Below are 72,089 nucleotides of genomic sequence, written 5' to 3' on the forward strand. Positions count from 1 at the left end.
TTTTAAATCTTATTCGATACGTAACCGTCTTGTCCACCAATGAGATAGATAGATACGTAAAAGGTATTGGACTACATTTAAAATCATTTTTCATTATTGACGTATCGAAAAAGTCATCTGAGATGACTTGATCTTGTGATGTACAAAACAAGATGTCAAAATGAGTTTTAAAACCATGATTTTGATATGTGGGTATCTTTAATATTGACAAAAACATTAAGGGATTCGATATTTTTATAAACATGGAATGTGTAAGTTCGATGTTATTGACTGAAAGATGGGTATACAAATTCATTATTTTCAAAAACCCAATACGAATCGAACCACAAATTGAGTTGCTTTGTATTGATTGACTGTTTAGTATAATAGGAACGAATCTGGCAACATAGCATCAATATTGTAAATGTATTGGGTTGGTGAATGTGAGTCTATCCAATGCTAATTAGGCCAATTAGATCTTTTACCCACAACCTGAAATTTGCATTAGGGATTAGATAATCAGATGTACTATATAATATATTTATACATGAAATAATATATACTCTCATGTCTATCGTTTTGATCGATTGAAATTCAATCTGATATTCTATCTGATCAAGTCCATACTATTAGCTCTTAACGTGATCCAAACCTAAATGATACAATCCAGTTATCGTGAATGTATAAAAAATTGAGACCAATTATATACAACAAGGTTTATTCCGACAAAGTTGGTTTTGGAATATGATTAAAATACGAAAATTAAATAAATTATTATTGTTTTTTATATATCAAGCAAATTAGTGGGCAGGTTTTTGAATCTAGGTCATCAACACTCAAAAACACATTTATTGGTAATTGTAAAAAAGAAAATAAATGAAATCTCTTCAAGAAATATTTGATGTATTTGAAATTATCTAATTTGTCAGTTTCGGATCCTAATAGTTTTGATTTGATTTTGATACCAGTATACCTAGTGGAACTAGGGTTTGTTCAAAAGTAGAACCTTTAAATTTTATTGGTTCTATTTTCAATTATCAAATGTGTAATGATTTTCTGACGCCCCCTATGCCCCCATTACAGAACCATAAATCCTTTGCCTTGGGATACATATAATAATAAATCTTTTTCTTGTGTATCCTGAGGCAAATGATCTATGGTTCTGTGATGAGGGTGTTATATTATCAAAATTCTTACCAAATTGATGGAATCCGATAATAATTGTAAAAAATTTCTCCTCAAATGGTTCTAATTCTCGATTCTTGTCAGTTTTGGTTACCAATCAATTCAGTTCTTAAAGACCTGACGCTAATCGATTCCAACAAAAATGAATATAGACTCATCCTATCATTTTCGGTTCCAATTTGCGTGAATTAGGTTATAAAGCTTATAGATCATTGCTAGTGTCCCTAAGACATAGATCACTAATGGGTTTATTAAAAAGTATTTATTATTACAACTTGTATTTTTTATTTTTATATAATTAAAATTATTAGTTTAAGAGTGGGGTAGCTTCACTCAAAGGAAAAGCCAGAGATGCAGTTGGATGAGAGAGAAAATTCAAAATAAATAGATAAATAAAAATAAGTCAAAGTCTTCTAGCAGATTAGAAGATAAGTCAAGATAGTTTTAATGTTTTATAGAACAGGACCACCCACTTGTATGGGGATTCTGGATGGACACGTCACTGCAATTTCTGAAGATCACATATTATTCTACGTTGTTTAATAATTGGAAAAAAAAAAAAAATGGTTTCTTCACCTAACTTGATATGATGTTTTTTGTTGTATTTGACTTTTCAAGCCCTTTAATTTAATTTAAAAATATATATATCTAGTAAGAATTGTCAAAGTTTTATGTTAGTGTCTAACGCCCATTGTTCCAGTTAGTTACCTTGTAGTGGTAATGATCCATTAAGAAATGTCAAATATTTAATGATTTAATCTAAACAAATGTATGATTTAAAATTCATTAAAAATTTAATTATTTTATCAAAAAAACAAAAACAAACGTAGTTGACTTGGTCAAGTTTGATAATTTCATATCAGATCACTGGCAAGCTAGTCAATGTGAACTTTGAAGGACAATTCACATGGAATACTCATTGGTTGTGAATCGGGTGAGTTTAGGACAATCAATTGAAATTGTTGGCCCATCAATCAAATCCACTCTTGTGAAAAAGGATTTAGGATTTTGATCTTGAGCTTGCAAAGATAGGGTTTGGATAGGGAGTCCTTTTATATATATATATATATATATATATAGGGAGCGGTTGCACAGTCCTAAAATTTGTCAAATATTTTTCAAAACATGGGTTAGAAGCTTTGGAATGAGCTGATTGTTTGTGAGGATGATCTCTATGATGAGGAGATCATCCTCTCCAAAAATCAGCTCATTTTGAAATTTCTAACCCTAATTTACAAATTGAAGAATCGTAGACCGTCCAATTTTTGTAAATCAATTTTGATAGGGTTAAATTTTTTGGAATAGGTTGATTTTTGGTAAGGATGATCTCCTCATCATAGAGATCATCCTTACCAAAAAATCAGCTCATTCCAAAACTTTTAACCCATGTTTTGAAAAATGTTTGGCATACTTTAAGGCTGTTGAACCGCTCCCATATATATAAAGGGTTGGGCTAGGGAGTCCTTTTATATATATATATATATATCTAGGGGGTGGTTCATGGGACATGTGTAAAAACATATGTAAAAACAATGGTTTTTCAAAATATGGGTTTGAGATTTTGGATTGAGCTAATTTTTTGCGAGGATGGTCACTATGATGAGAAGATCATCATCACAAAAAATCAGCTCAATCCGAAACTTTTAACCCATATATATATATATATATATATATATATATATATATATATATATATATATATATATATATATATATATATATATGAGACATGTTCGACACCCTACTATTTATCTTACGTTTTATCCTACATGGGTTAGAGGTTTTGGAATTGGTTGATTTTTTGTGGGGAGATCATCCTCATCAAAAATCAGCCCATTCCAAAATTTCTAACCCCATAAAAAGTGGTTTACAAAAATGAATTGTCCACGATTCTTCAATTTGTAAACATGAGATTAGAAGTTTTGAAAGGATGAGATGATCATCCTCACCAAAAATTTACTCAGTCCAAAACTTCTAACCCATGTAGGACAAAACATTTAGTGCAAATAGTAGGGTGCCGAACATTTTAATATATATATATATATATATATATATATATATATATATATATATAGAGAGAGAGAGAGAGAGAGAGAGAGAGAGAGAGAGAGAGAGATATTTACATGGCAGACCCAATTGTTGCATTTTTATTACATAAACTCCCTAGGAGTTCTGACAACTCCAAGAGAACTTTACTTCATGAAGTTTATTACTTAATGAATCTTACTTTATGAAGTTTGTTATCCAACAAACCTTGGAGTGGGAATCCACGTCATAATATTTAAATTGATGAGGATAATTTGTTACTCAACAAACCTTGGAGTGGATTTAATCGTATCAATTTTTGATATCTAAAAACATGGTCTGATACCACAGGGTTATAGAGGATGAAATTCTAAGAACTTTGAAAAAAAACTGAAAATAAAAGATAATTTTCATCATTGAATTTTAGTTTTAAATTTAAGAGTTTCGTAGCCATCTATTTTCCACACCAAGGATCAAGATCAAAATGGAACTTTTTTTAATGATTGTTTTTCTTTATCTGAGTTGTTTCATGAAATCTAGAAGTCTGTGAATTGGGATAATTCATGTGGGCCCAAAGACCGATTTGAAATCTTACCAAGTAAGTCATGCTAGTCTGATTCATTAAGTAAGGTTTTGTTCGGTAACCAACTTGATAAAGTAAGGGAGTTCTTATAATAAAATTGCAACATATAGGTCTGTTCGATAAATCTCTCATACATATAAGATAGTTAGTATATTATCTAATATTGAAATTTGAATTTAAAAAAAAAAAAAAAAACACTACTGAGGATTGACTAGCTTAATGTCCCGGGCTTAATCTTTAACCTTAATCAAGAGTTTCTACCATTTTACCATGTGAACCATGACACTAAATAGACTTAAATTAATATTTGATCGATAAAAGAAGAAAAGAGAATTTTGTAACAATATGGGATTATTATTTTATTTTTAAAGTTTACATGATCCCTAAGTGGGGAAGGACTCAAATGAAGAACGGAGGGGAAACATTTAAGTTCTTGTTTGTAAGTGGACTGTTTAGAGACCAAGCTATTTCTTCATTTCATGTTAAAGAAATTAAGGAAGCTTTGAAATATGATAAAAGAAAATCCTTTCAACTAAAATGAAGATTTAACTGCTAAGTGTCTAAAAGTTCATATTTTCCCGTCATTTTCTAAGGTACTTAACATATTTTCTAACTCATATCATTTGTTTTGATCATAAAGTCATACATGTCACTTAAATCTTTACATTTCATATTTTATTAGTTAACAACATGAAGTTACTATTGATCAAAACTCTCTCGAGTCATCTTTCCTCACTAGATTTGATTGAGCTTTCAGTCTTGTTCGATCAAATTGGGGTGTCTACAGCATTAATAATGTTGGTTAGTGTAACGATAAAAGTAAGTATTTTACAAGACAGACTCAAAAGCCATTTACAAATTACATACTACACCCCTAAAGTTGAAACAACTCCCTCTAAACCTTGATTTTTCAACTTAGGGTGAGTTTGATTGTAATGAATACGTTTTCAAGGGAATACGAATTATGTGGGAAAATGAATTCCACCACTTGATTGTAGCTGAGAAAGTATAAAAAAGACACAATGTGAAAATTGAAAAATTCAACGGACCAAGGCCCAAGAATTTTAGAAATCAAATTTCAACGGTATAAGGTCATTGAAATTTTGATGTTCCCCAAATTCAACAATTTAGAGCCGTCAAATTTTCTCCCATTTAATTTGACAATTTTGATCTGTCAATATATATATATATGATGCATTGATTTATTGAATTTTATGGAATTTGATGGCCTTAGCCGTCGAATATGGACTTTTTCACATTGTGAGAAAGCTTTTATCTTTGGAAGATTATCAAAAGGAAAGTTGCTCTTAGCCTAATTTAAAACTCATTGACTTGGCTTCAAATTTGGCCTTATTTATAAACCCTCCTTGCAAAATATGAAAAGAGTAATTAAATTATCCAATGATGTTGGACACAAAAGAATAAGTAAATTATTTGCAGCACAATATTTGGATTTCAACATCTAGAGAAGGTTAAGAATAACTATGTTCTTCGGAAGAAAAATCCCATTATCGATCAATCAAACTCAAGTCTAAAAAAAGGAAAAATCTCTAGAGAATGTTAAGCCTAAAAGCCATTCCCTGGAAGTAGCACATCACATGTTTGATCGATCAAGCTCAAGTAGGGAGAGAAGAAAAAGTCACAACGGAAGATTATGCCCTTCTCTAGAAATAATGTCTCATTCTTAGCCGATCAAGATCAATCGTTTTTTAATGAAAAAGTTCTATTAATCTACCCTCTTCATTTTTTTTCCAAGATTTGATTGTTAATTAAAAGAGAGCACTCAGTTGACTGAATGTAAATGATCATCATTATCACTATTTATAATAGTCAAATAATTTATTATCATGTTTCATAAATCTTGAGGTAAAGATGTGAAATCTACAATTATAATGAATGAAATGTGAGTACTATTGATTGAAATCTACCTTAAATTACAAAAATATTTCATTAGATCAATTAGTCCACTCCATATAATTTGTCTATCGTAATAAAATAAAATATTTCTTAACAAATTACAAAATGTGCATCACCAAGAACCCATGATTTTAGAGAGTATTTAATCTAATTATAAAAGATACTTTCATTTCTCACATATTTAATTTTGTATTTGAAACTTAGGACTAAATACTCCAAATCCATTGACATTGTAAAAATATAAAAAATAAATAATAAATAATTTACCTGAGATCTTGAGAATGGTCAACTGTACCAGAACATATTGTAGACAATATTTAAGAACTAGATTGTTAGAGGATTTATTAAAAATATTTATTATTACAAGTGGTAATTTTTTTTTCTTTTAATTAAAATTAGAAGTTAAAGAGTTGGGTTAACTTCAGTCAAAGGCCAAGCCAGATATACAACAGAAGATTCAAAATAAATAAATAAAATAAAAACAAGCTGAGTGTTTCTCAAAGTCTTGTACCAGACTAAAGAATAGTCAATTTGGACCACCCACTTGCATGGTTATTCTGGTTGGCCACTTCAGTGCAATTTCTAGAGGAAGAAAAGATGACATATTTTTTCAATAATAAAACATGTTCTATGTTGTAATCACTTTTAAGTTTTAAATCTTTATATATAATTAATAGGTTGCATGTGCCAACCCACGTAATATTGAAGATTAAAGGGGTATTTTTATATTTCCAACAAATAAACTTTCGGCCCTTGTGTCATCCATATAATATTGATTAATTTAAGCAAATTAACTATATCGTGGTTTACATGTATTATTCGTGCAGTTTTGAAAGAAAATTTTGATGTCAACAATCGTCTACTCGGCCTTCTCTAATTTTAATAGTAAGGATTTAATGATTTATTAAGACCGCCAAAAGTTTAAGTTAGTGTAACGAACACCACCATTAGTTACGTCTATAAGTGATAAGACGATAGAACTTGTCAAAGAAACGAAATCATAAGAAAATCGTTAAAAGTCATGAATGGGCCCCATGCATCTAGAAGTGCCCCATCAAGTTGGAATGGATTCCTATTATTTTGGATTGAATTTTCATAGATGAAAATCATAGTCAGAACATGTCCAAGTGATTGATTAGTATCTGGTACTTCTTCTATACACTTAATAAGGCCTATAATTTTGTTAATAAACCCATCAAATATATCAGGCCAATGACAAATAGCCTGGCCATGGGTCCAAGACCCAAAGAAATAGGTGGGATCCAACAACAATCCCTAAAATTGTAAAAGTGGAATGAGATCGATTCGACTTTTAGATTAATTAATTAAAGCCAATTAAGTTAATAGTATAATTAAAAAGTTCCTTCCAACTTAGGTTCACACATATAAATATATACCAAAGCCTAGGCCATTAGGAGGTTCGAAACCATCTCCTCTTAATTAGAAGACTTGAGATGTACCTCTTCAGAGAAGAAGTTTACAAACCCTCCCCTAGATAAGAAGCAAAACTCTGTGACGTAACAACATTTGGATTCTAAACCTTAAAGAAGATCAAATCTAAAGGTTTTCCTTAAAATAAAGCTTCATCATTAGTCAATTAAGGCCAAGCTCGCATAAGAAAAGTGTCTAGATTATATCAACCCTAAAAGCCCTTCTCCAAAAGAAAAGTCTCATTCTAATTAGTTTATCAAACCTGTAATGGAGTAAAGTGTTATGTTAATCAATCCTCAATTTTTTCCTCACCACTTATACATCTATTAAATAATTTGTAATCTTATTTCAAGTATTTCATGATAAAAATGTTGAATTTGCTATCAAAATGAGATAAGAGTGAGTATGATTGACAAAATTCACATCAAATAATTTTTTTAAGTTAAAGAAATTTCTTTCAATAGATTTATTAATACATCAATGTGATCTATTTATAAAAAATTTGATATATATCTATATATATATATATATATTTAAACAACAAAATTAATGTACATCAACAAGAGCCCATGATTCTGAGAAATCTTTATACAAATTATATATGATACTTAATACTATCAATTGTACCATTGTGAGATCCCACCTTTTTTTATTTGATTTGCATACCAATGCACTTAGAACCAGAAGCTATCATAGACAATTCAGGGAGGTCTATAGGACTTGGGTTGCTAGTGCATTTATTAGAAGTATTTATTATTACAAGTAGTAATTTTTTTTCTTGTAATTAAAATAAGTAGTTGAGGGTTGGGTTAACTTCAGTCAAAGGCAAAGCCAGAGATGCAATTACATGGCTGAGAAGATTCAAAATTAATAAATGAGAAGTGTTTCTTAATGCTTCTTCCAGATAAAATAATAAAGTCAAGTTGGATTTAATATTTTGGAGAGTAGCACCTCCCACTTGCGTGGTGTCCCTTGCAATTTCTTGAAGACATATTGAAGATCACATACTATTCTATGTTGTTTTGAATTATAAAAACCACGATTCCTTCACCTACTCTAGATAAGATTTTTCTATGTTGTAGTCTTTTTTTTCTTTCATTTTGATGAATATTTGATATACTCAACAAAACGGTCAAAGAGATGAAGATGACGGATTTAGGGGAGAAAAATCAAGGGATTTTGGCTAGAGGTTTAAAGATCACGGCACTTTAAGTCATGTTTTATTAGCCTTTAGAGTTCTCTAAGGTCAAGGGGACATATAATCATTTTGAAAACACATGCTATCTCAAATATTGATCAAAACGAGGAGGGCGGGCACGTCTAAATCACCCCTCCTCCTTTTTTTAAACTATGAATTATGATAGTATTAATAAAAATGAGAAATTCTATTGGCACACCAACTTTTACTTACAACACACCAATCCTTTTGAAATTAAATAGTTATTACTAGGGGGGCACATTGGATCGGGTCAAACTAAACCAAACCAAGGCATTTCAGATTGGTTTGATTCGGTTTTTTTAACTCATTCGTTCAATTCTGATTTAAAATTTTGAAAAATCAATTGATTTGGTTCGATTTTCGATACAAAAAATCTTATAACGGAACCAAGCCAAGAACTGAATCAAATTCATTACACACACACATTTATTTATTTAACAAATAAAGTTAAATATGACAAAAAAGAGCTCTCATTGTTTGCTTTCTACATTCTAACAAATTTAGTAACTAATTTGATTGGTCCAAATGACATGGCCCTAATCATATAATGAGTTTAAATTTTGAAAAAAATCCCTTTATTAAGTAAATAATTGAGATATTAATATTATATTGTCAATGTCGTTCTCTTTGTTGTGTATCATTGATGATTGTAGGTTTTTTAATTGTAAGATTTGATAATTGGTGTCTAGATATCTATGTTTAGAAGATCGAAGAATTGAACTGAAACGAATTAAGGTTAGTTGGTTCTAGGGGATAGTCAGTTCGATTCCGATTAAGACTTTGTATAACCCATCAAGTTTGATTCGATTCCAATTTTGGCCCCAACCCGAACCAAATCGAATCGTGTGCACGCTAGTTATTACATATTGATTGTTGTGTTATAAGTAAAAGTGTATTAATGGAAGCTCTCATAAAAATGATAGTAAAAATTTCCTAAAAGGTAGAAATAATGGTGAAAATTTTCATTTTTTTTTTGTGTAACCGAGGGAGTATCCCATCAACACTCTCAAGTAAGCGTGACAGACTATCTCCCTTGGGGGCCCCGCATGACCAACCCCATACGAGTTTTAAGGGGACGAACCCAAACCCACTAAGTGCCACACAAGGTGGTGGGAAGGGGATTCGAAGATAAGACCTGGGGAGCACACCCAGTCTTACCATCAAGCCCAACCCCAGTTGGTGAAATTTTCATTTCAGTATATTAATCATTTTGATTTTGAAAACGGTAAATCTACCTTTTTTTTTTTTTGTCAGAATTAAAATATTCATAAGATGGGACTTTTTTTTACTATTTTAGAAAAGTAGAAAAGATATTTACTGTTTTATAAAACAATTAATTTTTTCCCATTTGAGGCAAAATGTTTTAATTCCAAAAACGGTAGATTTACTGTTTTGGAATTAAAATGAATAAAGCGCTGAAATGGGAATTTCACAATTTTTAGTTCATGTCTTGGTAAATCAGTCTATCTTATAATAAACTTTTGCTTCTTATTTTTATTTTTATAAAAAAAAAAATAAAGAAAAGAAAAACAAAATATATCCATAGTACCACTTAAATTAAGATTTCTCCAATATGATCAACATAAAAAATCAAGGAATTTTCAAACTCCATAGTCATATTTGCTTTGCTTGCACAATTTTACTAGGTTAATTAATATTCTCAATCTTATCTTTTGTGGAAGTTTTTTTAGGGGTGCACATGGTTCGGATTTTGACAAAATTGGAATCAAACCAAACATGATCGGTTCTACATATTTGGAACCAAACCAATCCAATTACCCTATAGAACCGAACCAATCCAAACCAACCTTGGTTCGGATCGGTTCTCGGTTCTCCTATAAAAAAATTAGTATTTTTTCTTTTAAAAGAGGAACCCTTTGGATCATATCATAAATAATTCCTATTTTTAAAATGAAAATGATTTTATGATTAAATTTTGACTGAAATCTATATAAATTAAAAATTATAGGAAGTTCAATGAGACTAAAAAAAAAGTTACAATTTTAAAATTGGTATTTTGGATGGATTAGTAAGAAAATTAACCTATAAATGGTAGATTAACGAATCCAAGTCTAGGTTCATATAGTATATTTCATCTAACAAACACGGTATAAAGTTTCTCATAAAAAAAAAGAAATCAAACTCTTTGAAAAAGTTTTTCCATGAATGGGTTGATCCATTTAAGAGTTGAGAGAGAGATTTTTGTACATTTTTTTATGAGTTTTTATTAGAAAAAAAAGAGGAGATGAAATTGAAGACTTTGATGAGTTACCTTTTCGTAATATACTAACACAGTTAAGAGAGAGAAATAGATAATACGAAACTAAGAAAGGGTTACGTCGGATTAGTTAAGTTCTCTGATTGGTTCGGTTCTATTATACCCCTAATCCGAAAGCGAACGAAATCAATCGAATTTTTTTATATACAATCCGCACCTGAACCAAACCATGCTCAATCCGAACCAATCAAATCCAAAAGGCTTCGGATTGGTTCGATTCTCAGATTTACCCAATCCAATATGCAACCCTAGTTTTTTTGGGGCTTTCACTCCTTGGGATAATAACAATCTTTTGATGAAGGGCTTTATCATGATTTGACGATCTTTTTCTCCTGATGGGGGTTAACATTATTGGTCTCTAGTTACAACTTTGACAGTTGGAAGAGAGAAGAAAATAAGGTTGAGGCCTTGATGCAGTGCCTATCAAAGGTCTTCCAAAGCTTAACTCAATATCAATAAGAAAAGAAACAAGTAATTCAGAGAAGAAAATGAATGGTAAGCTGCATAAGGTGAGAGTTAATCCACACGATTGGTCTAGATAAACTAATTGACTAATGAGTAAGATGGGGGTTGTTGACTTTGCCCTTGGGGACTATGCTCACACCTTATTAATGTTGATACTTGAGTTGGATTAGTAGTGTCTCAATGTAATAAATACTGAATTTGTATGATTTTACTATTTAGAGATAGGTTAGTTAGAAAATATCATATCCAATCTCTATTACGATAAGTAATTCAAGATATCACATTAAATACTCTGATTTGATACAAGAAAGTGTTCAAATCGCTTTAAATTTCTTATCCTATTATGTTAAACGACCTTGAGCTGAGCTTCTCCATAGGCCGAGCTACCACATTGTTGGGGCCTGCTTGTAAATACCTTGATCTAGTCTGACCGAGCTTGTTTGGAGATCCGAGATCATGGTTTACGGGGTGGTTACATTTATCAGGGTGCATAGTTTGTAAAATCCTGTCGGTACTGACTTTTCTCACCTCGAAAATCCCATCTTGACATAGGGTGGATTGAGCATTTTCTCACTACCTTGGTTGGCATATACAACATACCTTTGTCCACCGTAACGCTTTTGTGAAGACCACATAGATCGAGCTCAGTACTTCCAATAAGAGTCATGAAAATATGACTTGCCAGGTGGCATACTCAATCAACTCCCTAACGTGACAAGTTTTGGAATTGTAGATCTATGTGCCTCAAGACATACGATTGCACTTAGGTACCCATATAAGTGTATCCCGAGGAAATTGTGTATCCCGAGATGCACAAATCTATGACTCCCAAACTTAGGTACCCATATTATCAGGACTCCTTCCAATAAATATCTAATATTCTTCAAGGACACGTGTCTCGATCTCAAGTGGGGATAAAAATGGTCTCCACATCTTTCTTATCTCTTCCTTAATCCCACAAATAAATCGATCAATTGGTCTAAAGTTCTCCCAAAACCAATTGAAGACAGACAACTTAAGACAAAGTCTAGTCGGTGCTCTTTGGTGCTTATGTCCTCATCCTTTCCTCATCATCATCTTTAAATCTATTGATTTAAATATGGGTGTTTTACAAAACAACCTAATTTTAAAAAAAAATTATTGAATGAGCCAATTTAAAAAAAAAAAAATATTTATGATAATATTCACATATGTTGTTTATCCCTCCTATGAATCTACAATGAACTCAAGTGAACAAAGGTAAATTCATCAAATGGTCCAAACAACGACTGTACATCAGATAACCATTTTCGTAAAAGATAATTACAAAATCAGATATATGATTGTTTTCATGAATAAAAAAATAAAAAATAAAAAACTATTGATCTAGTGAACTGGGAAAATAAATAGTGTTTTTGGTAATTTCCTCTTTAAATATCTCATATAATGGTTCAGCCCTTAATTTGTCTTTGACTAGGCTATTCCATGTGTACAAACCTGTCTCTCTCCTTTTATCCATGTAAACCTAAACATATTGGTTTTTGAATCATAAAAAACCCTATTAGGATAGTTCTTTAATTAGTGAAATTTTGAAAAAATTAAAGATAATATTTTTTATCTATTAAACCCATTTAAAGTGTACTAATCAAACAGATGAAAGTTTCTTATTCAAATGTCATTATTAATTCCAATCTCAATTTGCTTAGTGCATGACCCACCTCAAAAAAAGTAATAATTTCTATTTCATCAAATATTATTTGTATATAAATAGCAATGTGAGATACATCAATTAACACAATGCGAGATCCCAAACATACACACATGTCATGAGGTGGTTCGTTGGTCCCCAAGAATTTGACTATTGGCAGGAGACCAAACTTGATCTAGCCCAAAGCAACCAACCATGAGAAGTGCATGCCTACCCAAGGTGGGCGAGATATTTGACAAATTTTCAACTATGAAAATTGATTTAAACCCACATGATGGGGAGAGTTCATGAATGTTTAATTTCCTATCGATCCTCTAATCACCTTTTGAAAATTAGTCTAGTAGAATGCACTTTCATATCAAAGTTGATTTTATGTAAGCACAGTTCAAGGGTTTCAGGTACTTGGACCCATCATGACATTTCTCCAAGCAATGCTTGAATTATTTTAATGTCGCAAAGGAATGTTATCGAATCGATCTTTCTATTAGTAATATATTTTTAAATTCCCGATCCATTGCACTGTTCATTTTAATTCCCAAAACATGTTTTCCAGTGAGATCGTCACTTTTATAATCAATGATCTCATTGACAAATTACCAGTGCGATCGTAGGCAATTCACAATGTGAAAAAAATTCAAATTTGACGGTCATGAGTTGTCAAACTTCATAAAATTCGACGGATCAAGAGGTCGAATTGGCGTCAAATGTTTCATTGTCAATTTTTTTTTATGACAGGTTGAAACTGTCAAATTCATGAAGGTTAGGAGAAATTCGATAGCTCTAAACCGTCAAATCTGGGAACATCAAGAATTTCGACGGTCCTAGATCATCAAAATTCAATTTCTAAAATTCGTGGGTCTTGACCCGTCAATTTTTTCTATCCAATTTTCCAATTTTTAGATAGTGATTTAAAGTGACTTTTACAATCAATGATCTCATTAATAAATTACTAACAATATGGCAGATAATATTAAAATCAAATACCCTTGATATTTTTAATGGTGAGATCTTTGGTGTTTTATTAGCGAGATCATGATTATAAAAGTGACAAACTCGCTAGAAAACATCTTTTGGGAGTTAAAATATCAAAATTGAAAATTTTCTTTATTTAGTGCACGAAATGGTAGTTTACCCTATACTTTTACTTGAAAGCGAGTCGGTCCACCAAAATTTATTTATTTATTTATTTTTGAATGCTAATAAACACCTTGAGTTTATGAAATAAATATTATCTTCACAACTTCGAAAATGAATTAAAATGGATAAGAGTTGAACTTGATGAAGAATGCTTATAAAAGGGACTGGTTTTGAATGTGATGAGGAAGACATGCAACCAAAACATTCTTTACTTCAGACATTGAAGAGAGAAAGGGAGAGATAAAGGCAAACATTTAAGTCTTTCACCTAACCCACCATCATACCCAGTCTTCCAATGTGAGAAATGTTGGCGAGAGTTTTCTTTCAACGCAAATACGTGTGGGATCCACCTCATAATGAGGAGGGAAACCTAACATGGCGGTCTGATCAATTTCGATAATTCAGGTCAGATTTTGAAAATTTTCTTCTACAGTATCGGGACACCTGATATGAACATCAATGATGTTCTAGAATTCATTCAAATGGGATACATCAAGTTGACATGTCCAATAAAGCATTACTTGTCAAAATATGTGAACTGTTCAAAAAGAGATGTCAAAACGCATAATAAGATATCGCGTGGGCCATTCTTTTTATGTCAGACTTTATAGATCATTGGAAAAACAGATGTCTAAAGAATTAGAGGATTTTTGAAAAAATGTTCTCTTTAAAGACCTTAGACAACTGTTTTATAAAAACTGATGTCTAAAACCCCATAAAATTTCATGCCACTTCTCTCACGTGAAAATGACACTTTAGGTACCAGTTTTTCCAAGTGGCCAGGCATGAATGTCAGTGATGTTCTAAAATCCACTCAAATGGGATACATCAAGTTGACATGTCCAATAATTCCTGTGTGAATGCAATTTTTTTTTATAGACTCTGATGCTTAAAATAGGTTCCAAAGTCTCTTAAATTAACAATCACCTTTCTATTTATAAAGTTTACATTTTCTTTACCGTAATTTGGCAATTTTTTTTTGACATGCCTCTCCTCATGTCAATTCCATGATCATATATAAAGGTATGCATTGTTGTTTGCTCTTTGGATTTTTTTTAAATGCTTATGAATGATCATAACAATTGTTTCCCAAAGGGCATTTGACATTTTGAGGAGTTGCCATTATCTAGTCACAAATGTTTATGTCTACTTCCTTGGCAAGATTGGGTAATTTCTTAATTAGAGATCATCCCACCTACGAAATTACTATTCCTATTAGGGCTGCAAGTTAGGCGGGTTGGCCCGAACTCAATCTGGTCAATTGATTGAGCCCTCTTATGTAGAACATGAGTTGAACCAAGGTAAGAATAATTCAACCCGACCTTAATTTGGGTTGAGGGTTCTGGCAACATATTAAGTATATGTGTTTACTATTTATTGTTTAAGATATAAATTTTTTATTTAAATTAATTGTATTTTTTATTTGAGATATAAAATTTCTTTGCTAATCAAAATAAAATTAGACTTGTTCAATTAGCCCAACCTGTCAAAAACTACCTAACTCAACGAACCCAAGCTCAACCAAGTTTAGAAGCTTAAAGCTCAAAATGAGCTTTGGTTAAGGAGTTTAGGCTCAATGCTCGGGTTGAATTGAGCCTAGGTCTACTCTCCAACCTGTTGAGTATAGTCCCACATTGGACACAAGTTGCCTTGTCTCTCTCTTTATAAACTCTTGGGCCTCTCCATTCATTGCCAATTAGTTTTGAGATGGACCCCCAAATTTATCATGGTATCAAAGTGGGCTTTTTTTTCTCTCCACGTCATCCAGTTCATATCCCCACATGCTTTAGCCCAGTTCGACTCACGCATGTGGGGGTGTGTTGAGTTTAGTCTCACATCGGACATAAATTGCCTTGTCTCTCTCCTAATAACTTTATGGGCCTCTCCAATCATTGCCAATTGATTTTGAGATGGACCCCCAAATTTATCACTGCCTAGTTTTCCGCCTAATTCCTACTCTTGCCATATCCCTTTTGCTTGCAATCAAGGCCAGTTCATGCACAAGGCAAGTTAGGCAGTTGTCTAAGGCCCCACTCAAGATTAAGGACCCCTTAAAAAAAAAACTTTATAAATCTCCACAAAATCTGGTTGAAGTTTCCCAAAAAAAGGGGAAAAAAACAAAAACAAAAATCTCTTTAAAAATAGAAGGTGGGATGTACAAATGCACATGTATCAAAGAACTTATTTGTAATTTAAAATATTAAATAGAGGATTTTTGAAGATTGCATAATAGATAAGAATTTTCCCAACTTTGAAAACTAACCAACCATATGTTGCAATTTTCTTCGTTTTTCACCAAAATGACCTCATTAGATTATGTTTAGAAAAATACTTTCCTTATTAATGATCATTGGGCCCACATGGATTATCACATTGGCAATCCAACACCACATACTTCTAGATTTCATGGAAAAACTCATATTAAAAAAAAAAAAAAAAAAAAAATATATATATATATATATATATATATGGGAAATGTTTAGCAACAAACATTTTGACAAACATTTTGGCAAACATTTTTCAAAACGTGGGTTAGAGGTTTTGGAATGAGTTGATTTTTGGTGAGGATGATCTCTATGGTGAGGAGATCATCATCACCAAAAATCAGCCCATTCCAAAACTTCTAACCCCATCAAAACTGGTTTACAAAAAATGGACGGTCCACGATTTTTCAACTTGTAAACTGGGGCTAGAAGTTTTGGAATGGGCTGATTTTTGGTGAGGATGATCTCCTCACCGTAGAGAACATCCTCACCAAAAATCAGCCCATTCCAAGACTTCTAAACCATGTTTTGAAAAATGTTTTGCCAAAATGTTTGTTGCTGAACGCCTCCCTATATATATATATATTTTTTTTTTTTTTTTTTGAACTTCATCCAAGGTGTTGAACATAGACGGCTATGGAAATACCAAAGTTAAAATTAAAATTCAACAATGAAAAATAACTTTGTTTTGAAATGTTATTTTTCAAAGTTCTTAAATTTTGTCCTCTACATCCATGTGGCATCAGATCATGTTTTTGGATGCCACAATATTTTACATGTAGAGTGGGGGCTCAAACTACCTGAAACGAGTCTGCACTTCTACTCCACTTTCTCTTATTTTGAAGAAAAGTCTCATACGTTTTGCATATACCTCCTTGACTTCAATCTTCATAATAGACTAATAGAGCACACCCTAAATACCCTTGTCCTCAACTTGAAGTCCAATCCCCTGATTTTATTATCCAAAATTGATCGTCTTCAAACTCTTCAATCCTTACTATGTAATTTTTGAATCTACATAATCTTATCTTCAATTCTCATTTTCAAGTTAACATTAACATTTTTATAGAAAACTCTAGATTTTTTTCTTTTGATGGGTAAGGTGGACTTGAACCCAAGACCTCAAAGTTGTTTTGCCAACTGAGCGATGGTTCTAAGCGCACACAAACCCCTAAATTATTCTACTTAAAATTCTATATTATTTTCTACCCAAAATCATTCATCTCCAAGTTCTTCAACTTTTATGGTAAATTAATTTCTATCTATTCAACCTTATTTTCAGTCCATTATTTTCTATATTTGCTAAACCATTGTACAAAACCCTAGATTTTTCTACAAAGAATTATATCATTTTGTACTTCCACACAAATATTATCTGGACTCTGAGGTTTGAAGGTAGAAGTAAATAGAATCCTAAGGTTCAAAATCCATGATGGAAGTCTGCATCGTGGAAGTTAAAAAAAAAAAAAAATTCATAAGATCCATTTTTGAATCTCAAAAAGGAGAAGAGGGATTTTAAATAATTTTTTTTATCATTATATAAAAATTTAATTAATACTATTTATATAATATATTAAAGATAAGAAAAGTCCCTCATTTCAAATTTTCGCCTTAGACCTGAACTTCTATTTTGCCGGCCATGCTTATGATTTTTTCTTGCCTCATGCAAATCTTAAGGTGACATTCATATGAATATGATTAAAGGGTACGTAGGGATCCCTTGATTCGTAAGAACCCAACTTTTTAAACACAAAATCCAATGGTTGAGATTTATGAGTATCTTGATAATACAAATCTTGGAGATACTTATCCCGATGATAAATCTCAACCATTGGATTTTGCATTTGAAGGATTGGAATCATGTGTTTTTTTCATGAATCATTCTTAGGAGTCAAGGGATCTTGACCCATGATTAAATGCTTCTTCTTTTACTTGTACAACATATATATTAGAGTCCATAGACGACCTTTTTCTTTTTTTCTTTTTTCCTTGTAATAACCGGGTATCCTTGAAGACAGCGGATTGGACCTGTATCTGAGCTTTGCCCAATCCATGGACCCTGGTCTTGTCCAAGGATTAGTCCCGGGGTACGTGCAACGGCCACACATCACACACATTAGGTAAGCGAGGGGGGCCCTGAGGAATTAATGCTCAAACTGAGTATCGAACTCACGACCTATGGGCATTAACCGCTTATCTATCCGAAATTGTCATTGAGCCAAACCCCTCGGGGTTTTGGAGTCCATAGACACATGGATTCACAATCCTAACCGTATAAATCTTAAATCCATCGGTCAAGATAAATCTTAGAGATAATTGAATATTCTTGTGATACATCTCTTATCTCGACAGTTGGATTTCTTCTTTTCATGGTTGGCTTAGTACAATGAATTTGTTAAGACAACTTTGAAGCAGCTGTCCGCGTCAATTTTTTTGAGAAACCCTCTTCTTTATGTGACACATGGCCCCTTATGTTTTCAATCTCTATATTCTCTTATATACACTACTGAAAAATGACCTCAATGTGATCCTCGTCATCTTATCTAAACATCTAAAATGACTAGTTTTGGGAAGAAGATTTCAGGGTTTTTAGGTCATTTTTAATTAATCTACGAGAAAGGACTGAGGTCAAGAACATATTATCAGTTTCATTCAAAACATGGTGATGGTATCTCAAATATTCACCAAAACATTAAGGAGACACATGTCATGTTAAAAGGATATATTAATTCTCTTTCTAAACCTAAACCTTATACAATTCTTCAGCAACAAACATTTTGGCAAAACATTTTTCAAAAACATGGGTTAGAGGTTTTGGAATGGGCTGATTTTTGGTGAGGATGATCTCTACGGTGAGGAGATCATCCTCACCAAAAATCAGCCCATTCCAAAACTTCTAACCCATGTTTAGAAGTTGAAAAATCATGGACCGTCCATTTTTTGTAAACCATTTTTGATGGAGTTAGAAGTTTTAGAATGGGCTGATTTTTGGTGATGATGATCTCCTCACCGTAGAGATCATCCTCACCAAAAATCAGACCATTCCAAAACCTCTAACCCAGGTTTTGAAAAATGTTTTGCCAAAATGTTTGTTGCTGAACATTTCCCATTCTTAAAAACAGACATCTCTTACACCCACTTTTCTAAAACTCACAAGATACTAAATTTTAACTAGGATGTATTTTAAGTAGAATTGAGGGATAGAAAGTACTCTAAATAGAATTAAGGATGTTATACCAAAAAGTATAGTATTTTTGCCGAAATTACTGGCTCAACAATGTTTGTAAAAAATTTGTTGACAAATGCATATATATACTCATTTTGATATTTATTTACTTTTACCAAAACGGTTATTTTATTTTATTATAATCTTACTCTATTTAAATAGAATACACAGGGAAAGTTCAAAAAAAATTATGACAGTTTGTGATCAAAAGAGGGACAACCAAGCACCCAATTGGTTTTAGCTGAGGCAAAGCTAATCAAGTTCCTTCTTGGAGAGAACTTTGTACAACATGTAGGAATGCAGCGAAATCCATGTGGTGTGCAGACAGCTCATCGCATTACACATGGAATCACCAATCGGTGGTCAAACCTCACCCTTCAGTGAAAGCGGCGGACTCCTTCATCTCCCCCGACTGTTGGTGGGTTGGAGAGATTTTACTTCAATATCGTCCTCTGAAAAGGACTGTTAAAGAGGATTCAAGGTAGTCGGAAATTTGTTGGGTGCGTGTGTCGGTGTTTCCATATCAAGAAGCATCAGTGACTTCTGCCTTTGGTATCTATTTCTCTTTGCTGAAAGTGCTGCACAAGAATCAAAGAATGTTCAGTACTAGGGGTGCAACTTTGTTCGGTTTGGAGCCAAATCAGAACCGAACCGACATAGGTCAGTTCCACTAATTAAGAACCTGAACTAAACCAATTGCCCATAGAACCATACCAAACCAAACTATGGTCAGTTTGGTTTGATTTGGTTAGGTTCTATGGGTTGCCGATATCCTATAAACCTCCTTGGAAGCAACATATACATACATAATGAACGTGAAATTTTATATAATAAATCATTAATCCAACCAGAAAAAAAGTTCATTAATCTATCCATAAAAATAAAAATAAAAAAGTCATTAATCTATGTCCTAACTCCTAAAATGTAGTAGTAAGTCCTTAATGGTGTTCGGTAGTTTGGTTTGGTTCTCAGTTTGAATGAAACCAAGTTGCATCCCTAAGAGTAACCATGCCAATCACTAAAAAGAATTCTATAAAAAAAAGAGTAATTGGTGAAGTAGGCAGCCATTGTACAGAACCTCCCACTAGTAATATTAGGAGAAAAAAGACCCCATCAAGATCATTCAGATTACCCATGGTCAACTTCAATAATCGAGATCATTTCGGTGACTTTTCCCTTAAAATTTAGAGCTTTAAGAACATGATTTTCAAGATTTCCCACAACTTAAATGTTGAGACACCCAAAAACATCTTTGATGAAGTTTTCCAATGCATCCATGTGCATTTAAAGTTACATATACGCAGTTCATGAGGTCATGATTCATACAAAATAAAAGATAAAAGAGAATATGTAGGAACATTGGAGGACCAGGTCAAATGCAAAGAGAATAGAACATAATGAACTTCTAGGGAGAGAGAAGCTGAAATTTACAAGTTTTATAAGATTAGTGAGATTCTGAACCTATTGCGACATCCTTCCTTATAAGGAATATCCCAACCTATTATGTTAATTAGATGAGAAATAATTCTTCCAGAGTCGATGATAGTCATATTTGAAGATTGGGCAAGTTAATGATTAAGCAATATAATCAGAACTTATCAAGTAAATAGACAAAATGCAACCGAAACTAAAAGAATAGAGATATGGATGACATATTTGTATGCTTTTCAGAGGACTTACAAGTTAGCTCTTGAGGAAGACCAAAGTCATAATCATGTCTTGCTCTCTTGATGCAGAACACACAAATCATCACGAGGACAATGCTGAGAACAACCAAACTTGATAAACCTATAGCAATTTTACCACCAGTGGACAAGCCTCCACTTCCCCAAAATAGAGGACATCCAGGCAACGATGGTCCTCCACATAAGCCTTTGTTACCAGAAAGACTGAAAAAGAAAATTATAAAAAAAAAAAAAAAATTAGGTAGAATAATTTACAATGAGTAATGTGGACTGCCAAATGTAGACAACAAAGGCAATCATATTATTATGGGGAAATGAACGGATGAATGTAGATGATCCTACAAAAAGAGTAAAAGTTTCTGCAAACCATAGGCTTCATCAAATTAATTAAACAAACAAAATAATAATAAAAACCAAGAGTAGTAGAGTATAACTTACTCAATAGCTCCACCATGAACACCAATGGAGTAAAGTTTCTCTGGTACTTGCCCTTCCAATTCATTATCATTTAAAAGCCTGCAATGAGTGAGGTTCTACCAACTTATCCAAAAAAATAACTGTAAAATGAGTGAAGGTGTACCAATGAAAAGTGGTGTGATAGAGGAAGCACTAACAAAAATAAAATATAAAATATTTACAGGAAAATCTTGACATTAGTACGGGAATGTCCTTTAGGGGAAATTAAAACACTTCAAATATACACAAACACACACACAATATATATGGATAGTAAAACGGTTGAATTTTCAATAAAAAGAAATAAAGGATAGAACAAATTGTTTTAATATTGTCTTAAATTCTCTCTTTTTCCAATTAGGAACAAAGAAATGTTGGGTCTAAACAGCACGAGAAGAGGATCTAGAGCCTTCAACCTTAATCAAATCAACAAGAAAAATATTCTAAACAATAGGTTTAGATGCACATACATGTAGAAGAATAAAAAAACTAGAATAATAACTATGGAATAATATAAGGATCTAAAATAATTATCCACATAAGCTTAACAATAGTGAACTCCTTGTCGTTCAAAAACTCTGTGATCAGAAAATAAAGTGTGGTGCACTACCCTGAACCTCCAAGCACGATAATAACGATGGCATCAAAACTTGATGTTCAATCAAAACGTGCTTGAGAGTGGAACAATTTCCACATATAAAAGAGTAATCTCCTAATTTCAACCCATCACATAAATAGTAGGAAACCATAAGAGGATTTCACTCCTCTTTAGGGATTGGAAATTTTCACTAGATTGTAAAGTCTAGTTTCCAATTCTACCAAACTTCCCTTTAAACAACACATCCAATCCAATTTAGAAAATAATTTATATTGGACTAATATGAATTTTAATTAAATGAAATCAAAAGATAATTCATTGTTTCGAGAAAACATCTATAAATCGGATTAAAATTCCAACAATCTCCCACTTGGTCCTTACAAATGTTTTGATTTTAAGAAAACGAGTTTGAATTGATTACTTTATAAAAGTCGAGTGACCACTCTTGATTTTGAAAAATACTTATTCAAAAGTATTTAAGTATGTCCTTTAACATTCACTCAATTTCAAAGATTTTTCTACCAATGGACATGGATGTTTTGCTCTTCCCTTTATTGACACCAAGATAATTTCATAGTTCCCAAGTAGCTCATCAATGAACTTGAGAGTTTAAACCTTATTATGATTTTAATGGAGTGATATATGGGATTTTGTACACACCTCATACAATCTTACTTATCCAACATCCATGTTTGTCATGCTTCACACTCTTGGTGTGTTATTATGATATATCACGTCACAATTGTTATGTAAAAATCCATCAACAACCTATCAAACCAAAGATCTAATAATGCATTGCCCAAATGCATTTAACCCAAGCATACCTCATGAATGCAATAATAGCATCACAGGTCAAACCTAAACCTCATAGTACATGCACAAGATAAATACCATGGTATAAATAATCATAATCAGGAATAAAAAAATTAAACTTTATTGCTAGCAGTCAAATAACAGGATCAAAGTAAAACATCAATTATCACTTGATAGGATCACCCTATCTATACTGCAAAGTCTAACGACTCCAACATTTCCATGCGACTAACATGTTCCTTGAAAACCTTTGTTGGAAAACCTTTAGTGAGGGGATTAACAATCATCAAACTGGTAGCCACATACGAAATTTCAATACCGCCCTCTCGAACTTTCTCACATACCAGTAGGTACTTGATCTCTATGTGCTTGTCACTTTTGGTCTCCATTCATTCTTCATGTACTTGGTCACTTGCAGGCAAGGTGCTCTTTGTGTCGAGCTGAGCCATGAGATCCCCTCCTCCAAATCACCATTAAAGAAAGTCATCTTCACATCCATCTAATGCAACCCCAAGTTATAGTGAGCCACAATGGCTAAAATAATCCTTAAGGAATCTTTTGATGAAACTGGAGAGAAAGTCTTAGAAAAGCCAACACCTGGTTTCTTCCAGAAACCCTTGGCAACTAATCTTGCTTTAAACCTTTCAATTTTCCCTTCAAAGTCTCTCTTCATCTTGAACACCCATTTCCACTCAATCATCTTGTGGTCTTTTGGGACAGTCACAAGATCCCAAACTTCATTATTTTCCATAGATTGAAATTCCTCTCTCATGGCCTCTCGCCAGTATTGAGATTCATTATTTTTCATGAATTCCTTATAGGTCAAAAGATTATTAACATTAAGATCCCTCAACTCATCATCTTGAAGATAAACCTCATACTTGTCAAGTATAGACTATCTCCGCTCTTTGTTACATCTCTTAACAGGAATGGGCTCCTCCATCGATACAACGAACAACTGAGGAATGAGATCCTGAGGTACAACTACCTCATCTTAATCTTGGGAGGCTCTACTATAACAACAATAGATACTGATCTAAATTTTGGAAGAGCAAAAACTGGAGCACTCTCACTTTCTTCATAGAATTCAATCTTCTCGTGCTTCAAACTTCCAATGTCATGTCCTTCATCAAAGAATTTTGCATGACTTGTCTCAGGATTTCTAACGGCTTAAAAGAACAGTAGAACCTGCATACCAAAACCTCTTTGGAAGACTGATGCAGAACCGTGAATGTTACCATAGGATGATAAATCTTGGACTCACTCTAAAATAGCCTCACACTACACCATTAATGGGAATATCAAAGTTTCAATCTCAATTTTATTCATCATTCAAGAAAATTACAGCAAAAAAAAAGTATTTATAATGTTCTCTAAACCCTAAATCTAATCTCAACTATCCAACTAAAATATAGAGATCCAATGGTTGTAAATAAATTTAAAACAACTTAAATAAAACAAAAGCAGAAATACCATCTATATCACAATCCCATAAAACATCAAAATAAGCTCAAAAAACATAAAATTAAAGTCCTAAAATAGAAAATAAATAAAAATTAAAATCTACTCTTCAATATTTGATATCCCCATCAATTCTACTTGACTGGGAAGATTTCATCATTGGCAAAATAAAATTGTAGTAATTCTCATCAGTTGCGTTCCACTTTATTCTCCTCTGGTTGAAGAAAACTTATTCTCAAGTTTTAAAGTGCTTGAGAATGATCATGACAATTTGTGATTCATCCCTTTTGGCAAAGATTCGTCCTCGTGTCTTAAACTTGTGTTGAACTATTAACTTCAAATTGTGATCTTCTATCTTGGCAAAGTCTTTATTATACCTGTTTAAGACGAATAAGTTGGTTTAAAGTAGTGACGGAACAACTGCATCATGAAAAAAAACTATAGATGTCGTCTCCAAAAGATCTTCCTTAGACTTTTTTGACGCATTTTCCACTTCATGATCTTATTCCCACGTTGATTCTAGAGTTATAAGCACACCATCTTCTAAAGTTGATGTTTGATCTGTTTTTTCTTCAATCTTCTCTTGGATTGATGGAACCACAAGAGTTAATTTCCATGGACATACCTTGAGTAGATATTATCTGCCTAAAGTAACATGTAAAATATTTCACTCCGCATTAAACGTAGCTTCTACATGTGAGATCCAACCTCGACCTAACACAAATATGACAATCTTTTAGAGGAATCACCTTGCACTCAACACCATTGATAAAATTTCTCTGACAAAACTGAACAACATGGCCGTAATCATGATTACCAAAATAAATCTTATCTTCAACATTTTACAAAATCTTCTTAGAAAAACTTGTGAAAATCAAGTTTTTCTCGTATTCAACACCACACAATACCTTGAATGACTTCCCAGAAGGTGAAACAAATCTAATTTTGACTTCTAATATCATCTCTATCTATTCCAAGTTTAGCTCTGATACCAAAATTGATGCAGGACTGTAAATGTTACCCTAGGATGACTCCAAAATGGCCTCACACCACACCATTAATGGAAATATCAAAGCTTTAATCTCAATTTTATTTACCATTCAAGAAAATTATAGCAAAAAACAAATATTTATAATGTTTTCTAAATCATAAATCTAATCTCAACCATCCAACGAAAATAAGATCCAATGGTTGTAAATAAACTTAAAATAACTTAAATAAAAAAAAAAATTAAAAAAAAAAACAGAAATACCATCTATATCCCAATCCCTCAACTTTATTTCCCTTGAATTTTCAGCCTATGAAAACTCGTTAAAAAATTAATATAAAGTTACCAAATTGCCCCCTAATACTTATATTAACATCATATGATAATAAAACATCAAAATAAGATTTAAAAAAAAACATAAAAGTAAAGTCCTAAAACAGAAAACTAAATAAAAATTAAAATCTACTCTTTAATATTTGATGTCCCCATCAAAGACCAATCAAATAAAATGGAATAGTCCTTGGATAAAGCTTCTTCAAATCTGGATTGCATAACTTTACTTAAGCGGGACATTCCCCAAACATGGATATGACCAAGCTTTGGGTTTCTTCCTATCCAATCTTGAAAGAAGTTTTAAAAGTAACCTTGCAAGGCACTATGTTAAGAACATACAAGGAAAAATTCAAGGCTTCTCCCCAAAATGATCACGACAAATCAAAATGACTCGTCAAACTATGAACCACATTCTAATAGGTACGATTCATTCTCTCAACAACACCATTTTTCTATGGTGTTCTCGATGTGTACTTCGAAACTATACCTTGTTTCCTCAAATATTACACAAATTTCCCATGATTCACATCTTCATTGTCCTGATCGCACAATCTTTGATCTTCCTATCCAGTTGCGTTGTTCTTTTTGAGCCATTCTTTATACTTAAAATAATCTTTAAGTGGCTTTTCTTCTTGCAAAACCAATTGTCTGCACTTGGGTTACCTAATTCGCTATTGAGGTGGCGAACCAGACCTATTCACGGTGCATTTTGCTCATGGATCATGAAAAATGAGCAAACCACAATAGCTTCATCATTTTATATTAATTTTTTACATCCCCCTCCACATTTGATAATATTTGAGCTACCCCCTTAACTTTTCAAATGCATAGCATACCCCTTTGACTTTCATCTTTACTCTTTATTAATATATTGACGTAAAATGACTAAATTTCCTCATCGTCAACCTTTAAATAAAAAACCTAATTTATTTTCTTCCCTAATTTTACCATCTTCAATATATTTTAGTACCCTACTCATCACTCCTACCTTCAAATACCCTTATCATTGTTGACGCTAACCGCGAACACGAATTTGAATTGAGCGAACCCACGAATCAGGAAACATAGTTCTATTCTACCAGCTTTATAATCATTTTCCTTTGCCCTAGTATTCTTTCCATTTTTGTTCCCTTTCCTGAAGCCTTTTTTTCTTAAACACCTTTTTTCCACCAGAGTAGATCCCGAAATGTGTTGACTCAATCCTAGAATCCCTTATGAGGTATACTTAGGTTAGATGCATCTGGGCAATACATTGTTAGACCATTGTTCCAATAGATTGGTGATAGGTTTTCATATGACAATTTTGTCATAATATATCAAAATGACACATCAAGATTGTGAAGCATGACAAACACAGATTTTGTACACATATTGCATGAGGTGTGTACACAATCCCATAAATCACATTGTAGGAGGTTTTTTGGGTCTCCCACTCCTCGAGATGCGTGTGATTCTTGATGCTTCAATCCTCGAACTCTGTATCATAATAAATGCTAATTCCGATCTTCTTCTCTTATGACCTTTTTTTTGTCGTGTTCTTCGTCAATCCTCACCTAAAAAAATATCGATGTGGTACCGAATAAAGAGCACCTAAAAAGACATCAGTATGGTGCCGACTAAAGAGCCTCCGACAATCAAGTTAGTACTTGATCTTAAGTGCAAAGCAAAAAAAAGGAAACTAAAATAAGATTTTTGTGTGGCTTGTGCATTAGAGATTGAGTGGGAGAGATCTCCCTATTTATAGAAAGCTCTTTAATGTGGGGTAGTAAACTTAGTTGTAACCACTCCCCATGTTGTCTAGCATTTATAATAATAAAATTTCATGATGCTTTAATGATATTAAAGACCTACTCCTCATGTTGTCTAGTATTTAATTACATAACTACTTCAACTCGGTGACTATTCGGTTCCCCGAGTTGACTCAATAGAGTTATGTGTCTGTGACTTTTTCAGCCACAATGCCTGTTTTACCTTGGCAGTCAAGCTTATTGTAGTGATTTTTGCTACTTGGTAGCTTTATTTGAGATGGTGAGTAGCATTACCTTGTTATATTGCTACTCGAGTAGCTTCATACAATCCTCTTAGTATATAATTTTGTAGGGGAAATAGTGAAGGATTACTTCACTATTTGAAGTAAAACTGTATTATCGAATTGGGTGGATCGAACCACTTCATTAAGTTAAGAAAAAAGTCAATTCCTGATGAAGAAGTCAAACCATGTATGTGCATAAATCGAAGAGGGGTCGACCCTATAGGGACCAAACCTCCTATGTAAAAGCTATGAGGGGTCAGTTCCCACGGTGGCCGAACCACCTAAATGAAGCACGAAGAGGGGTCGACCATGGGGGCCGAACCTCCTATGTTTTCAAGTCGGGTCGGATTTGATTTGATTGGGTTGGATCGAGTTGGAATGGATCCAATTGCATAGATTTAGTAACTTTGAAAATCCCTAGGAATACAATATTTTTTGTTCTTACACAAACCATTAAAACTATTATAAGATTTAAACTTTCAAGGTCATTAATGAGCTATTTTGAGACCATGGAATTGTTTTGATGTCAATAAAGGGAACACTAAAACATCAATGATCTATTGCTAGTAGTCTCTGAAATTGAATGAATGTTAATGGATGTATTTAAGCACTTTTGAACAATGACTTTTCAAAATTAAGAATGACCACTCGATTTTTATAAAGTAATCCATCCAAGGGTCATTTTCTTAAAACCAAAACATTTCTTTCTACGGACCAAGTGGGAGATTGTTGGAATTTTAATCCAATTCAGACATTTTCTCAAAATAATGAATAATCTTTTGATTTCATTTAATAAAATTCCTGTTGGTCCAATACAAATAGTATCCTAAATTGAATTGATGTATTATTCAAAAGAAAGTTTGGTATGAATTGAGAACTAAACTTTGCAATCTAGTGAAAATTTTCAATTTCTAAGAGATGTGGTTTCCTAATCGAAAGAGTGATACCCTCCTAAGGTTTCTTAATGTTTCTGTGATGAGTTGAAATTAGGAGACTACTCATATATATGTGGAGGTTATCCCGCTCTCAAGCAATTGTGATTGAACTTCAAGTTCTGATCCCATCGCTATTGTCGTGCATAGAGGTTGGGGGTAGTTTACCGCACTCTTTATTTTCTGATCATAGGGTTTTGAAGAACAAAGAGTAAACTATTGTTAAGCTTATTGGATCATTGTTTTAGATCAAGAACTTTTATTATTCCATAGCTATTATTCAGGATTTTTATTCTTTTATAGGTATGTGCATCTAAACCTATTGTTTAGAATTATTTTTCATGCTAATTTGATTAATGGTTGAAGGCTCTAGATCCTCATCTCGGGTTGTACCAACACGTCACACCTCAATCCTTACCATGTAAACTACTAAAATCTTTCACATTATTGTCATCAAAGCTAGGTTGAATCAACTTAGTGTGAGTAATCCTTTTGTACATCAGGGCTCAAAATTCATCATTCAAAAGTTAGAAATTTCATAAGCTTGGGCACCAACTGACTTTCAATCTATTCTAAATCCCAATGCAGTAGTCCATCAAAACCCAAAGTTCAACCTAACAAGAAAAAATTACTATTTCTACCAAATTACGTCTGTTAGAGTTCTTATTTAATGTTGTGTGGGCCCAATACTTAAGTCCACACAACCCATGTCTTATTTCTCATTAATGTAAGGTCGTGTGGGCCCAATACTTAAGCCTACACAACCAACCACATGTTTTTAATACAAAAGAGATGTTGAACCCTATTGGGAAAGACTTACTCATTCTCCTCTCTATGTTCGTCCTTCTCTCCTTAACCCTAATCTTCTAACAATGTCTTTAATATTTCTTGTAGTTTGTGAACTTAAAATTCATAGTAAATCACATTATTATTTATATTAAATTCCTATTTTTCCATTTTTAGTAAATTGTGGAGTTAGTCATGTTAGCCTGATCAACAAGAGTGAGAATTTTACGATTTTTACTTATTTTGCAAGTTGAAAATTATTATGAAACATTATATGTTTTCTATTCTTGGTCTATAAATAAGGCATGTAAACTATATTTCACACGGATGAATGGTAGAGAATTATTATGCTATTTTGGTCATAAGTTGCATGTTTTTCCTTAGATTAGCGCGACTCCAAGCAAGCCAAAATTATTTAGTCAGACTCCTTCAATCGGTTTTGGGCAATGGGATCATTATGTCTATCTATTTGCTTCTAAAATCATAAGAAGCTTTTTTTTTTTTTTTTTTTTTTTTTGTGCCTGTATTTCTACCCAAAATTAGACCTTTAAAGCTTGTTCAAACCTGATTAACAGTATAGTTTGGGCCATTATTCAGATATGTTGTTTTAAAGATATTTCAGTTTATTTCTTAACCCTAAAGCCTATATCAATTTCTGATTTTGTCCTTTAAGCCCAAAAGATGGAGCAGCAAGAATCCTCTAAATCTATCTCTAGAATTCATTTTTGTTGGTTGGACTGTTTGAAAGGAAAAGGATCCGCGTAATTTTAAAGATGAACTCAGTAAAATTGAATTGGTGGCATCATCAATGAAAGCGTTAACTTTATTATCACTCACCAATCCTTCTGGGGTGCAAGGGTCTCAGATTTAATAGTTTCAAATTTAGATGCAAATGTATTGTCATCTAGCTTCAATAAGCCCCTTTTTTTTATGCTTTAGCTAGGGTCGTGATCATCCACATTTTTTATCCTAAAGATTTGGGGTCGGCTTGTTTTTACTTACGGTAGAGCGGATTAAATAGAAACTGTAATTTTTATTTTTATTTTTTATTTTAAACAAAACAAAACAAAAGTTACTGTGGGGTAAGTAATCGGATTCATGTTGCCGAACCACATATTTGGGATAAGATGTAGAAGATGATGACGATGATGATGGAGAAAACAATTATTAACAAAAAAGAAAAGTATGCACAAAGCAATCTACTTACACGAGTTGCAGGCTGGACGAAGCTAGGCTATCAGGTATGGACCCAGATAATTGATTATATGACAAATCCCTGCTCAATACCATCAATAAAAGATTAATAGTTAATAGAAAATAATGGAGATGAAAAAATCTCAGAGATGTCATAACTTGTGGCACCAACAAAAAGCATGTATAGAATGTCAAGAGGAAAACATAAAACCTTGAAGTGACATTATTGGTCAAATTTATGATATTGTCTGACTGAGAAAATATCATAACTTTGAGCCCAATACTTCTCAGCTTAGACATTTTGAAAGGAAACAAAACTTTGAACCAATGGGAAACTACATGAGAATCTGAATTTCATATAGTTTCTTTTAGAGAACACTGACTTGGTCACTGTGATGAAGTTACAAATATGGTGAAAATTTGTATATGGTTATTACATCATGCTCACTGGAACAACTTTGACTGTTTGGACGGGAAGAAAACATAACAACAAACCCAAAGCCATTTCAATAGAACACAATTCAATCATTCTTCCCCGTTACAGATCATGCTCAGAGGGACTATGGTGACTCCAACAACAAAAACCAGTAATGCTGGCCTGGAGCCATTGAAGCATGACCAAATGAATGCAATGTAATATGTTCGAAGCAATTTCAAAGGCAAATGTAATATTAGTGATGCAGTAGCGAAAGAGGTATTTTATACTCACAGACGTGCAAGAGACTGTTGACCAAGCCCTGAGGGTAAAGTACCTTCCAAAGAATTAGAACTCAAGTTCCTGTAAAGAGAAAGATTTAAGCCAAATTGTTATGTACATCATCATGCCTGAGGGTAGAGTCCAGAGATTATGAAGTCGTGGGAAATAAAATAAAGTAGTGAGAATATAGCATTGTAATATTATGTAAATTATGAAATTATAAATATGTATTTTAAGAAATGTTAACTAAATAAAAAAGGACCCACTTGGTTGTGCTGCAAACAATTTTCCTGCAAAAGCAGCACACCTTTTGTTGTTTTGGGAGCTTGGTGTAAATATAGTTATTAGAGAACAGGAGGTATCATATAAAGATGAATAAGATACAGTATCAAATGGTGAACCTTCCTAGCTGGCATTAGAATATTAGAGAATAAAATGTGTCGTATAAGGATGGATGAGACATTTTGTACCATTGTTGGTGTATCTCATCACAAATGTTAGGTTGTGATGGAGAAGTATAAGTTTAGTACATTTCAATAAGTATCTTCTATATTAAGAGGTATTTTAAACTCTAAGTAGTAGGAGTGATTTAGGTAAATTAAAATCCTTATATTTGGTTTACTTCCTATATCTTGGTAGAAGTAATCTCTATAAAAACCTATAAGGGTTCATATAAATCAGCCAAATTATCAATAAATCTATTTATTTACAATATAGGAGCACAAGTTCAACTGAGCAGGATCTTAGTATGCTGCAATTCGAAGGCAACGACACTGTCATTGCCAAATCTAAATCTTTCCTCAGTTTTTTTCATTTGCTTAGCTTTTTTCTTTTTCTTTCAATAAAAATCTTACCTTCCTCTATTAGGGATCATGTAGTGTTAAAGAAAACATTGAAGCTCCAGATTAGTTTTTGAACGCTTATACATTAATGCTACAAACAAATTGATTCAATTGTTAAATTTGCATAACCAATAACCAAATTCAATCAGCACTTCATTTGTCTTGATGTGTTTGTATTTAATGGGGAAAAAATTTACATTGCAACCCACATTTAGGTTGAATGACATATTGTTAATGATGACCGTGGATGATACTTTCCAACGCCAGGCAAAGGGTGATCTGCACTTGTGAAGGTGTTTGCCACCTGATGTTCAACACATGACCATAAGACTTGATCTGCCTGACAAGTAAATAACCTACGCTCAAAGGGTGTCAACAGAGGAGGGTAGGTAACCTACTGTAGACACCCCATTTTTGCACTCGCCTGATTAATCAACTCGTCAATCCGATTGCAATGATTCCCAATGATGGATGTGTATTCCGTTGCTTTATTTTGTTACCAGATGTGTTTCAGAAATCCGGATGAGGTATCTCGAATTGACAAAACCTTAGAAACCACGCTACGCTAGGAAAATACGACCCCAGAAACATAGAAATCATCATCTTGCAGACCAAAAAGAAACTTCACGATAAAAATCACTAAAAAATTACCAAATTACCAAAATACCCCTAACCTCAAAACAACCCTAGAGCCTACGTTACGCTTAGGAAAACTCTCTCGAACACATAAAATAACAAATCGGAACCAAATAAATCATTTCACCAATTTTAACAGAATTTGACAAAATTACGAAAATGCCCCTCATAAAGTTCACAATCATTTCACACAAAAAATTTCATAAATAACACAAAATAATATTTCCATTGAATTCCTTACGAAAAATCGATTCTAAAACATCCTAGAACATTAAAAACCGACTTAAAACGTGAAAATTCCCCTCCGGGGGTAAAACGGTAATTTCACAATTTTCATAATTAAAAAATTCCGAAATTAATAAATAAAATATTAAATAATTAAAGTGAAACATTGATGAAATTAATTTAAAATTTTGAATTAAAAAATCGATCAATCGGACTTTCGGGTAAAATTGTTGAGGGTTCGTGGGATATTTCTTTAAGGACCCCTCCATTTGGGGGTCCAAAGAATTAAAGAAATAATGGAAGGGGGTTCTCCAAAAATTTAAAGTCAATCAAGCAAGACTGTAGTCAAAGTATTAAAGTCAATCAAGTGAGACTAAAGTCAAAATTAAAGTCAATTAAGCAAGACTGAAGTCAAAATATTAAAAGTCAATCAATTAAGACTAAAGTCAAAACATTAAAAGTCAATCAAATAAGACCAAAAGTTATAATAGAATTCTAATTAAATAATAACTCTATCTAATAGAGTTCTAACTAAAAAACAATTCTACCTAAAACAATTCTAATTAAAACACAATTCTACCTAAAACAATTTTAACTAAAACACAACTCTAATTAAAAGATCTCTAATTAAACACTAACTCTATCCAAATCAACCTTAAAAAAATTCTATAAATAGAGGTGCTCACACCCTATTTTCGTATCAAATCATAAACCCTAAGAGAAGTAGGTCTAGAAGCTCCCCTAGCCCCCCATAAACCCTAGTTTTGGAGCCCCAACTCCTTACCTAACATCCCTCATTCAATTTTAGTCTAGAAAACACCTAAAATCCCTCCAAAAACACCCCCAAATCCACAACAAACTTGAAGAGTTCAGATCCAAAAACAAGGAGATACCTTGATCTAGGAGATCCGAAGTCAAATCCGGAGACAGAACGAAGCAAGGGAGTACAGTACAAGGAGCTCTTTTTGTCAGATCTGAGGGAACAAAATCCTTGCTATCGGAAAGGTATGTAATTTTTTTATTTTTATCTAGGTTTTTAGCAATGTGATATATTTGGGAAGTTAGTAGAGACCGGCTTTGGTCGGGCGGGGTTGGTGCCTAACACCTTCCAACCCCGTAACATGATCCCCGAATTCAGATTTTTTGTGGTAGATTAGTTCTTTTTATCCATGTTAGAGTCAGTTTGGTTCCTAGACCACAATAACTAGGTGGCGACTCCCAAACCTCAAGAGTCAAAAGCGGATCCGCGCACCACGCGGATCGAGGGCGCTTTCACCTACTCTCAAAACAGGTAAGGTATGTTGTCTAGTGTAAGGGAGGGGTGTGGGTGTCAGATGGCTAATTAGGCTCTTGACATCAACACATCTAGCTGAGAGCTCATGGGGAGCCTAGGCGACAATTGAGAATCGAAATGGCTCATCGGTCATGCATGGCACCAAATCCTTCAGTTGACCCAATGGGAGGCCATGTGGGGAGCTTGTCAACTCATCGGCCTATCATTCATCTCCTGACCCAACAACATTGAGAGAGAAGGGGAGTCCTATCATTCTCTCTCTCTTCTCTTTTGTTGCTTGTTTCTTGTTGGGTACAGTTTAAAACATTCACCAAAAGGTGCAGGGGTGTAGTTTAAAACCTAAATCACCCTTCAAAAATGCTTTTTTACTGAAACCATCAATTGTGTAAGCTCAAGTACTCTCTGGATGATGGGTTTAGGCGGAACCAGAAGTGACCTTTCAACAGCTTGTGCAGCCACATGAGCAAAGTCCATATCCTGATTCCAACATGTTATCTACAATGATAAGAGTGTCAGACTAAAAGCACAACGAATCTAATTCTAGCATAGTTCTATATTCATACAATGCTATTCCTCTGATTGTGAATACGAATGGAATCTCACAATTCAACTTTCAGAAGCTACTCAATCCAAATTCAGATTCTGCATTTATTGACCATGGATAATTCATTATATCATAACAGAACCATAATTTGCAACAATTCGATCCCAAGATTCATAAGCAATATAACAAAGATGAAATCAACTAAGACATTCAAAAACAAGATACTTACAGGCTTACCAAGTTCAACAAAAGACTTATCTGCTCACTAATATATCCTTTCAAGCCTTGACTTCCAAGATCTCTGTAAAGGGTAAAAAAAAACTCTTATTATTACCCCACATAAGTACCCAGCATGAATTGAACTTGAAGAAGACATGAAGCAAACCATGTATTAAGGAATAATATTGAAGCTCAAACTAGATTGCTACAAACTTATTCATCGACCAATTCGAAAACAATTCAAGTAAAATGATCACAGTAATCAAAGAGTTAAAATGTCAATAAGAAAATAACTCTCATATCACCTAAATTTGTCGATCTCTTATCTTGAATAAAAGAAAATGCTGGCAAACACTGAATCAAGGTTGAAAATGCTATTGAAGCAGCATAATGAGAACAGAAGAGATAAAAAAGCATGCACCATGAGTAGAAAACTACAAAACAGGACAATTCATTTTCTAAAAACTGTCTTACAAATACTGACATACTTTCTGACAGAGATTAATATTGAATTTGTTTCTAGTTAGTACTTACATATTGTTTATATGATTAGAATATAGCAGCTTTTTCTATCTTGGGTAAATTACACTTACCCCTATGGTTTGGCATAATTCTATGTTGACCCCCTAACGTTTTGACAATTGCACTCACCTCCCGTCACAAATGATGTTAACATTCAGATGTAATTTTTCTATCTTACCCTCTCATTTTATATTTTTATGGCAAAACAAATAACGTTTTAAAAGATAAAAATGCCATCGTCTCAGTATTCTCACACTCTTACACATGAGCCCGTTTTTCACAGGGATATTTTTGTCTACAAAAAATGACATTTTAAAAAAGGACAAATAGTCTTTATAAAAATAAAAATCATTTTTTAACTGTTTGATCAATGGCTAGTAGACAAAAGGGGGGAAAAGGTAAGTGAGCCCATTTGATAACTATAGGGGAGGTAAGAGCAATTGACAAAGTGTAATTTACCCTTCTATCTTGTATTTTTGGCATGAATGAATGCATTAGTATTTTGTCCCAGTATCTGCCACTGATATATATGCCCATGTCTTTTTTGTTTGCTAGGAAAGCAAGGGGTTAGAGGTCAGTGTGAAGGTAGGTTCAATGGGTTTTGAACCCAAGTTGTGGGATCAACACTCCACATGTCTTAACAATTTAGCTAAGTTGGCAACAATATATGTGTCTGTCTCTATGTTACATGTTTTAAAAACCTTCTCAGGTAACCGTCACTTCCCACTTGCTCATATTGTTTTCCCTGAAGTAATCTATGGTTCTCATAAGACCCAGGCTAGCCAAGGGTCGTTGGGCCCATATGGATTATCACACTGGAAATCCAACACCGCCTTCTAGATTTCTTGGAAAAACTCAGATTCAAAAAAAAAAAATCCTGTTTTGAACTTGATCTAAGGTGTTGAAAATGAACAGCTACCAAACTCCTAAATTTAAAATTAAAGTTCAACGGTGAAAATTAACTTTTTTTAGAAAAAGGTTTCTAAGTTCATAGAATTTTTTCCTCTAAAAATCCTGTGGAACCAGATCAAGTTTTTGGACAACACAAGGTGATGCGGATCAGGAAACTTTCCTTACGTAGTAAGAAAAGTGTTTTTCTCCTTATAATTGCAATTTTAAAATTTAACAGATCTATCTTAATTTCCTTGATGGGTACATGTTCTGAAATTAGTAGTAGGTCTTACATTTGAGACACCACAAGGGCAGTTTTTTCCTTGTTAGGATGGCAAGTAACACCCTCCCAAGCATCCCACTTAGACGGAGCACATGGATCACCATTCCAACCCATTCTACCAGGAACCCTTAACGACTCCTTCAACGCTCTCATCGCAATCACTACAAACACAAAAACCCACTCACAAATCAAAACAAACACTAGAATTTACTTATCTATCATATATTACCTACATACCTTGATCAGGAACCGTTGAAAGATCCTTCGGAACCAAAGCATAGATCTCGAGACCACTAATTAACGGAGGACCAACAATCGGAACAAACGTCAATCTCAAAACAGTACTATTCAAGTTCTTAACCGTATAATGCCAATTAAACGCTGCGAAACTCCTAACTTGTTTAAAGATATCGATCCTACTCACATTCCTCTGATTGATCAAAACATCAAAAACCCTTTGCCCTGCCGAATTCACACTACGATCAATCTCCGCAAAGTGAAACCACACTAAGTAATCCAACTTTGCATCCACCGATACCTTGTACTCCAACACTTGAGTTCTCGACCCTATTATCGCACTTTGGTACAAATGTGTTGGGAAGTAATTGGGTCTTTGATTAGTCCCAAGTATATTATCCTTAGTTAACTTATAATTCTTCAAATTACCTACACGAAATTCTGAATCAGATTGCCAAACTCGCCCAAATTTATCCGTACCTCTACCGAACGAATCAGAACCACAAGTTAATCGTCCATAATTAACCAAAATTAGATTATCACCAAACGAGGATGAATCGTACGATAATGGATCAATTTGTATAATTTCGAGCGATCCGATCACAGGAGGATCAGTGGCAATGCTGTAAAAACAAACATTTGCTTCACCATCATCGACAAAGGAGAATAAGTCCGAATAAGCTCCGAAATTTGTTACATTATCTGGCCAAGGTGATCTCCAAGGGAAAACTAGGGTTCCTTCGATTGAAACATCGAAATTGGGGGACTGTAGTTTACCATCGTAGTTATTGTAAACGGTAAATGTACGGAAATAGTAACGACCGTTAGGAACGTTAATTAAGTAACAGTTTTTTTTACCAGATGAGAGTGGGAAGTAACGGAGGGTTTTCTCTTGCTGTGAAGGGAAAATTTCTGGTTTGGAAACATTACTCGCTGCACCGCCAGTGTAGAATCTGTCAGAAAGCCAAGTTTCGTTGAAGTTGTTTGTGAAGGTAGTTTGACCACCACAATCTATGCGGTATGAAGTTTCTGTTATAAGACAGTTAAAAACAGTTAGAAAGTTAGTTAAGAGTTAGAGAGAGAAAGAATTAGAATTAGAGATAGAGTTAGTGAGAGAGAAAGAGAGGGTGTAGGAGCTTACCATAAGGAGGAGGAGAGGAGAGAAGAATGGGAATGGAGAGAAGGAAGAAGAGAGACATTTTTGGTTGGTGGGAAGCATGAGAGAGCACTAGAAAAGAGAGAAACAGGGGAGAGTGTGTGTGAGGAGCTGAGGGAGCGCACGTGATATTGCTAACTTGCGCTGAATTTTGGATGGTTCCGTTTAGGCAGAGAATCCGAGGTTGTGCCGTATGGGTCCCACACACACACACCCCAACTTATTAAAGTGGCGGTAAAACATGAAGTGCCACGTTATGCTTAAGCTTCCATAGGGAAGGAGGCACGTGCATGGTTTATAAAGTCACCACAGAACTTCAAGTGAGCATTAATCTTCCATCACATGGGGACGATCTTTTAGAAGTATTAATTGAATTCTTAATCAAGTAAGAGAGTTGCTATTGCCACCACAATTTTTACTAACGCCGAACCACTTGTGTGCGGTGGATTTATTGATAATGCTGAAGTAACATTAACATGCACATCACCACCACACATAACCATAGATATTTTCATCGAGATACGTGTGAAAAGTATTGATGATTATATGTGCATCACCACATCAGAATGTTAGAATCGACATTGGATTTATATAAGAATTGGTGTGACATTAGTAAAAATTGATGTGACAATAGTAGTTCTTTAAATTAAATGAGAAATGTTAAGTTCTCGAGTGAGGAGTCCTAGAAGATAATAGTAAACTTCACAACTCATTCTTCAATACATATTCTTAAAAAATTATTATTATATTTAACTTTCAGTAAGAAAATAATAATCATAAGGGTATCATTGTGCAGTGCAATTTTATAAATAATTTTTAGAGTTCGTATTGACATAATAATGATATCTTTTAAGGTTGGTGATAAAAGATAAAATGATAAATATTTTTTAAGAATATTTTTGAAAAATCATGGATTATGAAAATCACTTAGTCTTATGAGATCTTGGAGGTTAGTATTCTCTTTTAAATCTTAATTGTGGGATGGAGTACTCATGTGGGCCTTGCTCCTTTATCATCAATCTATTGATGGTGATTTGAATTTTGGGTTAAGTGGTTGTGTATATGATTTTGTTTCAATGATAAAGTTAATTTCGATTAGATTTTTAATTAGGATTGCATACATTTGCTTTCTTTAATTTTTATTTATAAATTTAGATTTTTTTTATTTGCATGTCATCCTGATTATAGTAGAACTCGAAAATGTTGAGACATATTTGTTCGGGTTTCATGAGTTATGCATTTATATAAATGTTACATGTCAATTTTTTGTCTCGGTTGACCTATCAGTGATCAAATCAGCCAATTAAATGCTTGATCTAGTGAGACTAAGTCTCCCAAGAGTTATAGGAGAGCCCACAACTCCCACTAAGCAGGTTATTCAAAGACTTCACCGTCTCTATATGTACGTAGAGACGAGCTTGTAATCATTTTGCATGTGGGGCTATATTTGCTTGAGGAGGAGGGGGTCCGGACTCGTGATCTTGAAGTGATGCCTCTAGAAGTCGATCATTGACTCTATGAAATAGTCGATCAATTGTTTTCCTTTGATCAAGGTCGATTGCTCAACTTAAGTGTTGAACTTGGTATGATTCTTTCTAGCTCCAACATTTGTTATCTATATGATAGAATGATTTTGTGACTAAACATCGACTAACCCACTTCATAGCAAATAATAAATAATTATTTATATACAATTATATGTTAATTATTTAATTTTTTTGGCTTTTAAAATCATAGGAATGCGATGGGCAAGTGGGAAGTTAGGAGACATGATTTTGTGGTACCACTTAAAATCAATTTAATATTTATCAATCAGACCTTAGGCCGGTCTTTTGATACTTGTGACGTACCATGCACTCATAAAGATAATGCGGTTGTAGGCCATCTACAACTTATAATATCTTCTTGAGAAAATTACTTAAAGGACCTTGACGGAGGTAGTTCTTTCTAATTAGTCACTAAATTTTAGGACCTCTCTTAATAGTCTATTCAGTAAAACTATTCTATCAGATCAGTCCCTAAACACCATTTCTCACAATTGAATGCCTTAACTGTTCGCACTCATTGTTTTCATCTAAAAAATTTAGATTTGTGACATCCCAATCGAGTTTCAGAAACTTCATTTCATTGAAACATATTTAAGAAGAAAGAAGAAGTCATTTCCAAAGATTTTTTTCAAATATTTTGAAGACATGTAAAAAATTATGATTTTTTTTCTTTCAATAATGATTCTTTTAGTTTGAAATCATCTAGACAAGTTGCTATCTCAAGTTTTTAGTCGATCTTCCCATCTATTTTAGTTGAAAAAACTTAAAAAATGAAAAATGCCGGGTAGGTTTAATCAACGTCGAATTCACCACTTTTTATTGTTAAGTTTGACATTTTTTTTTTTTAATTATCAAATTCAACAATAAGTAATGTTGAACTCAACACTTAAAAGTGGTGAGCTCGACAATAATAAAAAGTTGTGACCTCAACAATAATAAAGGATCGTTAAGAAATACAAAATTTACTAAATGGACTATCAAGTCACCGCCCAAAACTAAGAGATTATTTAGAAATAAATCCTTTTACCAGAGTCCTTTTAAGTAATTTTCCCTACTTTCTTTGGCAGTCCATATAGCAAACTGCAAAGAAAGAAAAATCAGGTAAAATTATACTTATAAAATTGAAAAAGTGGGTAAAAACTGAAAAAGATAGAAATAAAAATAAAATAAAAAGCATAAAGGAAAAGATTGGTAGGAATCTTAGAACTTTTGGAAATTGGTTGTCTTTCAGGCTATCCAAATCAAGATGTGGATCATGGACAGTCCAGATCAATTCATATTTGAATTATGCATAAGAAACAAAGGGATGTCACGATTGGGCTTGTCGGCCCATTGACCATAACTGGCCCACCCAAAGAACAAGGTTTAGAACCTTGATTTTGAATTGAATATTTATAATCACCCACGTATCATACTCAATCGACACCTCCGACGTGACATATTCGGGAAATGTAGATCTGCATTCCTCGGGATACTCAATCAAATTTTATTTATTTATGAGGAAGCACAATTCTATATCCCAAGGAGTGCAGATCTATAGTTCATGGTGTTGATTAAGTATGCCGTGAGGGTAAGTTAGATTATCACGACTTAAAACGTTAGGGGGTTGAAATGGAATAATGCCAAACTATAGGGTGTGAAAGTCTGATTTATCCTTGACTTAATTTAGGAGTGGCAATGGGTTGGGTTGGGTCAGGTCGGGTCATGTTTGTGTCATGTTGAAGTAAGGGTATTATGAAAATTTACCAAACCTGAATCCAAACCCAACCCATTTAATAATCGTGTAAAAAACTTAAACCCAAACCCGTGTAAAAAACTTAAACCCAAACCCAACCCATTTATAAATAGGTATACCTGAAAAAATAAGTTCCATTTTTACTACTAAAAACATAAAATATGAGTATTAAAACTAAAGTCACACAACCGTAAATTAAGTTTAATGGTGAAAAATAATTTTATTTTAATTTTTTTTTCAAAGTTCATAGAATTTTTTCCTATACAATCATGTTGCATCATATCATGTTTTTAGATACCATAAGGTGATTTGGTCAGAAAACTTTCTTTACTAACTTCGTAAGGAAAATATTTTTCAATATTATTATTGATTAAGCAAAGTGTATTTCACAACCACATGAGACATAATAGCCTTACTTGATAAGATCTTAAATCTTACTGAGGGACATTTTGCCAATATTAAGAATCAAACATTACATACCTTTAGATTTTAATGAAAAAAATAGAGTAAAAATATATATATATATATAACTTTTTAAGAAAATTATTTTTTCTTTCTCAAACTAAAGCTTAACCATTTATTAATTTAAAAATATTTTATAGAATTCAATATAATAAAATGTATTATGAAAAATTTTTAGAAAAAAAATAAGTAATTTAAAAAATTATTAAACGGATTAGGATTGGGCGAGTTGACACTTAAAACCCAAATCCAACCCATTTAATAATCGTGTTAGATGGGTTGGCACTATTATGACTCAAACTCACTAACTTTGTGTTATTTTCGAGTTGTGTTCGGGGATCGTGTTGAGATTGCCACCTCTAATTTAATTTATAGGTCGTCTCTTTGGAATTGGATTAGTGCTCATTCAAATTCGGATTGGACCCACCTATTGACTATCCAATTCACTAAAAGAGAATTACGATCTGTTTACGTAGTTTAAGAATTTTTTTAATTATTATAGAATTAATGATTAATTTGTTTATTATTTGTTTGAAACTTGAAGTCCAACTACTTCGAATCTTGAGCTTAGCTTGAATATTCTTAAGGGTATTAATAATAATCAATAAATAAATAGTATATTTCTTATAATAATATTTCCATTTGTTTGTTTAATAATAAAGTCCTTCACATATGATATAAAACCCAATTTGGGTAGGATGCCACCCGTGACATACAAATTATGACTTTGTTTAATCAAATTTTGTTTTTATTGTTCCACACCCAACAGTATTGACTTCATTGGATCTTTTGGAAATTGTGATTTGTCTTATACTCTGTACTAAAAAGTTTGTTAGATGGAGAGAGAGTATATAGTGATAGAGGGAGATCGAGAAGGCTGCCTCGTGATTTGGCTAACTTACGCTGATTTTGGACTGTTTAAATCCGAATGTATGGGTCCCACACTTCCCTTTAGGGTCTGTTTGATTACAAAAATTTGTTTCCAAGAAAATTCAGATTTCTTGGGAGAAATGTCCATGGGAAAATATTTCACTTAAATAATAAATAAAAAAGAGAGAGAGAGAGAGAGGGAGAGAGCTGATATTGGCACCCCATCTTTGACTTATTATAGATCAATTAAAAAAAAAAAGTAAAAGTTGGGGTGCCAACAAATCTCTTAATATTTTTTTTACTAGATTTTTTTGATTTAAGATTTTATATGAGTTTAATCATAATTGTACACAAATTGTTGAAAGTGCCGGATTCCTTGACTCTTAAAAATGACTCATGAAAAAAGCACATGATCTCAACTCTTTAAATGCAAAATCCAATGGTTGAGATTTATCATTATAATAATTATCTCCAAGATTTGTGTTATTTAGATACCCATAAATCTCAACCATTGGATTTAGTGTTTAAAGGGTTTGGATCATGTGTTTTGTTCATGAGTCATTCTTAGGAGTCAACTGCTCCCTACCCTTGTTGAAATTGGTTGAATAAGTGTTATAATGTTTTGTAATGTTGAGATTGTAATTTGAGATCAATCTTTGTAATGTTTGAAGGGTGTGTTTTAATATTTAGTTGGAGTAGGATAGATAATTTAAGAAATATAACTGTAATAAGTAAAAGTTGGGTTACCAATAGCAACTCTAAAAAGAATGAAGAGATAGATAGAGATGGGTCCTTCTAGAAACTTATTTTCTCATAGGTTTGGATAAGAAAATCAAATTCAACCAAGATTGTGTTGTCGATGAGATGAAAATTTTATTTTTAATAGAAGAAAAGCAAATCTATTAATAATAAAAAAACATTTTTTTAGTAAAATTTTGATTTTGATCAAACATATGCTTAGAAAAAATGGAGTAGAAAGTAAATGAGAAAGAAAAATCTTGAATTGAAATAATGCTCAAGGTAGCATTGTGGTGTGCAATAAATCATTAATGCTTTCCTCGAGATACAAGTGCTATACATTCAAGGAGAATGGTGGCTCTCTGCAACACTCAAATGCAATGCAGTGCTGCTTTGAGTGTTATTTTTAGTTAATTTGGTAAGATTCAACGATATACAATGTAAGGAAGATAATACCAATATTCAATCCATGGTTGAGGCCCTTCATCAAATAAATGATTGAGATGTTAGGGATTCCAATGAAAATTATAAAGTCGTTCTATTTGCACTCATCGTTTATGCTCAGTGCACCTACTTAACTCTATACATCGATCCTATCAAAAATGTGTTTTAATTGGGTGTAGTGAAGACAAATAGTGTGTGGAAAGAAATTGGCCCAAAATGTATCCTAAGGGAAAACTGTAATAATAATTGGGAAAATTACTTAAAAGGACCCTCATGGAAGGATTTCTTTCTAAATAGTCCCTAAGTTTTCGATGGTAGTTTGATAGAAATTTAGTAAAAGTTTTTTTTTTCTATATATATATAAATGATCTGTGGATCTCATCTCCCACATTTCTCATGATTAAATGCCCTAGCCGTTCGAACTCATTGTTTTCATCAAAAAATTGGATTTTTGATATCTCAATCAAGTTTTGGAGGTTCCATTCCATTGGAAATGATCTAAGAAAGAAAAAGAAGTCATTTTTAAGAGTTTTCTTTTTTCAACATTTTGAATATATATATAAAAAACTAAGATTTTTTCTAATATATATATATATATATATATATATATATATATATTTTGCTTAGTTTTTGAATGAAAATCGATTAAGAATAGTTCTTTTGGGTTGAAATCATCTAAACAAGTCGTTATCTCAAGTTTTTAGTTGATCTTTCCATGTATTTTAGTAAAAAAAAATTGAAAATTAAAAATAGGTGAATTTTACCATTGTCGAAGTTGATAATAAATAGCGGTGAGTTCGACAATAAAAATTGTGAACTTGACACTAAATAAAAAAGTGTCAAGTTCGACAGCAATAAAAAGTGGTGAACTTGTCAGTAAATTAAGAAAAAAAGGTTAATTCACTAGTAATGAAGGTTAAGTAAGAAAGAAATTTTTTTAAAAATGTTTTATCAAGCTATCGCGCAAAACTTAGGAACTATTTAGAAAGAAACCTTTTCATGAGGGTCCTTAAAGGAATTTTCCCATAATAATTCCTTATTGATATCTAGAAAATTTATAAATATTAGTAAGAAGAAGGCACGTGTGATTTACCATTAGAGTCGATATTATGTTGCTTTGCTATAATTCGGAATCATAAATGGGTAAGTGGTGGTCGTACAAAGAAAGATGAGACATCATTGGGTGGGATCCAAAAATAAATAAGAGAGAGCTTTACAAGGCAGACCTATCTATTGTAATTTTATTACAAAAATCCCCCTACTTTATCAAGTTTGTTACTTGAACAAACCTTACTTCATGCATCAACCTAGCATGACTAACTTAGTGAGATTTCTAATCTTACTAAGAATTATTGGTCACACATGGATTATCAAAGTATAAATCCAACAAATCGATCTCATTAGAATCCACTCCAAAGTATGTCAAATAACAAATTGACCTCATAAATTTAAATTTTATGATGTGGATCGCCACTCCAGGGACAAAATTGATAAAATAAACTTTGGTGAGCAACAAATTTCATAAAATAAGATTCTCTTGGAATTGTCAGAATTTTAAAGGAGTTTTTGCAATAAAAATGCAACATTCGGGTAAATCTCTCTATACAAGAAGGGTTTGGGGCCTTTGGGCTACATTAGATTGTCAGACTACTTTTGTTGTAGGTCTTGGCTACTTATAGTCTACCTACCCTTGGACTAATTAGGCCATATTGATGGTGGGCCACCTCTTCAGGGTGATTATGGCTTCAAATGGTACCAACCAAGTTTCTTTACCAGCCCATCTATGGTGACTATAAAGAAAAAGTAGGCTAAAAAAGATTAGTCAAAAAAGAGTAGAGATTGTCGGGTAGACTTATCTGTTGTAATTTTATTACAAAAACTCTCTTATTTTATCAAGTTTGTTATATGAGCAAATCTTACTATATGAATCAGATTAACATGACTAACTTGAGCAAGATTTCAAATCTTACTAAGAGTTGTTGGACTCACATGAATTATTAAATTAACAAGTCATTACCACAATTTATAGATTTCGTGGAAAAATATCATATTTAAAATAAATAAATAAAACCTTTTGAACATGATCATAGTTGTTGAGAGTGGATGGCTACCGAACTCCTAAATTTAAAACTATAATAAAATGGTGAAAATTAACTTTATTTTTTTTTTTTCTAATTTTTTTTCTGAAGTTCTTCAAATTTTGCCTTTTATAATTCTATGCCATCAGATCATGTTTTTGAATTTCACAAATTGATGAGATTAGAATCCACTACAAAGTATGTTAAGTAACAAATTAATCCCATAAATTTCAATTTTATGATGTGGATCCGGACTCAGGTTTTATGGGTAACAAACTTGATAAAGTGAGGTTTCATAGGTAACAAACTTCATAGAGCTAGGTTCCCTTGTAGTTGTCAGAACTCCTAGGGAGTTTTTGTAATAAAAATGCAACATTTACGTCTGTTAAGAAAATCTCTGAAAAAGAAAATAAAAAGGACATATAGATGGGAATCTTTGCAGTTGTTTGAATTAGTTTGTTATTTAGTTATTCTAATAAAGAGAGGTAAGTCATGAAATAGAGTCTTTTAGATTACCACATTGTTTTATAAACATCAATGCATGCTATCATTACACTTGGAAATGAAGATGTCAAATTTTGTTGAGAATGTCAATGATATCTGGCCATTCATTGACAAATTTATTTTATTAGTTGTATATTTGTTTAGTTGCTTTTATACTAAAACTATCTAGAATAGATTAACATGATTGTAGGAAATCTCTTGTATAAAAGATACGTCTCCTAATTCAATAGATATTCATTCAAAGGCAAATATTCTTTTCCTTTCTTTACATGGTATCAGAGCAGGGAACGATTCCCTAGCTTTCTACCCTATTTCTTTTGCTTTCTTTTATCGTCGTTTCCCATTATCATGGCAAACAAACAACCTTCGAATGTAGCCAAGCTTGATGCTGCCAATCCATATTTTGTTCACCATTCTAATCATCCAAGAAAGGTGCTTGTTTCCAAGCCCCTCAATGGGGATAATTATTCGACATGGTGTAGAGCAATGATGATTTCCTTAAACGCCAAATCCAAGTTAGGTTTCATAGACGAGACCACCACGATGCTGTCTGCCACAGTCAAACAAGATGATTATGTTTTGTGGAAAAAATGCAACGATATGATCTTCTCTTGGATTCTTAATTCATTTACACAGGATTTTGCAGACAACGTCATTTTTTCGCCCACCGCCCAGGAGGTATGTGTAGACACCCCATAACGTGATCTCAAACCCATAGTTTCTTTTTCATAGATCAGTATTGTTTATCTGTTTAAAGTTATGATTTGATTCCTAGACCGTAAAACTAGGCGGCGACTCCCAAAACACCAAAAAACAGATCCACACATGCGGATCGAGGGTGCTTTCAGTATGGGAAGACCTTTGAGACCATTTTTCTAAAAGCAATGCCCCTCGTATTTCTTAGATTGAGAGGGACATTGTTTGTTGTGCTCAAGATTAGATGATTATTGTAGCTTATTACACAAGATTGAAAATTTTATGTGACGAACTAGGATTGAATAATGACATCGTTTGCTCTTGTGGGGCGGACCGTAAGAGACACAGATTGATGCAATTTCTTATGGGACTTGATGAATTCATTCACTACCTGATGTTACCAAGACTTACTCTTCCATTGTACAAGAAGAAAAGCAGCGAAGCTTGTGGGCTGCATATGAGACGACGGAGAACTTGGCCATGGTTGTTCGAAGGGCTGAACTGGTGGCTCTGGCTGTTCGACATGGACAAGGTTCTTCTTTTTGTTCCAACTCATCTTATAGAAAACCTTTGCATTGCTTTTATTGTGACCGTGATCATCATGTACGAGAAACATGTTGGAAGCTGAATGAGTACCCACCAAAACACCTTAAACATGCATCAAACAGGTCCAATCAAGGAAGTACTTATTTTAAGCGCAACAATAGCCATCAGTCTTCAGTCAACAATGTCAAGGAGGGTCCAACAATGCAGGAAGTGTCGTCGGTGATAAATGGGCTCTTTGATTTGCAAATCCAGTAAATCTTATCTATTATGCAGGGTAAAGGGAGAACACAATCCGCCAATCCTAAAGCTAACGCTAATGTTCCCTCAGGTTTGTTACAAACATTGTTGCGCCTCCATCAATTAATTATCAATAGTGGAACAACATACTACATTACTTCATCTCCAACTTTGCTTATCAACAACAATAAGAACATCCTTTTGCCACAAGTTGTTATGCCAAGTGGAGAACATGCTCTGATTACATCCATTGGGAATTTACCTTTTAATCTCGTTGTTACTTTAAAAAATGTGCTTGGTATGCCATCTTTTAAGTTGGATTTAATGTCTGTGAGTCAAGTTATCAGAGATCTCAATTGTTCAATAAACTTTTTCCCTTATTACTGTATTTTGCTGGACTCGATGACAAGGGCGACGATTGGTTTGAGTGAACAACGAGATGGATTTTGTTACTTGGTTGCATTAGCATCAGAGAAGCCAAAACCTCAAACTCCATCCGCAGTAGCCAGTTCTTACCGTTTACCCAATTCTCAAGTCACCTCCTCCACCGCTTTGTGGCATCGTCGATTGGGGCATTTGTTTTCCTCTATATTAGATTTTATGGCAAACCATTTATTAAATTTTCCTTTTTAGTCCAATAATGCTTGTGATGTTTGTGCACTTGCAAAACAAAGTCGACTTCCATTTTTTGTTACTTCAATTTCGTATGTTAGACCCTTTGAATTAATTCATTGTGACATTTGGGGCTCCTATAAAATTGCCTCTCTTTCTGGTGCAAAATAATTTTTGACTATTGTGGATGATTATTCTAGATTCACATGGGTATTTTTTATGCATCACAAAAGTGAAACACAACATTTACTTGTCAACTTTTTCTCATTTGTCCAAACACAATTCCTTGTTTCTATAGCCAACATTCGGGTTGATAATGGTGGAGAATTATTCTCTATGCGGGAATTTTTTAAACAAAAATGGACCACTTATCAACATTCTTGTGTTTATACTCAACAAAATGGGGTTGTAGAACGCAAGTATCGCCATATTCTTGAGTCAGCTCGAGCTTTTCGTTTTCAAGCCCACCTTGCTTTACATTTTTGGGTAAAATGCGTTTCTACTATTGTTCACATAATTAATTGTTTACCAACACCATTCTTTTCTCACCAAACTCCTTTTGAACGACTTTATGGCAAGCTTCCTTCTTATTCCCATCTTCAAGTTTTTGGGTGTATTGTATATGCTATTGATGTGCACGTCTCCCATAAATTCGCCCATTGAGCCAAATGTTGTACTTTTCTTAGTTATTTAGTTGGTTAGAAAGCTTACAAGCTTTATGACCTTGCCACCCATCAAATGTTCACCAGCTGTGATGTTGTTTTTCATGAAACTATTTTTCCTTATGAGTCTATTCTATCCATTTCCTCAAATTCAGCCCTTGTGATTTCTCTTTCTGCATCCGATCCTTCCTTCCTCATTAGTCCAACAACCCTTACCATCAAAACTAGTTTCTCTCGTCCAACAACCTCACCACCGAATCCAGTTTCTCCTCAGCCATTACCTGCTAGTCCTCCTCTCGAACCCATTTTACGTCGTTCTCAACGACCTCATCACCCTCCTATGACTTTACGTGATTATGTCTGCAACCAAGTGACGTTTCCCAACCATTTGTCGCGTTTTTCATAAGGTTCACAAAACGCGATATCCCCTTTGCAATTTTTTATCTTATCATCGTTACTCACCACAACATTACTCTTTTACTGTTGTTATTAGTTAAGATATTAAGTTTACATCTTATATCAAAAGCAGCTTCTCATTTCCATTGACAAGAAGCAATGCAATCTGAATTGGTTACTTTAGAAGCCAACCACACTTGGTCCCTCACTTCTCTTTTTCCTAGTAAGAAGCCTATTGGTTGTGGCTAAGTTTATAAAATCAAACAACATTCGGATGGTATTATTGAGCATTTCAAAGCTCGTTTGGTTGCAAAAGGTTACACACAGCTGGGAGGTATATATTACCATGACACTTTTTCTCCAGCTACTAAAATGATTACTGTTCGTTGTTCATTGGCTTTAGCAGCTGCCTAGAATTGGTCTCTTCACCAACTTGACGTCAACAATACTTTTCTTCGTGGTGATCTCTATGAAGAAATTTATATATCTCTACCTCATGATCTTCGACGATAGGGAGAGAATCTAGTGTGTCTCATTCACAAGTCGTTATATGACTTAAAGCAAGCTTCCTGACAATGGTTTGCCAAGTTCTCTATAGCTATCCAAATTGTTGGATTTGTTCAATCCAAACCAGATTACTCTTTATTCACATGTCGGAAAGGCAAATCTTTTACAGCTTTGTTGATATATGTTGATAACATTCTTATTACGGGTAATGATGTTAATGCCATATTAACTCTCAAGCAATTTCTACATAGTCATTTTTAGACTAAAGATTTGGGTGATTTGAAGTATTTTTTGGGCATCGAAGTTTCTTGATCAAATAAAAATATTTCCAACTCACAACAAAAATATACTTGGAAATTTTAAAAGATGGTGGATTTTGGGGTACTAAACCTGTGAACTTTCCCAATGAGCAAAACATAAAGCTCTCAAATTCAGGTAAATTGCTTAAAGATCCATCTTAGTATAGGCGATTTGTTGGACGCCTAATTTATTTGACTATTACCCAGCTAGATATCACCTATTCGGTCCATGTGTTAAGCAGATTAATGTATGCACCACGCAAACCACACATGGAAGCTGCCTTGCATGTGTTGTGTTATTTGAAAAGCAGTCCAAGACAAGGTTTGTTTTTCTCTTCTCAGAATGATTTATCTTTACGAACTTTTTCTGATTTGGATTGGGCTGATTGTCCAATATCTCGTAAATCCACTACGGGTTATTGTGTTTTTCTAGGATCTTCTCTTATTTCCTAGTGGACAAAGAGGTAGAAAACTATATCTCTCTCCTCAACAAAAGTCGAATATAGAGCCATGAAAAGCACTTGTTGTGAATTATCCTGACTACACTCATTATTGACAGATTTGAGAATATTGCATCCGAAGCCAGTATTATTATATTGTGATAACACAACCACCTTACATAAAGCAGCCAATCCTATTTTCCATGAAAGAACCAGACATATAGATATGGATTATCATTTATTTATGACAAAATACAAGATGGTTCAGTTGTAACCAAACATGTTGCTTCAACAAATCAACTTGTGGATGTGTTCACCAAGCCATTGGGAAATGAAGCTTAATTTCTCAACTATGATGCGCAAGTTGGGAGTTCTTGACATTCACTCTCCAACTTGAAGGTGAGTGTTGAGAAGGTCAATGATATTTGGCCATTCATTGACAAATATATTGTATTAGTTGTATATTTGTTTAGTTACCTTTTATACTTAGACTACTTAGAATAGATTTGCATGATTGTAGGAAATCTCTTGTATAAAGCTACGTCTCCTAATTCAATAGATATTCATTCAAAAGCTAATATTCTTTTTCTTTCTTTACAAAATTACCTTCAAGATACAATTATTCTATTTTCCTAATTGATTTCTTTTGACCTATATGTATAAAGTGCTTCAAAAGACACATGGATTAGAAAATTATTTGGGCCACCACTTAAGATATCGAATCCATTGGAACTACAATTTTAATTTATGAGGAGTAATCTGGAGATCACTCCTTGATCTAGTAGGCATGGTGTTAGGAAGCCTTTAGGCCCATTCAAAGCCATTTGGACCAATATGGGCTATGAATTTGTGTGTGTATACATATAGGGTAGCGTTCGGTTGCTAAAGTCCTGACCAAAGTATTTTGTCTTATATGGGCTAAAAGTTTCAGAATTTGCTAATTTTTGTGAAGATGATCTCTACGGTGAGGAGATCAACCTCACAAAAAATCCGCCAATTCTAAAACTTCTAACTCCAATTTATAAGTTGAAGAATCGTGGATCATCGATTTTTACCATTAGTTTACAAACCACTGTTGATGGGGTTAGAAGTTTCAAAATGTGTTGATTTTTTAAGATGATCTCCTCACTATAGAGATCATCCTCACAAAAAATCAGCCCATTTGAAAACTTTTAACTCATATAAGACAAAACTTTGGCTACAATTTTGACTATTGACGTTAGGGAGCCAACACGGAGTCAGATCGATCATTGATCGGCTTGGTTGAAACTGGTCTGACTAGTAGGTCAAGCTAGTTGTCAAAAATGAAATGTCAAGTAAGTTTTTTTTGGTTTCTTCCCCAAATCAGGTTACTTCAACCTAAAAAATGATCTAATGCCACGGTAATGTTGATTATAAGATTTTTAGAATGAAAAATAAAAATAAAAATTAAGAAGATAATTTTTACCATTAGATTTGAATTTGAAATTTTAGAGATAATTCTTCACCTTGAATTTGAAATTGAAATTGAAATTTAAGAGTTTAGTGGTCATTCATTTTGAAGCATGGATCAAGTGAAAAAACAAATATTTTTATTTTATTTTAAATTTGGTATAGGCATGAATTATAAAGGATTGAAATGATATTTTTCCAACGTAGCAATCCATGTCGGTTCAAAGATAAAATCTTACCAAGTTTGATCATTTTTCATTAGTTTATAAGAGAAGACCTTCAATCAAGGGGGCATGTCATCAATTTCAAATCACAAGAGACATCTCAAGTATTCACCAAATCTTGGAGAGATGTGTTAAAAATACCCAAAAATTAGATTGGTTCTTTCACAAGCTAGTTGGACTGGATAGTCCAATTGTTTTTTTTTTTTTTTTTTAGTTGGGTTTTTTCGATTGACTTGACCCTTAGAAGCTACCAGGTCTGGTCCCACCTGGTCTGAGTTGCTAATGCAATTTGTAAAATACTAATAGCTGTTATTCATTGATGTAAAATACTAACGAATAACACAAATACGCCACAACAAAAAAAGACCTACTAGCGAATTATTGTTTGCTATATCCCCTTTAAGCCAACTATTACTAATGCTAGATGTAGGACAATTATGTACATGACCCTAAATTTCAATCTTTTCGAAATATCAAATGCAATCCTAACTATGTTACATATATACCCAATCGATAAGATTTTCTTGCTCTTGATCAGTATACTTGCCAATCGGCTAAGAATTGACAGAAACGGAACAATGGTGTTGACTAATAATGTTATAGTCCTATCAACTAGTAGAAGTCTGCCTGTACATCCAATATAACATGTTGCAACTTCTTTTATAACCTTTACAAAAAAAAAAAAATAATAACGAACACCTTTTTGTGTTCATCTTCCTTGAAAAATGATACTACTTTTGTCAATCTATATGCTAAAGCATAATTGTCGACCCCACTTAATTTCTTCATTCCCTATAAAGAGACGTTGAGTTGGGATTTAATCCCTGTACAAATCTTGAGGAAAACTTTAACTTTACGTTCTTGCCTCTTCAAGAATACCCTTTCGACTTTACCACATTTTCTTTTCTCTCATATTTTTCAAAATACCCCTCACTATTATTAGAAAAGACGTTAGACATCACTTTTTTTTTAAAAAAATGACATATAAAGTGTAGTTTTCACAGGTGGAGAGATTGTGCCAAAATGCATGGGACTTTAGACATCGATTTTTGAAAATTTGATGTATGTTTTACGGACATTTTTCACCCAAAGAATATACGCCACTCCTATAAAAATCATTTAAAAAGTGATGTCTAAAGTCATTTTCTATTATTACCCCCAACTTTTTTCCATTCCTCTTCTGCCCTTCTTTTCAAAGAATACCTCCTTCAACCTTATTGTATTTCTCTTATTCCCCTTTATCAAAAGTACCACTCCAATTTTATTTGTCTTTCCCCTTCTACCCATTAACCCCAAAGAGGATGTGACATGGGCAAATTGTAGTTAACCAATAATATTTAGTATCTAAATAAACACCACTCCACACACACAAAGTAAATTGAAAACATAATTCAATGCATTTAATATTTAATTAAAGAGTATTTTTTGGCAATGCAATGGATTTTCGTTTCTTGTTTACTTATAATTTATTTCTTAATTATCAATTCATTCTACTCTATATTTGGGTCGTTTTTAGTCATCCTTCGTAATCTTATAAATGATGCATTTGTGTTTGTTCTTCATTTCACAATTCTTATATACAAATGTAAAAATATCACTCAATTGTTGTATAAGGGGAGACATCACTATAGTTAACACGAATAGTTTGAGTGTTGAATACGTTGTTATCGATGATTTTGCGATGCTATTTTTCGACCTAAATGGTCGAGATCAACGTTTTAATCATTGATATTGACCCTTTAATCATCAAGAATGATGTTAAATCATTGATCTTGACGTATTCAAGTGTGTGTGTTCATGATACTTAGTGCCATTGTTTGACAAATAGAGGATTTCATGAGCTAAAAGGTTGAGATCAATGATATATAGATCTCAATCTATTTTAATTCACTATCAATATCAATGATTGGAAATTGTATAGATAGGTCGTTGATCTACCATTCGTATTCTTGAAATGGGTGATGTCAAAGACACTGAGATAACACTTGCACAAAAAAGATTTTAGCATTGGTTTTTAAGTAATGTTTAAAACTATATGGGTGATGTCTAAAATCAAAGTTTTATCGTCAAACAATAGACATCGGTTTTTAAACATGACGTCCAAAGTTATGTTTAATCATCAATTTTGCACAAACCAATGCATGATAATTTTGCACAAACAAATGCATGATATATATATATATATATATATATATATATATATATATATATATAGAGAGAGAGAGAGAGAGAGAGAGAGAGAGAGAGAGAGAGAGAGAGAGAGAGAGGAAATAATTGTAGAGAGAAATGGGTTGTTTTGTTTTAACTTCTCATGGTATTTTGGTTTAAAATATTTTCATTTACTGTCGCAAATGGCCTTCTTTCCTATGATACTTTCAAAGTGACATTTTCTCTTGAGTACGACATTAATTCTTGGGGAATTTTTAGCTAAAAACCCTTGGAAGTTATATATCCAATATGAAATAGGAACCCCTTAAAAAAAAAGAGGGAAAGTTACTTTAAGGACTCCCACGGAGGGACTTCTTTCTAAATAATCTCTAAGTTTTGGGCAATTTCATAATAGTTCATTTAGTCAACTTTTCTTTTCTTGACAGTCCCTCAACCTCATCTCCTATATTTCTCACAAATGAATGTTTTAACCGATTGAACCAATTATTTTCATTAAAAAAATTGGATTTTTGGCCTTTCAATTGAGTTTCGGAGATTCCATTCCGTCGAAAAGGATTTAAGAAGAAAGAAGAAGCCATTTTCAAGGATTTTTTCAAATATTTAGAAGATATATGTAAAAACTAAGATTTTTTCACATTTTTCTTAATTTTGGGATGATAATCGATCAATAATGATTCTTTTTGGGTTAAAATCATTTAAACAAGTGGTTATCTCAAGTTTTTAGTCAATCTTTCCATATATTTTAGTCGAAAAAACTTGAAAATTGAAAATGGGTGGGTTTTACTAGTGTCGAGCTCACCACTTTTTATTTAAAAAGTGGTGAACTGCATAGTAAATAAAAAGCATCGAGTTTGGCAATAGATAAAAAGTGTTGAACTTGACAGTAAATAGTGGTGAGTTCGACAGTAAAAATTGTGAACTTGACAATAAATAAAAAATGTCGATTTTGACAATAAATAAAAGTGGTGAACTCAACAATAAATAGCGGTGAGCTCGATAGTAAATATTGTGAATGTGATAATAAATATAAAACGTCGAGTTTGACAATAAATAAAAATACTGAACTCGACAATAAATAAAAAAGCAATTAGTTCATCAATAATGAGGGATCATTTAGAAAACAAAAATTCACTAAATGTCCTGCCAAGCTACCACAGAAAATTTAGGGACTATTTAAAAAAAAGTCCGTCCGTGAGGGTCCTTTAAGTAATTTTCCTAAAAAATATATTCTCAATGAAAATTAATATTTTATTAATTATATATATTTATAATTATAATGAGAAAAGGAGGAATAAGAGGTGATCAACACCAATTAGGTGTTTGTTGAGACCAAAATTTTGAAGACTAAAAATGCTCTATTTTTACACTTGATCTTATTGTTTAGTCATTTTCATTAAAAAAAAAACCTCCTATAATCATATTATTTAGTTATTAGATTTTTATCACGATATCTACAAAATCACCTTAATTAATGTTCTAAATTATAAAGAGACCTTTACAATGATAAAATATAATATTATAAAATTAGATATCTATGCATAAATCCTAATTGTTGTAATATATGTGCATTTGCACATGCCGCCAACTATAATAATAACTTAAAGAGAGGAGGATAATTAGGAAAGTACTAGCCTACGAGATGTATCATGGTTACGATTGAAGAAAAAAAAAGCATCCTAATAGGCCCATTGGGGTTCTAAATCCAACCCTCCCAATAAAACAATATTTAAATCTTGAGCCCTCAAAGGTATGATTGGACTCAAAATTTCCATCCCATTACATTCGAACTGGGCTAGGACCCTAACGATTCCCAAGCCGACCCAATCCATTTTGCTACTATATCGTATGTATGCATACTATGTAAAAGTTCATGATTTTCTAACAAAAATATAACAAATTGACTCTTAACTGTTTTTCAACTAATATAGTGTCTAGACCTTTTATTTTGATGAGAAGTAGCATCAATTGGCTCGAAATGACTACTAATTGTGCATGACTGTAAATTTTTATAAATCCTGGAAATCAATTGGAACTCACCTCAAGTCCATTAGCCCGAGCTTGGGCTTAGGCAACTTAGGTCCAAAGTGAGTTAGGACTATAAAATCAAACCCTCTTAGAAGGGATTCCAAGCCTGGCCCAAGCTCGCCCATTGACAGCCCTAGCTGTAAACTTGATAAGTTTAGTAAGAAAAAAAAAAGTGTCATATTTCACACCATCTATCATCTCGTGAACTGCTTCAAATTTCGTTTCTTGTGTTAAGTCTTTCTTAGTCTTGCAGATGAATGACAATATTATATCTCTTTTGTTGCTTTCAAAACCACCAATACTTCAAACTTAAGTGACCAAACTAAAAAAATTAAGAACTTCATAATCGACTAAGGTATATAGAGTCTCAAGTTGATGACTCACGACTTGGATGAGTTAATCTATATATGTCTAAAAGTTTCACATGATTTTTACATTCATAGTTACTGAATATTTATTTACCATCAACCATCATCGACAAATTTCAAATTTTGAGAAAATCTAGAAAGCAAAAACATATATTCAGACTGAAAAACACTTCTCTTACTAAGTTAGTAAGGATTTAAGTCTTACAAAGGGTCATGAGCCCAAGGATGCTTAGTAAAAGTGAAATCCTTACTTAGTAAGGCTATTCGGACTGAAACATAAAGGGAACAAAACTTGGCTGGGTTAAAATCCATCCCCTTCATTTTTTCAAGAACTCTTATTACTAACCAATGATGTTCAAATTCCATTGGTTTATTCAAATGGTGATAATGATACACTATGTGAAAACTGAAAATTTTGAGGCCCAAAGCCCACAAATTTTAGAAATAGAATTTTGACGTCTCATGTCGTTGAAAATTTTGATGTTCCCCAATTCGATGGCTTAGAGCAGGGGCGGATTTACAGTGGAGGCACTTGCCCCCACAAGAATTTTCAATGTCTATAGATTAGTGAGTTATTGCGACAGATTTTAGAGGTAGATAAAAAAATCTGCCACTATTGCCCCCACACAAAAAAATTCCACTCTTAGTTGCCCCATAACTATTTTTTTTTTTCACTCTTAGTTGTCCCTACAAAAAAAATTTCTACTCTTGACTGCCCCCACATGGGAAAAATCCTCGCTCTGCCCCTAGCTTAGAGCCATCAAATTTCTCTCATCCTCTAGTAATTTGATGGTTTCAGTCCGTTAAAAAAAAATTTGACAATGAAAAATTTAACACTTTGGTCCGATGAATTTTATGAAATTCAACGGCCTTGGGCTGTCAAATATAGGTTTTTTTCACGTGATATTCATGCACTGATTTAGCATTATAATTGTTCTTTTTTTTTTTATTCACACTGATAGGTTTAGACTATGGTTTACAAATTGCTTGATGATCTTCTTACCGCTAGACTTGATGAATGATCTTATGTAAACATATATCAGTCCTTACATAGTAAAAGATCACTACACAAACCTTCTCCATATCTGAAGTTTGTAATAGGGTTGCAACCTAGGTAGGTTGGAGGGTAAACCCTGGCTCAACCCAAGTAGTAGAACCCTCAACTTGCCCATCGGGCCTAAGCTCACTAACCTGAGCTTGATATTCTAAAAGCGGGCTGAGTTCGAGTTAGCCCAAGTTTAGATAATTTTGGGTGGATTGGTTCGGTTGGACTCGTTGAATAACCCTAATTTCGTTTTGATTAAAAAATAAATTTAATATTAAAAAAAAAAAAGAAGATACAAACAAAACTACTAGTAAATAAAATCGCATACAACCCTCAAATCCATCATTGAGAAAATATTTAGACAAATCATACTAAATCAAAGTTCACATTAGTGTTAAATATAAAAATATTTATATATTGTATATTAGTGTATGGCATCAGGTTCAGGTTGAGTCGGATTACTAGTACCCTCAACCCAAATTATAATCGGGTTGAGATATTCTAACCCAGACTCAATTCATTTTCTACATAACTTGACCCAAGCACACCCATCAATTGGGTAGAGTTCGGGTAGCCTGCCCAAGTTGCAACCCTAGTTTGTAACGATGTTTTATGAATATCATTTAGCAACTTCGCATGGGAATCAAATGCTAACCTTGGCTCTAGTTTTTCTATGTGCCCTCCTAACATATTAGAGTTTTACCGATAAAAAAAAAAAAACATATTAGAGTTTTTGGTAATGGGACTAGCTGATTCTAATATTTGTTGGATTAAATAACCTATCTCTTTTTTCTCCTTGAAATAATAACGAAGTAACACAACATACATAATAATTGAAAAGAACAACAAAAACAACAAAGAGGGGTGTAAGAAAATGTTGCACACAAGGCTCCAATCTCTATTTTCTTTAAAAAAATCTAAACACAAAAAGAAGTATGAGAAAAAAAAATCAATTGATTCAAGTAGGAAAATAAAATCGACCTTTCTTGGCTGAAATAGGCCCTAGATCCACAACAAACCCGCACAGAGTTACCTTGATGTGATCGATGAGAAACCCTAGTTCTTAACCAATTGGATTCATTTTAGAAAAATCAGAATCGATCGATTGATCGAGAGGGGTCGATTTGAGTGAGGGAGTTGTGAGGTTTTGGAGATGGAGAGAGAGGCGAGGTTGAGCTTTCTCGAGTTATGAGGTTCTGGATCGATCGAGAGAGAGAGACGAACGCGAGTTTTCTCGAGTGGTGAGGTTTTGGATCGATCGAGAGAGACATCGAGTTGTGAGTTCTTTGGAAATAAAAATGGGAAGAAAGAAGGTTTTGGAATAAAACGTAAGGTTAGGAAAAAAACGCGCGAAGGAAAAGTTGACACAAACTCTACAGCGTCGCTAAATTACCCTACAGCGACTCGAAAATATATAGATTGAAGTGTTTATACTGACGGGAATTTTGGCCGTCATTAAAATATTGTCGCTAAATGCCTATGATTTTGTAGTGAGAGACGTATAGTTATTTGGAGTCTCAAACCAAAACTGTTAGAAGATGAATGCAAGAGAGATGAAAAGAGGTGATTTTAGGAATTTGGGTGATTTATGACAGTTAGATTTATGTTAGTATGAAGTATTTTCCACTGTTGGATCTATCCAACATAATCTGTCACTGTTAAATGTCGTTGTGAGGGGTTTGGTTTCACACAGTTGCATCAGTTTGAGAGAGAATTGATCTCAACCCTTGGGTCTTTTCAATACAAATCACACCATGAATTGTGTTTATGACTGGGACAAACACATTTCAAGGACCATTTAATGGTCTAGAGGTACTGATAACTTTATTGGACGTCCTCTCAAGGATAATACCATCATTTTTCCATTCACCTCACACAAAGCCAAATGAATGTTGTCGGGTTGAATCGTCCTTTTATATGAACTAAAGAGCGGCAAGTTTCACATCCTCATGATAGATAGGATAATATTCTTTCAAAGTAATGGGTGGATGGTGGCACAGATATTTTCTCAATGGGCCTCATGGAAATTTGCAAGTTATATATTTGACAATAGGCATAGGTGATGATGACAATAATGGACTTTAATTATACAATCCTGACCACCAGTTATGTACTATGACTCGTCCAATGAACTGTCTAGCACTTGAACGATGTGGATTCATGAGAAAATATAAAATAAAAAGGCCCACCATACATTTTGTAAAGCCTAGGAAATAATTAAATGAGATTTCTAACCTATCTTGCTTATTTTGCACAGAATTGATTGTAACTAGAGTCGTGACAATCTGACTACCCCACTTGGCATACTCAATCCACTACCTGACGTGGCAAGTCTGGCACAATGTGAAAAACCCTTATATTTGACGGCTCAAGACTGCCGAATTTTATAAAATTCGAGGGATCAAGGTGTCAAAATTTTTATTGTCGAGATTGTTTTTTTCAACGGATTGAAACCATTAAATTAATGGAGGATGGTAGAAATTTGATTGTTCTAAGCCATCGAATTAGGGAATATAAATTTTTTTTGGGCTTTTACCGGTCAAAATTTCAATTTTCACATAGCAGGAACCATAGATTTGCGTTCCTTGAGAAACAAGGTTCCCTCAACATACACTTTTAATGGGGAAGTGCAGCCATGTATCCCGAGGAGCGTAGATCTACGGTTCCCGAACTTATAACGTCAGGGTAATTGATTGCATTTGCCACGTGGGGTAGTCAGATGATCACGATTCTTGTAACTATGGTAGGATAAACCCATAAAAATTAAACTATGGGATGATAAATTCATCAAACTCCGAGAGACCGAGATGTATCAATTTGATATGCGAGTCGTAGATTGGAGTCTTGGAAACGTTTTCAGCGTTGGGACTGTATGTGGACTAAGCCAACATTGGACTCCTAAGTAGGCATCTCCGAAATGAAGGAACCTGAATATTATGTTCCTTGGAGCAACAACATGGGCATTTGCGAAACTATGGAACATCCTTGGGTTACAAAACGTGGTGGAAATCTATTATGAGGAAAATGAAATGAAATTATAAATTGAGGTACGAACTTGAACAAAAATTACTCCTATACTTTGAGTGACTTGGGCGTTGAAACATTTTATAGGTATACTCCTTGTTCTCGGAAACCTCAAATCAGAGAAATATCAAGATTGAAATCAAATTGGAAATCTTGAGGTAAATTGTGAGTTTTTTGCATCTATAATAATTGTAGTTTTAAAACTCAAAAATTCAACTTGGATGTCACCAGCTTGAGTCAACTTGATCACTTCACAATGTGAAAAAAACCAAAATTTGATGGATCGAGAGGTCAAATTTGCGTCGAATTTTTCATTGTCAATTTTTTTTTCGACGGACCGAAATAGTCAAATTAATGAAGGATGGGAGAAATTCGACAGCTCTAATCTATCAAACCTGGGAACATCAAGAATTTCGACGGTCCTAGACCGTCAAAATTCAGTTTATAAAATTACTTAAATATATTTCCTTTTTCTTATGAATGAACCACATTAAATAATATAACATATAAGGGAAATGTTCAGCACCCAACCATTTGCCCAACCATTTTTGTCCAACATGGGTTAGAAGTTTTAGAATAGGCTAATTTTTGGTGAGGATGATCTTCTAACCTATTTTTGGTGAGGATGATCTTCTACGGTTAGAAGATCATCCTCACCAAAAATCAGCCTATTCTAAAACTTCTAACCCATGTAGGACAAAAATGGTCGGGCAAATGGTTGGGTAAATGGTTGGGTGCCGAACATGACCCAACATATAATTAATAAGGTTGAGATTTTTAATTTGATCCATGAATGATTTAGTCAACTTGACGAACTGGTTCTGCAAGTAGCAATACCGAGTCAATGAAAATTTTGTTGAATTGACTCAACTTTGCCAATTACTGATTAGTTAATTTACTCAAGTTCTAAAACATATATCATAATGGTGTCCTAATGGCCAACTTCGATGAATATTGGTAGGCCCATAAATATCAAATCCAAGGCCAAAGGGGATTTTGAATGTTTTTTCTCTTACAAACAAATCCTCTTCCAGATAAAAAACAAAGTTTTCCCATCTCCATGTGAGATTAAGTTCTCTAACCTGCCCCATATCTGAAAATTTTCTCTCAAGAAGATTGGATGTTAGTCTCAAGAAAAGATCAAACATATTAATCCTTTTCCAAACAAAACATAATGATCTAGAGAACATCAATTTCCCTTCTTGAGAGAGAAGATTAAGCTTACAAGCCAATTTCTTGAAACAAAGTCCCTTTCTAAATCCATAAAGCACGAAAGTTAGAATAGAAAAATCACACAAAATCTCTAGAGAAGAACAATAACAAGCACTACATGTATTTCTCTCGCTTTTCAATCCACTTGTTTATTTAGCCAAAAAGAAAACAAGAAAAAAAGAAAAAAAGAAGAAAAAGAAGAAAACATTGCAAATCCTTCAGAGAAAGTAAAGCTTTCTTGTCAGTTGGTAGAACACGAAGAATAAAGAAAGAATGTCACTCCAACTTTCAAAAATGAATGAATAATACAAAATACTTTTTCATATAAACTAATGCATCATTAACACCTGGTATATAAAACATGAAGTCCAGAGAAAAGAAATCAAGCACAACACCAAATGAAGAACAAGGGACACATTGCCGCTAGAAAAAGTGTACAAATATGAAATAATTCGATGAAGGAAGGTTTAAGGCTTCAAGGCTCGAATTAAGATTCGATCTCTTTTGAAAAATATTCTCCTCTATTGGTTAGAACCACAACGCACAAAGGGTATAAGAACAATTGCCATAAAGGATACAAAGAAACCTATTCTTTATTTGTTAATCGGATTATGTACAATTTGATTTAAACTAGAATACTCATAATTTTTTTGAGAATTGAAGATGTCAAGTTCTTAGGTTCGGAAATAGGAGAACACATGATTTTTTAATGTAGAAATCTGATTTTTGGTTGGATTTTTATAGTCATTCTTGTGTAATTTGACCAAGAGTCATATCTCTTAGTTTAGGAGCCGTCAGATTGTGATTGATCATAGATTTAATGATCCAAATTGCACCCAATCGAAAGTATGTGTCTCGTGCCTTATCTTCAACAACTATTGCTTGAATCTTTGTGATCTAATGGTTATGATCACATTTGATCGATCACCACACAGATTTGATCATCCTTGATTAGTTACCATCCATGAACCAATACACTTAATCGATTCTGATCGGGTGCCAACTTGGATCCAACGCACTCAATTGTTCTTGATCGGGTACGAATTTGATTCATCGTATCAGATACCAATGTGATCGTATGGTGTAGATCACACTCGATTCATCAAGATGTGACGGATCAACCACAATCATTGGATGTTTTCAAATTTCAAAAAATTTAAGACTTCCCAATTCTTAGCGATGATGCGTACATGCGAAGTACAAAGTGCGCCACAAAATGCCCTAAACATCCAATTGCCCTTTTGCATGTGTGTTCACGGGTAGTGCTTCACACCACCTTGAAACACCAGATCAAAACTATAAACGTATGACACAAAGATAACTAACTTTGTTTGCTCCTTCTTATTAGGTTTCCCACATTCTAACTTATGAACAATGTGGGACTAAAGCTTGTACACAAAAATCCCAAAATTTTCAACTTATAAAAATAAAAAAATAAAAAAACTAAAATCATTGTGGAGACTAGTACATAGATGAGATGTATGTTTTGGATTTGAAGCTTTAGTTAGTGTAAACAATCAAATTTTTTTCAAGGTGCTATGGTGACATTGTCTTGAACTATGGACTCTTTGAGATTAGTCATATTCTTTTCACATTTTTTTTATGAGGTTGAGTGTTCTATTTGCTTTGCACATTAATGACCATGCGTTATATCCTGTTTTCACGTGTGCTTTTAGAAACAGTTTAGTTTTAATAAAAAATGACCTGATTTCCTCACTCATATAGGTAAGTCCACTTGAAGTGATTCTGCGAATTACTTCTTGAAATTTAAAAACTTATTAAGGATTTGCACCCATCCTTGAAATTTAGGTCCTAGATTAGTCATACATCTAATAGAACCATGATTAACATGACTAAACCTACCAAGCCATAAACATAGTGAATCAACAATATAAACAACAGTAGAAATTTTATTATCTAAATTTGGGCAAATCATGTATGTATATATGTGAGCTTCGAAACCTTTGAGGGTTTGAGCTTATTTACTTGGGTTTAGGAGTTGTCACTGAAAGGAAATGCCTCAAGCTAATAAGTTGTAAGGAGATATTCATTTATAGACAGATTATACATTGTAGCTATACAATTACAAATATAGAAACAAATATACAAGCAAAATAAACTGCTACAATTATGGAGAATCACTGATATCATGGTCATAATTAGAGGAATTAGATTGTCCTCTAATATCCCCCCTCAAAGTTGGCGTGGTAGAAAGAGGAAAAACGTACAACTTACCACAATCCAATAAAAACTGCAATTTGGGCACCCCATTTGTGAAAACATCGGCCAGTTGTAGGTGTGAGGGGACAAAGTCAAGAGTAATAACTCTTCGAGCAACAAGTTCCCAAATGAAATGATAGTCAATATCAATATGTTTGGAGCTAGATTTGGTGACTGGGTTGGAAGCAATGAATATGGCACTATTGTTATCGCATAAGAGTCTCAGAGGAGAGGGGAGGGTGATCTGAAGTTCTCGAAAAAGTTGAAGTGTCCATGAGAGTTCCGCAGCAAAAGAGGCAAGAGCTCGGTACTGAACCTTAGCACTAGAGCATGCAACGATAGTTTTCTTTTTAGAGCACCATGAAATTAAGTTGTGACCAAGATAAACAGCAAATCCTGTTGTTGAACGCCGAGTGACAGGATAGCCGGCCCAATAAACATCAGAATAGCCGAGCAAAGTCTGAGAGGAATCCTGTGAGAGTTGTAAGCCATAATGGTAGGTTCCTTTGATATAGCGTAAAATACGCTTCAAGGCTCTAAAATGATCAATGGTGGTAGCATGCATATATTGAAATATAGAGTTAACACTGTAGGATAAATCTGGCTGCGTAAGCGTCAAATATTGTAATGCACCAGCTAGAGAACGAAACTGTGTAGCATCTGAATAGGAAGTACCAGAATCGATTAGATGAGATCCCACCAAAAAAGGAGTTGAGATAGGCTTGCAATCCACTATTTCTGTTTGAGTCAATAGATCAAGTGTGTATTTAGCTTGGCTGAGAAAAAGACCCTTGTCATTTCTAACAACTTCAATCCCCAAAAAATAGTGTGGATCACCAAGATCCTTCATGGAAAATTCTTTGGCCAACCGATCAATGAGAGAACGCAGCATAGAAGAATTGCTTCCCATTATTACCATATCTTCGACATATAGGAAAAGATAAATAACACCATAAGGACTATAATAGACAAAGAGAAAAGAGTCAGCACGACTAGCAATAAACCCAACACCAAACAAGAATTGGCTAAAACATTGAAACCATGCTTGAGGAGCCTGTTTAAAGCCATAAAGAGCACGTTGTAAGCGACATACATGAGTTGGGAATTGTGGATCAATGTAGCCTGGGGGTTGCTCCATATAGACTTCCTCACAGAGATACCCATGAAAGAAGGCATTTTTTACGTCAAGTTGAAGTAAAGGTCAATTATTCATAGCAGCAAGGGACAAAATAATGTGAACAAAAGCAAGTTGAACAATGGGACTAAAAGTTTCTTCAAAATCAATGCCATGTTTTTGAGAAAAACCTTGTGCCACTAAACGAGCTTTGTGACGCTCAATGGATCCGTCGCCATGAAGCTTAGTCTTAAAAATCCATCTACAACCTACAACATTAGGATCAACTGGACGATGAACTAATCGCCATGTGTTATTGTGCTTGAGAGCGACAATTTCATCATCCATTGCCAAGAGCCATGCTGGATGCTTGACAGCTGACTTAAAACCACGAGGCTCTTTAATCGTAAGATGTACCTGAAACCACGGAGGAGCAATGAAAGCACATAACGAATGAATAATGTGAGGCTTAACAATACAATCTCGAGCACGGGTGATCATGGGGTGAGTAGAGGTAGACGGTTGGACAGTGGAAGAAGAGGTAGGTGGAGGGACGTCCAAGGCTAGTTCAGGTGAAGAAGGCTGAGAGAGTATGATATGAGGCATGAGAATGAGACTTAATTCAGCACAAGGAACACAAGGAGTGGAGGCCGAACTAGAAGCGGGAGTCACACCTGTAGACACCCTAATTTGAACGGGCCCCTACTGGAAAGGGCCCAAAAACAACAATATTTCAATAAAATTGGCCAACGGGCCTCAAAAGCCCGAATCACTCAAATATGACATTTTAATCGAACCGAGGCCCCTAAGACCTCTTAGTGATCTAGTGGGCCTACCAAAAAGAATTGGCGCACCCCCCCCTTCACCGCTCTACTCCCAAATCCAAAAATATCCGATTTTCAATAAAACTCGCCAACGGGCTTAGAAAGCCCAACTTGCCAACACATGGCATTTTGATTAAAACAATATTTTCAAAATCTCAAAAAAATGAGACTTGGGACACCTATCATTTCCTCTACCCTCACCACTCCATCGTCGAAACAAAAAATACCCTAAGCCCATATACGGCCCACCAACCTTCAATTCTCTAAAATCAATCCCTCACCTTACCCCTTTACCTAAACCTAACTTCACATAACCTAAATCCCAAAATATCTCTAATATACTCAACCCTACCGTAAAACAAACCCTACCCCATCTCAAAATACTTACAACCTTCCTAAAACCCAAGCCCAATACCCTTAAGCCCAAATCCATATCCAATTTATATCCAACCCACAATCCTAACCCATAAACCACTACCCACATCAAACCAATCATCACTTTTTCATAAAAAATAACACATGTCATCATCCCATCTCACCTCCCTTATCAAACCACCAACTCCCATCACCTTTCTCTAAAAAATTAACTATCCCATTACTTTTTCTCTAAAAAATCACATCAACCCACACCCCCTCTAACCTACTATCATCACCTCCTACTAACCAACCATCACCTTCCCCTAATCTACCATCTCTACAACCTAAACCTACACCCATCCTCTCAAATCAAACACCTCCTCCTAACTTACTATCATTACTCCCTACTAACCAACCACCACCTTCTCCTAATCTACCATCTCTACAACCTAAACCTACACCTCCCTCAAACACTCATTCTCTCCCATCAATTAATCTAAACTCCTAAATCTCCACACATCTTGCTACATGTCACCATCTCCCTCACCCTCCCAACTACCCTTTATTTCTTAAACCAAACACTACTCAATTACAACCACCCTCTTAAATACTCATCATCTCACCTCACCAAACACTCCATCCAAATGGTTTGGGTAAGATCCAAACCATTTGGATCAAAATACAATCCATTTACCTCCATTACCTAATTACCCCTTTCCCAACTCTTAATTTCATACCCCCCACCTTCAAAACTTATGTCATTCTCTACTCTTCCAACATTTCACCCCATCTTACCCTTAAAAATAACTTCCAAATTCTATAAAACCCCCTCTCATTCTCAACTCTCACTACCTAATGAAAATTAAAAAAAATCCCCCCAAGTCTCATAAGAAAAATCCCCTCTTTCACTATCATACTCAACCCTCTAATCTCAACTCTCTCTTATTATCATACTCAATCTCTCAATTCTCCCAACTTATCAACTCAACCATCAAACATCAAAAGACTAACTCATTATCATATCAAGATCAAGAAAAGAAGACTCATATTTTGAAAGGATAAAGAAGATCAAATCAACTTCAAGGTGGGTTTGGACAAGAATCACCCTCTTCTCTCCTCCCCATTTCCCTCTTCTATTTATCTCCTTTTCTATACCTACACACACACACACACACACCACCAATAGCTTGAACCATCAAAGGGCCCCTTTTTCAATAAGGGTGCCCTCAATGGTTTGAATCAATATTAAAGTCCCTCATACTTGAGGGCACATTTTGGATTTTTCAATTTCCTTTTATTTTATTTTTATTTTTAAGAAGGGATCGAATCTGAGGTCACCACCATGGTGGATGGAGTAGGGTGCCTAACACCTTCCCTACTCCATAAAATAAGCCCCCTTACCTAAAATCAAAAATTAGACCAAATGAATCATATCTGTACGAGACTCACCAAAATGTTAAAAATGACATTTTTCAAAAAAATGTAATCCGGGTGACCATTCACACCCATTTCAAATATGAATGGTGGTGATTCCAAAATCCCCCAAAGTGGATGATATATTCAAAATTAAATAAATCACGTGTCCACAACACTAATGGGAAAGAACTGTCGCGAGGAAGAAAACTATCAGAAGTGTTAGTAAAATTGACATAATCAGTGCCAACCAAAGAAGGAATATTGGAGGTAGCATAAGGAAAATAATCCTCAAAAAATTGAACATGGCGAGACACATAGACCTGGTCAGTTTTCTTATCCAAGCAACGAAAACCTTTATGAAGAGGACTGTAACCAATAAAAATACAAGGAATAAAGTGAGGTGATAATTTATTGGGCATATAATCACGTAGAAAGGGAAAACAAAGACAACCAAATGACGAAGCAAATAATAAGATGGAATTTTACCATATAGAATTTCATGAGGAGTCTTTCCATCAAGAACAGATGATGGGAGTCGATTGATGAGATAGCATGCCATGGAGAAGGACTCAACCCAAAGATGAAGAAGTATATGCGAATGAAACATTATAATGAGATTGGTTTTTGTGATGTGGCGATGTTTGCTCTCCGCAATACCATTCTGATTAGGGGTATAAGGACAAGTTATGTAATGCACAATACTACATGATCGATTGTAAAACTTGCTCTAGAGATGCAGAAATTAAGATTAAGAAATGGACTTTGGGTAAGTCGAATTCGTTCCACAGGGACAATTTGGATTCAAGATCTCATTCGAATAAAAAGGCCAAAACAGAATTTAGAAACAAAAACATATTAGTTTTAAAAACAAAACAGAGTTGTAGTAGAAACTAAATTGAAATTTAAACAGAAAATAAAGATTGAAATTCTAAGAGATAGGGATTAGAGAGTTCAATGTAGCCTTTGCAAACCATCCACAATGCAGATTAATTCTGAATCTAACTCAATCCATGTAGCAAGTCATTGCTCATGGATCGGAAAGTGGAGCCGTATAATCAACGAAAGTAACTAAAAGTTATTCATGTAAATCCTAATCTGATTGAGATTGCTTAATCTATATTCCGATTCTTCACAGAGCATAGCCATTCTTGAACTTATCTAAGTAATGGCTATCAAAGTTGAATCAGAAATATAAGCTAAGGGATCTAATCAAAGAAGAGTTTACAAAATGTTTAACAAGATAAGCAAGAATAATGAATTTGAAACTACATTAAATGGATGGACTTGCTCTGGCATTATTGAACTCTCTAAAGAGATTCTAGCCACTCATTGCAAGATTCATAATTGCAACAATACTAAAAGCAAGAAGATAGATGAAAAGAAAAGGTAAAATAGAAATGCAGCTTGAATCCTTTCTTGATAATCTCTCAAAAGAGTTACAATAGAGCCAATGGCTTACTCTTGATGTTCTCACTACACTCAAAAGCTCACCCAAAGGAAAAATTACAGAGAATTAAAAGAAGAAAAACCAAAAATTATGGAAAAAGAGAAGAGGAGAAGAGCCCCTTTCCTTTGAAATCAACCTCCCAATTTATAATGTTCGTATTCGGATAATCGGAGTGATTTGGCGGATAATTCGATTCGAATGACCCAATCAGTTACAACCACCGAAGCTTCTAGAAGCTTATGTAAAAATCTCGATGGCCAATTCCTCGAAATGACTGTGGCGCGGTCATGACTAGCCGCGACGCGGTGACGTGGAGCCCAAAATCCTCGAGATTTTGCCGGATACTTCTTTTTTGCTCGCATGTTGTAACAGTAATTATTATTTCCTTTGTTGATTTCCGAATGAGCCCTTTTCACCTGAAATTAGTAACAAACTATTGTTAGCCACATTAATTTGGGATTAAAATAAAATTATTATTATTTTAAGGGAACTAGTATTTATACGATGGTAATCTCGATGAAATTACGGTCCCAAAGTGAAATTATTGGGACCTTATCACTACACTTACGGAGAAAAGAAGTAAAACGGTGGTTGGTGAATTCCGTTCCTCCATCACATTGAAAATATTTGATTTCATAGTCAAATTGATTAATGACATACTGGTGAAATTGGAAAAAAATGTCAAAAAAATCTGACTTACTCTTTAAAGGGAAGAACTAATTGAAACGAGAAAAATCATCTATTAAGACACAATAGTATCGATAACCAGATGGAGAGGGAATTGGCGAGGGACCATAAATTACAGTGAATCCATTCAAATAAAAAAGAGCAACGTTGATTGAAATTTGGAAAAGGCAAGCAATGACTTTTTCGTAATTGACAACCAAAACACGATTTTGAATTAAAATTATCTTTATCAGAAAAATGTGATTACATCATGCTTATTCAAAAAGGAAACAATGCAAAAAGAAGGGTGTCCTAATCGTGCATGCCAAATGATAGAAGATGCATGAGAATTACATTGAGAAAGACTAGACAAAAAACTTGCATGGTCACGATCAAGAATATAGAACCCTTTCTCACAGCACCCGATTCCCACCACCGTGCTTGTTTTGTTGCTAGATCCTGTATGGTAAAATCAGAAGAAGAAAATGTCACTAAACAATTGTTCTCACGAGTTAACTTACTAATGGACAATAGATTTTTAGTAATGTGAGGAACAAAAAGAACACCAGACATTTTTAAAGGATGAGAAGCAACAAGAGAGGAGATAGAACCAATGTGAGAAATAGGCAAATATTGACAGTTACCCACAAAGACTCGTTGATTACCAGTGTAAGGGATAGATTTATCAAGAACAACAACATCATTAGTCATATGAGAAGTTACTCCCGTGTCTGTGTACCACTCAGTATCTTGAGAATCATCAAGGGAGGTGGCAGCAAATGCTTCAATCAAACCTTCAACCTTAGTTTTCTTCAATAGTTTGCCAAGTTTATGACATTTCTTGGCAGTGTAACGTTCTTTGCCACACCATTGGCAAGTGGTTGCAGAGGTCTTAGTAGATTGTCCTGATGCTGGTAAGGGAAAGGCTGGTTTGAAATGACCAGAAGAAGGACCACGTTGGACAACCATAGCCGACTGAGAAGAGGAATCCCCCTGATTGACCTAGAAAAAAGCTCATGGTTGAGAGCTTTTGGAACCAAATTGGCAAAAGAGGGCAGCGGCAACTGTGACAACATGGAGGTTGAAATTTTTTTAAAATCAGAACCAAGGCCACGTAGAAACCAATGTACCTTATCTGTGTCATCAATTGGTTTGCCAATAGCACTAAGCTAATCACATAATGATCGGAAAGAGCGTGCATATTCAGCAACACCACAAGAGCTGCGCTGCATTAGCTAGAGTTCATCTTTTAGTTAGAGCTCTTTGATCTTTGACCTATGAGAAAATGAAAGTTTAAGGGCCAGCCAAGCATCACGAGATGTGGTGCAATTAACTACTTCAACCATACATTCCTCAGTGAGAGAGGCATATAGAAGGTTGAGTAAAATGCGATCTTGAGTGTGCCATGTCTTATAGTCAGGATTAGGAACAAGATCATTTCTAGTATGGACTTGAGCAGTTGGTGTAGACAAAGACTCATCCAAATAGCCCATAAGATCTTGACTTTCAAGCAGGGGAACAAACTAATGACGCCACAAGAGATAATTTGTGGGA

The 72,089-nt window shown here is 33.8% G+C and overlaps 1 protein-coding gene and 1 pseudogene across 1 annotated transcript; one reads left to right on the top strand and one right to left on the bottom strand.

The window, feature by feature from the left end:
* Positions 1 to 19,486: 19,486 nt before the first annotated feature.
* LOC147394549 (Di-glucose binding protein with Leucine-rich repeat domain-containing protein) lies at positions 19,487 to 38,353 on the bottom strand. The gene is made up of 9 exons (XM_086453498.1): positions 38,206 to 38,353; positions 37,065 to 38,093; positions 36,838 to 36,988; positions 35,142 to 35,213; positions 31,384 to 31,452; positions 30,688 to 30,756; positions 21,520 to 21,597; positions 21,077 to 21,285; positions 19,487 to 19,974 (listed from the first exon to the last, which is right to left on the bottom strand). The coding sequence occupies exons 1-9, from the start codon at positions 38,261 to 38,263 to the stop codon at positions 19,862 to 19,864; spliced, it is 1,848 nt and encodes a 615-aa protein (XP_086309624.1). The 5' UTR covers positions 38,264 to 38,353; the 3' UTR covers positions 19,487 to 19,861.
* An 8,593-nt stretch (positions 38,354 to 46,946) lies between these two features.
* On the top strand, positions 46,947 to 49,757 carry LOC147394550 (uncharacterized; annotated as a pseudogene).
* The last annotated feature ends 22,332 nt before the right edge of the window (positions 49,758 to 72,089 follow it).

This window comes from Akebia trifoliata, chromosome 9, assembly GCF_017979445.1.
Source record: "Akebia trifoliata isolate Shusen 1 chromosome 9, ASM1797944v1, whole genome shotgun sequence".
Lineage (NCBI taxonomy): Eukaryota > Viridiplantae > Streptophyta > Magnoliopsida > Ranunculales > Lardizabalaceae > Akebia > Akebia trifoliata.

Excerpts from the sequence above, each read along its gene's own strand:
- LOC147394549 (XM_086453498.1), bottom strand. The coding sequence starts at position 38,263 with ATGTCTCTCTTCTTCCTTCTCTCCATTCCCATTCTTCTCTCCTCTCCT. Across the intron at positions 36,989-37,064 it reads TTCAACGGTTCCTGATCAAG|TGATTGCGATGAGAGCGTTG; the intron begins GTATGTAGGTAA and ends TTGTGTTTGTAG. Across the intron at positions 35,214-36,837 it reads GCCCTTGTGGTGTCTCAAAT|AGATCTTGGAAGTCAAGGCT; the intron begins GTAAGACCTACT and ends TACCCTTTACAG.